The sequence below is a fragment of the Kogia breviceps genome, chromosome 1 (assembly GCF_026419965.1).
Source record: "Kogia breviceps isolate mKogBre1 chromosome 1, mKogBre1 haplotype 1, whole genome shotgun sequence".
Classification (NCBI taxonomy): domain Eukaryota; kingdom Metazoa; phylum Chordata; class Mammalia; order Artiodactyla; family Physeteridae; genus Kogia; species Kogia breviceps.
In genome coordinates, this window is record NC_081310.1 from 101980924 (window position 1) to 102053012 (window position 72089).

The 72089-nt window shown below is 40.3% G+C and overlaps 1 long non-coding RNA gene across 1 annotated transcript; it reads left to right on the forward strand.

Moving 5' to 3' along the window:
• Positions 1-5889: 5889 nt before the first annotated feature.
• Positions 5890-25471, forward strand: LOC136794687 (uncharacterized). The gene is made up of 2 exons (XR_010841774.1): positions 5890-5979; positions 25124-25471. It is a non-coding gene; the product is annotated as an uncharacterized lncRNA (long non-coding RNA).
• Positions 25472-72089: the final 46618 nt, after the last annotated feature.

Here is a 72089-nt window from a genome sequence, read left to right on the forward strand (position 1 = left end):
TTTTTATGTTTAATCATGGTATTTACATGATATATCTCCATTCTTTTACTGTCAACCTTTCTGTATCCTTATATTTAAGATGTCCTTATTTAGGCAACATATAATTAAATTTTTATTTTTTCATCTAGTTGGACAAACTTTGTCTTTCAGTCAAAGTATTTAGTTCATGTACATTTAATATAATTACTGATATATTTGGAATTATATTTACTGGATATAACAACAGCCTTAACCTAATAAAGTGTAATGTAAATTAATAGTTTTACCACTTCCCAGACAATGCTAGGATTTAAGAACACATTAAATCCATTTATCCCTTTCTGCTGTTTGATTTACTGCTGTCATACATTTATTTTAATTTTATATGTATGTAAACTTCACCACATGTTATTATTGTCATTTATATATTTAACTCCTGTTGCTCTTCATTCTTTGGTGCATTTCTGTCTTTCCATCTGGGATCATTTTCCTCTTGTCTAAACTCCTTCAGCATTTCTTTTAATAGGGATCTGCTGACAACAAACTTTTTTTGATGCCTTTATGTTTGAAGGATATTTTCATTGTGTATTGACTTCTAAGTCATCAATAATTTCTTCCAGCACTTCAAGATATCATTCTGTTGTCTTCTGGCTTCTATGGTTTCTGTTGAGAACTTAGTTATCATTGTTGTAGTTTCTTTGAAGGTACTATGCTTTTTTGTCTGGCTGTTCTTATGGCTTATTCTTTGTCTTTGTCATTTGGCAGTTTTACTATGATGAGACTAGTAATGTCTGTATCCTTCCTGGGATTTGATATTGTTCATTTGTTTTGGAAATTTCTCAGACATTACCTATTCGAACAATGCTTTTGCCTCCATTTCTCCTCTAATCTATTTCTGTACTTCTGGAGCTCCAGTTACACTTAGAACTTTGCCATCTCCCATGTGTCTCTTTCACTTTTTTCTATATTTCCATTTTTCTGTTTTTGGTCCTTTGGTCTGAATATTCTCTGCCAACAGAGAATACTATTATTTACTATCTTACAGTACTAATCCTGTTCTTATTTGTGTTTAATCTGCTAGTAAGCTCATCTGTTGAGTTCTTAGTTTTAATTACTGTATTTTTCAGTTTTAGAATTTCTACTTGATTCTCTTCTTATGGATTCTATTTCTCTGGTAAGGGTATCTTTTCATCTATTTTTAAAAAACATATTAATCCATGTTTCTGGATCATCTATGGCCTATTTTTACTTTCTTTTTTTTTTTGATCTGATTTCTTGGTATATCTGGTAATTTTTAAATTGAATGCCAGACATTTTGCATGAAAAATTGTTGAGGCTCTGGATGACGCTATTTTTCTCTAGAGGAAAATACATTTTATAAAATGGTAGGCAGCTAGAATAGGAACAGAATAACTCAGTCCAATCAGTATATGACTGAAAAGTCTGGGTTTCAGAATTTTTAAGGTTCTCGAGTCATCTGCCTGGGTTCAACTTGCAGGCTGGATAATCTTGGGCAAGTTTTATAATATTTCTGTTCATCAATTTTCTCATTTATAGCACAGGGAAAATAATAGTACTTTCCTCACAGCATGGTTAAGAAGATTAAATGAGCTAATATATAAAAAATACTTAAACCAGTACCCAACACATAGAAAGTGTCCATTAAGTGTTTGCTAGTGTAGGTATTAATTTTTGCCTACGGCCAAAATCATCTCCTTCTGTTACTGCATTTAACAAATATTAATTGGAGTGGCTACTGGTAGAACTCAATATGTGGAGAAAGATTAGACCTTATTAGAGGTTAGGATCAGGAAATAAGGTAGAATTAAAAGCTCTTGCTATATTGAAAACAGAGTCAAAGAGGTAATGTAAGCATCTCAGTGTTGGTCTATGGTTAGCTCAGATCACTTCCTACGTGTAATTCAGTCAGTTCCCACAGTGCTAGGTGAAGTTTCAAGGTGCAAGTCTATTTCAAGAACTGGTCAGTTTTTTACTTGCTGTCTCTGGAGTGGACTTCAGGGGTGGTTAGAGTCAGCAAAGCTCAGGAAGAGAGAGTGAATAGCCTCTAATATTCTCCCCATTCTACCTCTCAGGCTTTGACTTCATTTCCTTTTGGAGTGGTGCATTCTGGATCTAGGATCTAGGAAAAATGTTCTGTCAAACCACAAATTAGACAAAATTTCATCAGAGAAGTTCCTAACTGATGTTTCGTCTCGTTCTTACAAGAATCGTCCTAGTAGGATCTTTCCAGTTTGGGATTCAAGGTACATGATTATGCCACAGACACTGTACCTGAAGCAATCTGTGTTTTGACTGGTGATAAATTGATAATCACCTAGCCGGCTAAGCCAGTCCAGAGAGGCAGTTAATATGGTGAAACTTCAATAAAGTCGGCTGTCAATGCGATAGATGTTACAGGTGAACTCCTTGATCTCTCACTGCAATCCTTTGAATCTCTGTTATCCATCACTCTATAATACATGTGTTTAGCAGGGAAATAGGCTTCTCAAATCTCACCATCCAAGTAAGCCTCCACAATAACATTTCTAAGTCTGACATGCAAGTCTCAACAACGCTGTCAGAACACTAGTTAGCTTTCAAATTCAGTGAGGTTACGTACATTTACAGAAGGGTGGCAAGAAACTGAAGAGTGTTCCCCTTTGTGCTCTTGGACAATAAAAAGGTTTTAGAAGCATAGCTTCCCCAGTCCCTTTACCAGTCGGACTTTTGAGTAGCAGGTTTTGGTACAAAGTTTCTGAGATTTTCCTTTTGCTAAGTCTTAAGTGGTACAAAGTGGAGTAAATTAGGTTACAGAAGGTACAGCTTTATTTCATGAATAGAAGCAAAACTTTGACGAAGCAAATAATACTGAAAGATATTTTTTATTTAGGAAAAAGGATTTAATTTTTTTTAGTTATCTTGCACTTGGTTTCATTGTCAAAATGAGTTATCACCTCAGTAGTTCTTCCTGAAGAACTTGTAACACACAAAGGCCAAAACTCAAGACTAAAAACCAGTCATGGCTCTCCTTAGCATTTCTAGGGTGTTACTTTTTATGAGGAAGACACTCTTCCTGTGGCATATTTTGAATTTATATGAACATTCTAATGAATGATCTTATTGTGTGTGGTTCAGTTTCCTGAGGAAAGAATTTTCTTCTGTTTAATCTCAGGAAATAGGATCAGCCCTGCCAAAGTTATTATAGAGCCCAAGGAAACACTTCCTATATTTAAATTAAGCAACTTTAAAATTGCTTAAAGGGGTCTTACTAATTAGAATTCCAGTGCAGAAAGCTTGGGAAGGTTTCAGAGTGCTGTATCTGAATCCACTTCTCTTCTACTCCTGATGGGAATTTTGAAGGGATTTTGCAGTTTCCCTAGGTGGTCAATTACAGACCTACTTTTCCAAATATTTTTTTTTTTTTTTTTTTTTTGTGTGTGTGTGTGTGTGTGTGTGTGTGTGTGTGTGTGTGTGTGTGTGGTACGCGGGCCTCTCACTGTTGTGGCCTCTCCCGTTGCAGAGCACAGGCTCCGGACGCGCAGGCTCAGCGGCCATGGCTCACGGGCCCAGCCGCTCTGCGGCATGTGGGATCTTCCCGGACCGGGTCAAGAACCCGCGTCCCCTGCATCGGCAGGCGGACTCTCAACCACTGCGCCACCAGGGAAGCCCCGCCCCAGTAATTCTTGAATTCATTATTCTCAAATATCAAAATGCACGAAGGAAAATATATTCTTTAAGCTACGGTATAAGACAGTGATTCAACCAAAGTTTTCTTACAGTTTAGAAAAAAAAATTGGCTCTCCTCATCTTTATTCAGAATAGTCTGGAAGAAGTGTGTAATCAAAACCTTCTGAAGAAGTTAACTCTTTATGCCAGCAAGCTCCATGAGGACAGGGACCCGCATGGTACTTCCTAACTTCTCTCAGAGCAACGTGCGTGATATTTTGTGCAAAATTAATGTTCATTGAATGTGTGATTAAATCTACTGATTTATATTTCTTAGAGAAATACTTCTGAGGTATTCCAGAGCATTCTGATGATTTTGAAAAAGATGGATTGTTTCACGCAGTCTTTAGTCTGATCAACTTGTAGCTGACTTCTCATAACAGTAGGACTTTCCTAGTGTCAGTAGAATGTGACTAGCTAACAGGATATTTGCTTTGGTTTTTGACTCTATCCTAACTAAATTTAATATAAGGTATGAGAAGCAGGGGAGGCAAGAATAGATTAAAAAAATTTTTTTAACATAAAATGCATTATTATTTCTAAAAGTAAAATTATATCTAACATGGTAATTAAAGCAAATTTTTACAGACTTATTAGAGGCATTGTATAATTTTTTTTTTTTTTTTTTTTTGCGGTACGCGGGCCTCTCACTGTTGTGGCCTCTCCCGCTGCGGAGCTCAGGCTCCGGATGCGCAGGCTCAGCGGCCATGGCTCACGGGCCCAGCTGCTCCGCGGCATGTGGGGTCTTCCCGGACCGGGGCACGAACCCATGTCTCCTGCATCGGCAGGCGGACTCTCAACCACTGCGCCACCAGGGAAGCCCTGTACAATATTTTTAATCACACTAATAAGCAGTAAGTTGAAATGTTCAGAAGAGAAATAGTAATAACAGCTAATACTTATTGACTATTTAGATGAGCCATATCTTTTTTTTTTTTTTAATAAATTTATTTATTTATTTTTGGCTGTATTGGGTCTTCGCTGCTGTGTGAGGCCTTTCTCCAGTTGCGGAGAGAGGGGGCCACTCTTCATTGCGGTGCGCGGGCCTCTCACCATCATGGCCTCTCTTGCTGCGGAGCACAGGCTCCAGACGCATAGGCTCAGTAGTTGTGGCTCACGGGCTTAGTTGCTCCGCGGCATGTGGGATCTTCCCAGACCAGGGCTCGAACCCGTGTCCCCTGCATTGGCAGGCAGATTCCCAACCACTGTGCCACCAGGGAAGCCCGAGCCATGTCTTAACCACTGGAAATATTACCTTTTAAAGCTTATTCACATTTTCCATTTTTTATTCAACAGTTTGCTTCCCATAAAATGACCAGCTATGTTTTAGGCCCAGCTTAATCTCTGTCAGTCCTAGGTATGTGGGCCTATGCTAATTTTCTTAGTCATACTAGCATCTACCTTGTGTTTCTAAGCCACATTCAGTTCTCCATTCCAGAACATCTTCAGTCATTGGACTCTGAGGAATCTGAAGAGCTCATCAAGACACTTCATTTTGTTGAATGTTCCCAGTGAGCCTTTATGTGCTATGTGGAATTACATTAATCTGGAACTCAGTGTCATGCCATTCAGACAGGGCCAGTCCAGAGGGTAGTCAGAGGAATTCACAGAAAGAAGCTAGAACACCCAAACATAGAGGAACATAGAGGGGTACTAAACCAGTATTGTTAATTTACCAGAGAGGATGGGCTTAAAGGGATATTTAAACCATTTTAAACCTCTTTGTATGAAAAAGCTGATAGACGAGTTTATTGGATTTGGGAGAGAAATATGGTTCCTGCATCATGACTGCACAGTGACAAAGTGGTGAGCATATAAGCAAGAGAACAAAAGAATGCTCTTTCTTAGTACTGTCTAGGGCTGGTGCACAGTGAGCTTCCAATAACTTTTGTTGAGTGAATGAAAGCAGTTGCTATGTAGGGAGATGTTTTAGGACACTAGACCAAAATACCATAAACACGATTATCTCAGAAGACCATTAACTCTGGATTTACTTGTGCAAATGAGAAGTGGGAGGTCAAAGGGGATAAGCGCTAACCAAATGTTTGCTGTGTCTGGATTCAGTGTGTACACCCACTAGCATACTCTACAACATGAAGGAGGCTGGTATAAATAGGGACCTGTGGAGCCAATTAGGCTTTTGTTTGATCCTTAAAACTTTGTTGTTTGTCCTATACCCAGTAATACCACCATATGGGAACAGTGACATGGCATAATCTTAGACAAGTCACTTGACTTGGATTTTTCACCTGGAAAGAAATGGGGTTGTAACAGGTGAGCCTTGAAATCTTTTTGAGCTATAATCTTGGATTTTCTCCTTTCTTTCCCCTTTTCTGTTGCTTGCAACCCACCTCCACTAACTGGGTTTTGTGTATGTTGGTGTACACAGAGTTTCTGATTTTAAAATGATCTGCAAATGGAAGGAGTAGAGAAAGAAAATGAGAGATCGATTTGGATTAGGTGGTAAAGTATAAAGGGGCAGTTGAAGAAAGACTGATTCCCTGTTCCCTTATTTTAAGGAGTTTAATAAAGTGAAGAATAGATTCCCCAAAAGGAGAGACAGAGCAATGGTTTCCTTTCTGCCTCCAGGATCTTACATAATGTTCCTGGAAAGGCCTGTGTGCATCTCATCTCTGGCAGCCCTTAAGTGGGAGGGTGTTCCCCAGCTGGTTCCTGTTCCCCACCTGGACTCACACACTTGACAAAGGGCCCGCCCACTGCTCTCTTCTAGGAGGCCTGGGACAAATTTTTAAGATGGGATGATCTTTGAGAAAGGGAACAGTAGGCTGCCGTAACCCCTCAGCTAACATTTGCCTCTATTTATTTATTCCTCTAGTTAAACAAAGATTTGCTTTTCCTTATTTTACGAATTACCCTATTGGTCCCGAGTTAGTATGACAGGGAGGAGGGGTTATTGAGTTTATTGGCTTGAATTCTCACTTTTTGAAAGCAATCTATCCTGTAATTATTTCATGTATCAGTGAGTTTTTTTGCATCGTTATTTCCAGTGAGCACTGGAATGTGTATGGAAAAATTAGTGTACATCTGAAAACTAATTCTTTAAAAATTACGACTAGCACCTTACTGTACTTTAGTAGCTTCATGGATTTTAAAAAGTGGATTTTTAAAAATTAGATTTAAAATGTAAATTAGCTATCACCTCCAGTAAATTAGGAAACTCATGCCTCTGATAACACTGTTTACTTGGGACTAAAATAAACCCTAGTATACCTATCTACTTCTTGGGTCATAAGACATCCAGTCACAGTCGAATACCAATTGGGGACACCATTAGAACTCTACTAAAGAATCAAAAGGTATAACTGGGGATCCAAATAAAAATGCACAGGTGATCTCAGTAAAAGAAGTCTTGGCATGCGGAAGATGGTCAATAAATATTTACTGACAGAATAAAACTGAAGAAACTGATAACTGCATGCTGGGGATAAGGTTTGTGATGCTAACTCTGTAAAGCACGGCAAAAAGTAGACAAATACTTGTGTAGGAAACCACAGTGTAGAGAACGTGTGGACTTGAACTAAGTGTCATAGATTAGCTCAGCCCCTGCTACAGACGTGCGTCTGTAGACAAGTTATTTCACCTCCGTGGGTTTCATTTACCGCTCCTTGAAAGGAAGAGGTTGTCTGTGGTTTTCAACCTGTGGTTTTCTTTTTTCAAATTACGTCTTCTGAAGAATTCTAATATACACAGTAGGTAAAAGCAGACCCTCTTGGCTTGAATCAGGGAAGGCAGCCTGGAGCCCTGCCTGCTCTGCCCCCTATCCCACCGAGACCCCCACCACACACAGTTTGAAAGCGATTGGGCTTAACTACCTGTCCTCTCCAGCTGGGACATTTGTGGGCAGTGTTAATAATCAGTGTTACAAATAGCGTCTGGAGGCCAGTGGAGGGTATTTGAGGACATATTTTGAGAAGTACTTCTTTAGCGTGTCGTCTTTGACCCTCAAACTTATCCTGGCCCCGGTGTCTGTGTAACTCATGTGGTAGCCTCAGTCTACGTTGTCTCCTACACCTGAACCCTGGGAGTGATGCAAGCCTCCCCCTCACCGCCCATATCCATAAGTCACTAAATGCTCTCTGTTGGTGCCTTTGACTATTTCTGACCCTTTCCTCTTCAACCCCATTTCCACCACCGGGATTCAGGTCCTTATCCTCTTTCTCTTGGACAATCACAACAAATCCCTGACCGGTCTCATTCTTCCCCCAGCTATGTCAGTCCTTAAATAAGTCTTTTCATCGTTCCCCACGGCCTATAGGACCATTCCAGTCTCCTTAGGAGGGCAGACAAGGCTCTCCATGGCTGTCCTTACCCTCCTCTCCAGCCTCTACTCTGTCATTCACCACCTCATAACTTTATGCTCTGGCAATACCAGCTGCTCGTAGTTCTTCGAATACACCTCGGAGTTTTACACTTTCACTCTTGGGTCAGTGCTTCTCCTCCAACATTGCCCTCTAACCCTCTTTTCTGTAGCTAATTTCTAATATTTCTGTAAGATTTCATGCAAGGGTCACTCCTATAGAAAGCCAGCGAAGTGCCCCACTGTGTCTTTTAGGACTCTGCATGCTGCTACCACAATATATTAAAATTATCTAGGTAGATCTGTCTCCTTCACTAGATTGTAGCTCACTGGAGACCAAGTATTATTTCTTCTTATACCTCTTATTCCCCAGTGTCAAATACAGTGCTTGGAGTCCATTAGGTAGTCATTAAGTGACCTACATGGGATGATCTATGGTCTTAACACATTAGCTCACTCATTCAGTTTCACCTGAGATCAGCCAAGAGATCCAAGTGACCTCAGGGACAAGTGACAGGCTACTGTGAAGTACAAAACTTTCAATATTTAAAAACCACTTTTTCATATAAATTCATATTTATCTATTCCAGTATTTATCATAGAGCTATTTTAAGCTTTAATAACACTATTTGCTTTTCCTTTAAATAAACTGCATCATTTAAGAAAAGTCAAAACACACAAGTGACATATGTTGACTAAATTTACTCAAGTAAACTTTTGAGTCTTTTGAGTTAATTTCCGATTGTTCCTTTGTCCTAACATGAGCCTCATGGAGGGTGAATGCTCACCAGGTCCCCCAGCCCTGGCACACTTGAGAATCTTAGCCAGGAATGCAAACCTCTTCAGGATATCCGTTCTCCCTCTGCTGGCCTAGCACCAGGGCCACCTGGAGCCGTTACGGCATCTTTGTGTGAATTAGGAAAAAGCAACCTCTCTGCAGTGATGCAGCCCCAAAGGCACAGGGCTTTAGCAACAGAGCCATGCCTTTGCGCTGAGAAAAGGTGACCGTGTTCTAGGCAGAGGGCCCCACAGGAAGGGGAGGCGGATTTGAGCCCCTCTACCAGGTGCCTTTGTGAAGCAAAGACTTACCCTGCCTATGCAAGAAGCCACTTGGCTCCCCTTGGCCCCCAAGTGATAATCTGTGGCTGCCAACTAAGCAGGAAAAGGAATATCATGGTCTCTCTGAAGGGCATTTTCTGGGCTTTCTTGTTAAGTCCAGCTTGCATTTTGATGGGGCCAGACAGTGGCTTTATGAGCTCCTACCAAGAGAACTCCTTCCTTTGCATACAATTGTCACTTTGTATAGCTCATTTTGCCAAGTGACAAGGCTGAATCTGTTGCAACAGGAGCCAAACAAAATGGTGATCGCGGGCTTGCGTGTGTGGAGCCCCTTCGTTTCACGCACGCACTCTGTGGTAAGCATTATTCACGAGCAGTTAATTATTGGTCTTCTTGCATAAAATGAATGTGACATTTGAGACACATGTTTATTGTTTATGACATATATATATATATATATATATATATATATATATTTCAAAACTCCAGCTACTGAAATTGGCCTAAATTACCATCATAAAACACAGCATTTGTACATTCAGAGTCTTTTCTGATCTCTGACCCGTGGGAACAGCATACAAATGTGGTAATATACACATGGATATACTTTTCTTTTTATTGACAGAATGGATGGAGTTTCTTTAACAACTGTGCTCAGGCTGAAACAACTGCTGAGCTCCACCAGGGGCTGCTGTTGAACTTCTAAAAAACTCCATATTTTGGAGGAGAAGGGGGGTGGTAGTGGATGGGGAGGGAGGAATGGGAATGGGGGAAGAGGAATAGGAAAAAAAAAAAAATCTTGGAAGAAAACCTGACATTTCTGTCTGAGGTGGAGCATGCTTTGCTGATGCCACACATGGAATGTTTCGGAAGTGTCAGTAATAAATACTTCTCTCAGAAATCTTCATATTCTAAACCTCTGCATATCATACCCCAAGGAGAGTCATACAAAGACATAGCTGTCAGGGTCTAATTTTGGATCTGAAAACTATGGCGGTTGTCAGGCATCTTTTCCCATGAGTGATATTTATCTTCTCTCACAAACAAACTGAGTGCAGGGTTTTTAATTAATTTCCAGTGTGTCCCGTGATAATTTCCCCCCTACTATATTAATATGATGATTTAAACCTTCATTCAGAGGCAGACTTTCAGTTGAAAATCACTAAAGGTTTAGTGTTATCAATAAGCTACATGTACATTGGTTTGAAGGGAATCAATAAAGTTGCCCTTTCCTTCATTTTTATTTTTAGAGGCATCAGTGGGATTTTATCTCTTTTAAGTATATTAAGGAAATCACGAGTGAGCTGATTTTGTAATTTTTCTTCTTTTGATTGGAGGCAGTACTTAGTCTGTTTCTCTTATTGTGTGTGGAAGACTTACTTTAAGAAAACTTCTCAATTTGATGATGAGGAGTGAATTTTCTTCTTTAGAGTGTTCTCGTCAGAGAAACTTAATTTCTTTTTTATATAAAGGAACCAGAAATAGACCATTGGAAGGGGCATATCCCTAAAATATACAAATCAGATGGGGACAGCAAGTGAATAAATCTCTTCTTTCCTTGTCCAGTATCCCTCTTAATAGAAAAAGTGCAATAAAAAGCATACCATCATAAAAATTCTAAGGATAGGAGTAAGATGAAGTTATGATGCATGTTTCTTAAATAGCATATTTTTTAAACAAATGGAAATGAAAGTTATGTCTTCCATAATAAGTCATGTTGGGAAGAATTTTATTTATTTTTGGCGATGCTTATATCTTTATTTAATATTATTATACTCAGATTAAAGGTTGCCTCAAATTTCATAACAATTTTTTTTCTCAATTCACCTTTAAGATATTTGATTACTGGGGTGATAGGGCAGTTCTTGAAGAAATATTTATCTTTCTCTGGAAAGGACATTCAAACACCATTGGAAAATCATGGCAATAAAAGGTAAATTCCTAGAGTCTTATATAAGGCTTTTAATTATTGGCAATCAAAATATTAAATTCTTAGAAATGCATGAAACTCCTTATAGGACTGGAGCTTACATTTGTGACTTTTTAAAAATGTATTTGGATGTGTTTCTTGCCTTCTCTGTCCAAATCCCAGCATCCAGCATATAAATGCTTTTCCTAGATCCATTAGGAACATTTAATAACCAAATATCTATGTAGTGAGAAAGGAATTTTTAAGGTTCAATTGTTCTGTTAATAATCTGTATTTTTTTCCTGCCTTGCAAGTTGCATTTAAGCACCACAAAAATCAACCTTTAAACACAGATTGATTCTGACAGCTTTTATTTTACTTGATTTCCAAGAATTGTTATAGAAATGCTTCTTAATTGAAATAGTTCTCCTTTTTGGCTTTTATTTTATTGTCCTTTACTTCTTGACATCTTGTACATTAAATCAGAGGCTGTTTTAGAGACATGAAATGACAGCTTTTTTCCGAGCCCGATTCTGGATCCTGATAGATCTGCACTTCTCAAAGCAGACAGGCTGCTCTCGACAGCCTCCGAGAAGATTCCTGCATGATGGGCACGTCACCTGAAAACACAACCATAAACTGCAGGTTAATCACTAAGGACCAACTTGTGTCAATTCCCCCATTGCCCTGCTCCCCATCTAAGAGGAATAAAGCCAAGAACTATTTTTTCTTTGCTATTTAATTTAACAGAATCTGGGCTCAACTTTAGTTTGAAATTATATTTTCAGCCAGGATGGAAAGGCTACTCATGTAATTTAGTAGTGTGTTGTAAAGAAAAATCAAAGCGTCCTCATGGAATATTTTCCCCCACTGTATCTCCTGTGACGAGAGAACACATAAAGTGAATGAGATGTGACACTGGCATGCACGGAGAACACATTTGTTACACTGAAATTCTGAGGAAAATGCTATTTGTGTCACTGTTGATGTTTTGGAGTTAGAAAAGGGTTATTTGGGAAAAAATATATATTCATATCAGTCAGTAGGAATAAAATGAGACAGGATGCAAAAATATGATAGTGCAGGGAAGAGCCGTGCAACAGACCAGACCAGTCCTCTTTCAAGGTAGAAGCAAACATTTGATAATGGGAACGCTAACAAGATGAGTATTCTAGATTTGTTTTTTAGTTCTACCTAACTCTTTGTAACTTTACAATGTAAGAGTCAGAAATTGGAGCCAATTACCATAATGTGTGGTGGTTTGGTGGGAGCATGTTCTACATCAGACAGTTAAAAGGTTTTATTGCTATTAGGAGCATGTTAATGCTCTTGATAATGTCTCTACTTGCATTGTAATGTCTCTTGTTGAAGTATGGAATTCTTTTATCTTCTTATTACATTATGCAAAAACTTGAATTGAAAAGATATTTGTAGGAACATTTAAAGTAGTGCATCAATCAGCTTCAAAGAAGAAAAAATGTTCTCGGAATAGCTTATAAAAGGATAACTGTCAATTTTATTTTGGATGAACAAAGACGGCAACGTAAAAAGCACTTTATTGTAAAAGCATACTGCGCAATTCAATAAATATGCAATATAAATATAAGAGAGAAGAAAGTTCATAGTTATCAGATGGCTTAAATGTAATTTAAGTAATACTTTTAAAATGCAACTAGCAGTGAAGTACTCTTTTTCTACTGGTTCCGAGTTCTAGCCTCTGAGGCCCCATTAGGTGATAACTTAACTCTCTCTGATAATGTAAGAATTGGAATGGATTAGTCATGGTCCTGTTTTTAATATATCTTGGGACGATACAGAAAAGAGCATGTGTGGAAAGCGTCAGAAAAAAATTTAACAACCACTTAATGGTGCAAGCTTTTCAAAATGATTTGTTCTTATCTGCACGGTGTTCAGTTGTTTCTCATTCTGTCTTTGCTGCTATAAGACAATTTTGCATTTGAACGTAATGCTATCGTGACTTGAAATAGCATTTCCAAGTGTTTTATGTTTGTTAGGAAAATCCTTTAGTAGAGTTATTTCTGGACTTTCTAAATTAGGGGTGCTTTGTTACCTTTTATATAAGGGTGCTTCCATCTTTTCTTATAATTAGAAATATTTTTCTTATTTTAGATAGATGGATTTTTAACTGTAAACGCTGAACATATAACCTTGTTTTCGAACGTGTTTCTCAGGTAATAAACTTTAGCCTGATGAATGCTGCAGAGATGACTCTTTTTGATAAGGTTTAAGAATCTGCAAAATGAACTGTCTATTCAAAGAAAATAGATCCAGCATATAGAGAACATTACATAAGCTTTCAGAGTAGAAAAAAATCATCTAAAGAACTCAGTTTTTCTATGATTTCTGTTTAGATACATACCTATACGCACCTAAGTATGGACAGTCAGCTCCTTGCACATGGAAGACACTTGATAAATATTTGTTGATTAAGGTTAAAATTTAAAGAGAAAACATTCCAGTCAGTAAGTATGTCTTTTGTTCTGTAACCTGACAAAGGGATGCTAATTCCTTGTTAAATATAGCAATATAAAATTTCTCCCAGACTCAGGCCTTTTCGAGATTCAGAAAACTTCACTTGAAGTCAAGTAACCAGGTGAATTCACTCCCCACACCATTGTAGCTTGTAAAATTATATTAGTGCTTGTTACATTTCTAAGAAATAATCTTCATTTATTTTAAAACTGCAAATATGGCACCTTGTAATAAGAAATCAGTTCATAACTTTATTTGTAACATCATTCTGCTAGTGACTTATTTCTCATTGCTGTTGTACATGACGCCTAATTAATTCAAATAATTTTCTCCTCCTTTCAGTGGGTTTCATCCAGACTCTTTGTAGAAAACTGTACTCAGTCTGCTGCTACTTTCTGATATGCCCCATTTTCTCATGCTTCCGTTCTCTTGGCCTGTTTGGGAACACTCTCATTTTGAAAGTACGAGGAAAATTATCTCATAAAAGAAATTTAATAACAACAGAACTTCGGAGATTTAGCAAATGTTGAATTCGTAAGTTACTGAACTATGGGAAAAGCTGTAATTTATAACCAGCAAGTTAGTATGTTGTACACATCTGTGTACTGTTTCAGAAAATAAAGGTTGTTACCATAGCAACTCCACATAATATGGAACATACGTTATTTGTGAGATGCCAGGCTTCATGCTGCAAAAAAAAAATCTCCCTCCTCATGGCTGCTCTCTGATGTTTCAGGGGTTTCTACCTTTTCTTTACCATTACAAGGGATTCTCTTCTTTCATGTCCTGTTATTTTATATATTTTTGTTATTTTCAGTTTCCCATACTTTTAGAGTTTGTCAGCTAAATTGATAAGTTTTCAGAGTACTCCTATGATTTGGTGACCACCACTGAGATATTTTCTCATCTAGTCTTATTTTAATTTTAAAGAAATTCTGGTTAATTTTTTAGATATAGCAACAAGTGCATATTAAAGACACATGTAGGGCTTCCCTGGTGGCGCAGTGGTTGAGAGTCCACCTGCCAATGCAGGAGACACGGGTTCGTGCCCTGGTCCGGGAAGATCCCACATGCCGCGGAGCGGCTGGGCCCGTGAGCCATGGTCGCTGGGCCTGTGCGTCCGGAGCCTGTGCTCCGCAACGGGAGAGGCCACAACAGTGAGAGGCCCGCATACCGCAAAAAAAAAAAAAAAAAAAAAAAAAAAAAAAAAGACACATGTAGCTACTGTGAATACAACAGGTAATGTAACATTTTGTTTGAGTTGGCCTGTTTAGGGTTTAATAATTTTGTATTGCGAAACCATTATGGTATTTAATCTCTTTTAAAAAAATAAAAATGTCACAAAATATGTACCTATTTATGGATGTCATATTTCATTTGAAAATTTGCATGTCATATTTAATTTCATTTGAAATAATTGTTTAGACAGTATTGATCATTTTATGATGAGAAAATTGAACTGCTTTATGAGGGGGAGGTTTCCAGTCTTTCTTGTTAAGTGGTAGTGTCGAACAATAAGAAAGTTGCAAAAAATTCTGAAATCTCAATTATAGGTAGAATAGTGAATCAATAAAAGAAACAAGGTAATAATAAAAAATAGGGTACCCTTCAATATGGCTGGACAAGGGATCAGAATTTCCAACTAGTTTGAAATAAATGTCTAAAAACAACACTTTCAAACAATCCAGAGATTTTTTTTATATGTAGAAGCATCTGACATGATTGAATTTCTTGTGCGTGGTGACTTTTTAGTCTAGATTTAATATATAATTGCGATCACTGACATATTTTATCAGGTTAGAGATTTTCTGGGGAGCAGCATCTGAGTTTCCCTTTGCAGCAGACAGGATGCAGGGTACTAGCTCTCCTTAGATACAACTACCTCTGTATCTTCAGGATAATGTGTCATAAAAATGTTCCATATCAATCCTAAAAACAAAACACTTCTGGTGAAAAATAGCAGAATGAATAATACCTTTCCTTTCTTCAAAAAAACCTTAATAGTTAAATCAATACAAACTTATTAAACATCTACCATGGGCCAGGCACAGTTTTGGGGATGTAAAGATGAATAAATACTTCCCTGTCTCCAGGGAATGTGCCCATCTGGTCAGAGAGAGAAGGCACCACTGACCCAGTGCAGTATGCGCTGTGACCTAGTTCTCCGTGGGCCTCACCTGTCAGCAACAACCAACAACAGCAACAATAACAGCCAACATTTATTGAACACATTTTTTGACAGGTACCTCGGGTGCATTTTGTAATTTAATCCACACAATAGTGCTCTGAGGGTTTTACTCACAAGGAACTGAGGCTTAAAGAATTTGAGTAGTAACTTGCCTAAGGTTATACAGCTGAGTTGGGATCCTTGAACCTGTTATACCTGAGATAATACATCTTGACTACTTGTCCCCATCTGCACCTCTGCCATCCTCAGCCACGGCACCTTCCTCTCTCCCTGGGCTCCACGGCATCTGTCTAGCTGGTTTCCCTGCTGCCACGTCAACCCTACGGTCCATCTGCACACGGCTCCCAGAGAGGAGAATGTAAATCAGATCGCATGTCTCCCTTGCTTGGACAATGGCTTTCCTTTACACGTCGAATATAACCCAAGTTATTTGCCATGGTTTGTGGTGACCTACAGTTTGCTGCCCCTTAGCACCCCTTAACTTCGGTTCCCACTGTTCTCGCTTAAGCTCATTGGCTAGGCGGTAGACCAGCAATCAGCACACTTTTTCTGGAAAGGGCCAGATAGTAAATATTCTAGGTTTTTCAGGCCATACAGCTTGTGTTGTAACTACTCAGCTCTGCTATTACAGCACAAACGCAGCTGCAGATAATAGATGAACAAATGTTCCGATAAAACTTTATTTATATAAACAGGCAGCAGGCTGGATTTGGCCCATAGACCAGAGCTCTCTGACCCCCGTTTGGGACTTACTCTGCTACTTTTTCTTCCTCCAATATGCCAAGTCTCCGAACCTTAGGGTCCCACTCTCTGTCTCCATATCTCCCCTGAACTGCCATCAGCCCTCACTCTGAACGAGAGGTTTTCCTTGATTGCCATATTTAAGGAGCTCCCTTTACCCCACCTGTGTGCCAGATCATCTGTTTCACTGCCTTCACAGCTCTCAAACAGGAAACATCTCATTAACTTGATTTCTTACTTGTTTATCGTCTGCATTCCCTCTATAAGGTAGGCTCTGTGTGAGGAGGAATTTTTTGGCCTTGCTCACTGTGGTACTTCCACCAACAAGAGCAGAGACTGAGGCACAAATAGATGCTCAGTAAATATCTTCAGTTGAATGGAGCAAAAGCCTGTCTGAAACCAAAGCTTGTGCTTTTCGTGTTGTCTCAGTATTCCCCTTCTGAAAAAAAGTGGTGATGCCAATGGCAATTTGACTCATAACGTTGGACTCCTAGAGGGTCTCTGCATCCTGGCAAAGCACCCCTCCACCCGCATATTCCTGGTCAACCTCAGGGAATGTGTTCCACAGACATCAGCCTGAGGCATCCATTGAATATGACTCCTCTTATGCTGTCATCACTGCCTTTCCTGACACTGTTACCGTGTCCACTGGATGTCCTCACTTCAACCAGACTCCTCTGTCACATCTACTGCATTGCTCTGCACCCTCTAGACACCTTGGATGTCTTGCAACACCGCTTCTGGGTACCACAGAGAGCACACGGCGACAGCCATTGCTCATGCCTGGCCCTGCTGCCGTCTCTGCAGAGGATGGACCTCTCTGAGTGCTGCTGCCTCAGTCAAGCACCCAAGCCTTCTGCTGGGGCTACAGTTGCTTCTAGTCCCACTAGATGCCACCACACTGCCTCTGGTCCATGGTGGAGTTGGGGAGAACACCCTCTTTTTGTTTTCTCTCAACCAAGAGGTTCTGAATTAGTGCTGCATGTACCCCAAGGCCTTACAGCATTTTCATTTTTTGCTTAACTGCCGTCTCTCTTCCTAAGTATAATAGCTGACGCTTGTTATATGATGCTTTATTGTGTGACAGGTACTGCTGGGGAGCTTTATATACACTTACTTGTATAATCCCTATGATAGACACATGAGGTAGGAACTCTGTTTTTATCATCTCCACTGAGGCTGGAGAGGTTAACTAACTCGTTCAAGGCAACCAGTAAGTGACAGAACTGAGATTTGAATCCAGGCACTGAACTTTAGAATTCATGCTCTTAATCATCATTCTATAAACATCTGGACATGTGTCCATGGGGTTAGACTGGGAACAAATGCAAGAGACCAATACCACATGGTACGCCAAATCTCCCTTCCCCTGTTATCGTGGGGCTTGTTACCCAGTCAGCTACCCCCTCAGTGCCCTGTGTGCAGAGATTCCTGGATGCACACCGTTGGTTTTGTAGATCTGTGCAGATATGTCTGACCTCAGACTCAGGGGAGAACTGCTTTCCCCACATCCTTCCCCAAGTAAGAAGCTAAAGTAGATGCTCGAACAGTGTCTGTAACACAAAGGAGGAGTCATGAATTCATCAGGGAAGGAGGTGAAATTTGAACTGGATTCTGAAAGATGAATATGATTTTGCCATTCAGAGATTTTGGAAAAAAGGACATACCTAAACCAAAGGGCCAGTACAGACTGGCCTGTAAGACGGAACAGGCTAAGTTGTGGTGAGAGGTAAGGCTAGGAAAGTAGAATGGGTTGGATCTTGAAGGACCTTGATGCATGTTAAGGAATTTGGATGTTTTTTGTAGGCAAGGGTGTATGGGTGAAAGTGTAGGGGGAAGTAGCGGCAGCTTAAACATGTGAGTGCTAGACAGCAAAGAGCATTCTAATATTCCTGTCAAGTGGAGATTTTCAATGTGTAGTTCAAAGTCTACTTGATGTCTACTTAGCCTCTGGGCATTTTGCTGACTAACTTCTTATAATATTGATGGGGACAGGACTCTGTCTTCATGGTTCTAACATGAACTAAATACTTACAATGCCCTATATTAAAATGTTTCATTTTCCTCATTTCTTTTTTTGAAATGGAAGTATAGTTGATATACAATATTAGTTTCAGATATATAGCATAGTGATCCAGTATTTTTACAGATACTCTATTGAAAGTTATTACAAGATAATGGCTATAATTCCCTCTGCTATACAATATATCTTTGTTGCGTATCTATTTTATACATAGCAGTTTGTGTCTCTTAACCCCATATACGTAAGTTGCCCCTCCCCCTTCAGTAACCAATAGCTTGTTTTATACATCTGTGAGCCTGTTTCTGTGTTGTATATGCATTAATTTGTATTATTTTTTAGATTCCACATATAAGTGATATCATACAGCATTCATTTTTCTCAGTCTGACATTTTACAATAAGCATACTATTCTCTAGGTCCATCCACATTGCTGCAAATGGCAGAATTTCATTCCTTCTTACAGCTGAATAACATTCCATTATATATATATATATATATATTACACTTGGGTTGCTTCCATATCTTGGCTATTGTAAATAGTGCTGCTATGAACATTGGGGTGCATGTACCTTTTCAAATTAGTGGGGTTTTTTGGGGATATATCCCTAGAAGTGGAATTGCTAGGTCATATGGGGTTCTATTTTTTGTTTTTTGGGGAACCTCCATACTGTTTTTCATTGTGGCTGCACCAATTTACATTCCCACCAACAGTATAGGAAGGGTCCATTTTCTCCACACCCTCTTCAACATTTGTTATTTGCAGACGTTTGGATGATAGCCACTCGGACAGGTGTGAGGAGGTATTTCATTGTTTTGGTTTGCATTTCTTTAGTAATTAACAATGTTGAGCATCTTTTCATGTGTTTCTTAGCCATCTGTATGTCTTCTTTGGAAAAACATCTGTTCAGGTCTTCTGCCCATTTTTTGATTGGGTTGTTCAGGTTTCTTTGATATTGGGTTCTATGAGCTGTTTATATATATGACCTTGTAGGTCATAGTGTTTTCTCTCATTCTGTAGATTGCCTTTTTGTTTCAGTGATGGTTTCTTTTGCTGTGCAAAAGCTTTAAAGTTTAATTAAGTTCCATTTGTTTATTTTTGCTTTTATTTCTTTTGCCTTTGGAGACAGATCCAAAAAATATTGCTGTGATTTATGTCAAGAGTGTTCTACCTATGTTCTCTTCTACTTTTATGGTTTCAGGTCTTACACTTAGGTTTTTAATCCACTCTGAGTTTATTTTGGTATATGGTGTGAGGGAATGTTCTAATCTCATTGTTGTATATGTAGCTGTCCAGTTTCCTCACTCCTTCTGATAAAGTTTTCTCTCTCTATGCCTGCTCCCACCCCTTGCCTCAGCAGAAGTAGAGGTGATTCCTAAATATTTTGTTCTACTGGAGTGGCCCCAAGAAGTTCTGGAACTACTGCTCTAGAGGACCCCAACCATGTGGACGAAGTTACACCTAATTGTCTTGAATGCTTCATCCAAGTCAACCTGTCTTCTGGGGACCTATGTGGAGTCTCCCAGCCACCTTCTAGCTGTTACAGAAGGTTATGACAGCACTAACCCTCAGTCTAAAAAGCTGCCAGCCAAGCATGGTCATATCTAATGACTTTGGAGACTCTCCAGTTTTCATGGACACCTAATTAAGCAGTTATTTACATTTCATTTTACTTAACTCTCATGACTCCTTTCTAATTGGCAGACTAATGAAGTTCCTCTGTGACATCACAATGCTCCGACTGATGATGTATGTCTTCCCTTTGGGAGTCAAAGGCCCAGTTTGAAATTAATGAGTCTCTTTTACCCAAACTACTTTTGAATTTTGTCAGCTCTGTCCGTAAGAAGTGTTTAGACTTACCTGGCTCTTGTCAGGACAGACATCTTAGTTATTTGACAAATTTACATAAAATGTAGAGGGAGAGTAACCCAATCAATCTGATCTTTGTGACTCCCTCCCCACCACAAGGAATAGGAGGTAGGAGGAGTAGGGAGTACTTTCCAAGGTCACAGAAGAGCAGGATATAACTTAATGAGTCTTTTGAAGAATTAAAAAGAAGCTGTTAGTCTGAAGAAGCATTCACCATCTTTATACCCTTTTCCATGTTCCCAGGGTCAATGCAGGCACATGAATTTTTTTTATTCCCATGACTTTCCAAATTTTAAGAACAGTGGAATCCTTTTAATGTTTTTTTTTAGGTGAAATCTTCAGTGATTCCCTTATATAAAACAGATAACAGCAGAGTTGCTGTTGGTGAAGGGGGTGGAGGAGCCTGGAGAACTTTCCACATAATGTTCCTTCCCTTCCCCCTCAGCTCCTCACCGTGCACCCCACCTGATGCAGGGCTCTGAGGAATTTAGTGTGAAAACCCCTGCTCTATCCAACTTACTCATTCTGACATTTGCTCTAGGAGGTATAGTTTACATGAAAAAGGGTATAAAGAAACATTTTTAAAGCATGATCTATTTTCTCTTAATAGTGACTACACTAGACTTCCCTTGATTACTGTTCAAAATGGCATGACTTCTTCAGGATACTACAAAGAGCAGCAAAACACAATGGTTCTTCCACTCCATTAGTTATTCTTATGTTACATGTATTACTCTTCCTACCAAGAGGGGAAAATTGGTCCCTTTTCTTCACCTCTGTTTATCACTCTACTTTCAAACTTGGTGGTGGGAGTGGGCACTGAATCATACAATCTATCTTAGAACCACATACGAGTGAAAACCAACCTAGGGCTATTGTTTTAAGTCTGATTCTAGCCTTTTTGGGGAACTGGAAATATAAAACTTTGAAATCACATTTTTAAAACTCAAGAGAAAACAAAAAGGTGTATATAAAGCCATTCACTAATGAAAAAACAGATTTCCATGCTGTTATAGTTAGTTCAGTCGGTGAAAGAGAGAAGAGGAAGAAAGAAGGGCAGGGAAGGTGCGGGGGGAGGGGAGAGGAAGAGATGTGGAGCGGCCAGAGCTGGGGAGGGAAGGGGGGCTCCGAGGCTCCAGTGTTTGCCTCCACCTCTGGGAGCTCCGTTCAGGGTCTCTTTCTGGGGCAGCCCTTACCTGCTGGTGAGCATCACTGCGTTCCTGCCCTGATGTGGCCTGAGCCTCGAGGAGCAACCCGCACCATGTCCACAGCTCGTCATAGGCTCTTCTTTATCCCGTCAGGTCTTGGCTTGTGGTGAGGTCCCTTCAGGAAAATTCCCACATTTTCCTGAGGGTGCCTGTTCTGAATTTACTCTCTGCATTCAAGGAAAGCCACTGTGCTGGGGTGTTTTTACTCTTTTTGAGAAATGTCTTCCATAAATCAAGGAGAAGAGTAAAAATTAAAAATAATTTGCTCTTCCTTGGGGTTTTAATTTCCTTCCAAAATTTTTTTTGAGAAATTCTTTTTTTTCTTAAAAAATTAAGAACTCAGTCCCTGATGGAAAGGTGATTTTTTTTTTTCCAGATTGTTATTCATATGATGACAGGGGTCAGAAAGACAAACATTTGAGTATACTTTCAATCAGCCAGGCATCTCAGCTATGAGTTCTATGTACAATCACTTAATCACTATAATAACCCTGTTACATAATCTGAGGCTCAAAAACTTTGCTTATGTAAAAAGTGGAGAGTCATACCTAGATCTGTCTCACTTCAAAGTTACAGGTCAGGTTACTTGTACCGACTTCAGAAATGACTGACCTTAAAGGTTGGATGATTAAAAAGCATTTTCCAGGGCTTCCCTGGTGGCGCAGTGGTTGAGAGTCCGCCTGCCGATGCAGGGGACACGGGTTCGTGCCCCAGTCCGGGAGGATCCCACATGCTGCGGAGCGGCTGGGCCCGTGAGCCATGGCCTCTGAGCCTGCGCGTCCGGAGCCTGTGCTCCGCAACAGGAGAGGCCACAACAGTGAGAGGCCCGCGTACCGCAAAAAAAAAAAAAAAAAAAAAAAAAGCATTTTCCAGTGTTATTTCCTAATACTGGTTCCTACTACATAGCTTGGACACCTAGAATAAGTCATGAACCCCTGCTTTAGTACTTTTGAACCAGTTGTTCTCACTGCTTGCAATTCCCATCCTCCACAGAGTTGCTCATTAAGACCCTAAAAGCCCATTACAAATCCACCTGTTTATTTACATAAGCCATGATAGGATTGGCCTTTCATCTTAAAGGTCTTTCCAGTTCAAAGGTTTAGTGGTTCTGTAACTGAAAATATGAGCCAAGGAATGTTATTCTCTACTGCAAATGGTTAACAACTGTAGTCGCAAAGAGTAGAAAAACTTGTTTCTTAAGATTTTTACTTCAATACCTAAAATATGTTTAAACACCAATATAAGGAATGAGACAGATGATAATATATTATTTCATGTTTATTTTGATCTTTGTTTATATCATCCCTACCAGTTTTTGGATCTCTTTAGTTACTATCCTGTTTAATTGGTAAGATATCTAAGGCATTAAAGTAATATTCACATTTAAAATAACTTCATAATTGAAGGGACTAAATTATTCATGATTTCCAGTCACACTTGTTCAGATCTACAGTGATCATATAATAGGAAACATTTGTATAGTACTTACTAAGTGTTAGACACCTGTCTAAATGTTTTACCTATATTAACTACAATGAGGTATTACCTCACACCAGTCAGAATGGCAATCATCAAAAAATCTACAAACAGTAAATGCTGGAGAGGGTGTGGAGAAAAGGGAGCCCTCTTGCACTGTTTGTGGGAATGTAAATTGATACAGCCACTATGGAGAACAGTATGGAGGTTCCTCAAAAAACTAAAAATAGAACTACCATATGACCCAGCAATCCCACTCCTGGGCATATATACCCAGAGAAAACCATAATTCAAAAAGATACATGCACCCCAGTGTTCATTGCAGCACTATTTACAATAGCCAGGACATAGAAGCAACCTAAATATCCATCAACAGACGAATGGAAAAAGAAGATGTGGTGTATATATACAATGGAATATTACTCAGCCATAAAAAGGAATGAAATAGTGCCATTTGCAGAGGCATGGATACACCTAGAGACTGTCATGCAGGGTGAAATAAATCAGAAAGAGGAAACAAATATCATATAATATTTCTTATATGTGGAATCTAGAAAAATGGTACAGATGAACTTATTTGCAAAGCAGAAATAGAGTCACAGATGTAGAGAACAAACTTATGGATACCAAGCGGGGAAGGCGGGTGGGGTGAATTGGGAGATTGGGATTGACATATATACACTACTATGTATAAAGTAGATAACTAATGAGAACCTATTGTATAGGACAGAGAACTCTACTCAGTGCTCTGTGGTGACCTAACTGGGAAGGAAATCTAAAAAGAGTTATACGTATGTATATGTATATGTATAACTGATTCACTTTGCTGTACAGCAGAAACTAACGCAACATTGTAGAGCAACTATACTCCAATAAACATTAAAAAAAAAATCTCACACTGCTACTGTGAGGATATGTTAATATAGAGAAGTGATTATTTTTAGGATACTGTTTCCTAAACTTTAGTCATTTCTGTACCTCTTTCATGACTTTGCTATGCCTGCATACCATCTGTGATATTTTTCCTCAATATAATTCTAAGTAATAAAATTGGTGAGATCACAAGTTTGATGTAATATTATATTTTTAAAAATAAATAAATAGCAATGAAAATATTTGGAATATGGCAACTAAAATTATCTCACCAGTGGTAAAAATGTTCCACCGTTTGGGAAATACTATTTATTCTAGGAAATGGTCTGCTTCTGGCTTATGACTCTGAATGTAAACTTAGGGCCTGATACAGTTATCCACAGTGCATCAAAGAGAAAAGAAATGAGAACTCTGGTGGGCCAGGAGGTTGACAGGTGCCTATAGGCCCCAGGATAAAGCTTATTAAAATCTTGGGAGTTTTTCAATAAAAATAAAATGTATATGTATTTATCATATATATGTATTCAATTTATATCCCAGTTTTGAATGATGAAGTTATTGTAGGCTTGTTGCACAAAAGATGACTATCCACAGGGCCTTCATTTAGGTAGTTTCCTTGTTAGTTTCAGCAAGTCATTCTAAACAGCAGTGCATTTTCCTGAAGGTGGTGTGGTGCTGCTCTCATTGTCCTGTGTTTTTATTCCATAAATAAACAGGGTTTCTGTGATTTAAAAAAATGATGCTACGTAATAACACTCTCAATCAAATGACCACCTTTGTGGTTTCTCAGGAAAAAGGTGAAATAAGGTTATATTATTACTTTATATTTTTCTGTTTCCCATAGAATTTCCTTTTCAGGTTCCAGGGCAAATAGAACAAAGGATCAGTTTTTGTAATTCATTTTTTTTCCTAGAGTATGTTCTGATGTCTCATTATTTGGAGATAGCTGTGAAAAGAAGGATCAGGAAAATAGAAAGGCATAGTTAATTGTGTAACTCAAAATAATAGCAATTTTTTCCATTTATGTGTCTTTTCGATCCATTTTTTTTTTTCTGAGAAAGATTGAATAATTGAATGGAATAATTTTCTCTTTTTTATCTCTTTTTCAAAACTCATTGATGCCACACATGCACGTTACATAATAATCACATTTATCACGACTTTTGGTAAGCAGGGTTTCAAGTAAACATGCTGTACAAAATATTTTATGAAAATTTTGATTCTCATGTTTGAGGATAATAAAAGGATTCCTTTGTTTCTTAGAAAAGAAATCCTGAAAACAAATGAACAAATGGACTTGGTTCATGGACACCTAGCCGAGCCTGTGTCTGAGAAGAATGACATGCCTTCAGCATGAAGTCACTACAAGAAAAAGACATGTAATTAAGGAGGGGAAAAAAAATCAGAAGCTGGAGCCATTAAAGAGACTGTGATATGAGGAAAACATTATACAGGAGATGTGACCAAAGATCTCAGATCTGAGAGCTGAAAGGGAATGAAACTAGTTAAAATTCCACTGCTCATTCGCTCCATGGGAGAAATAACATTACTGTTGGATGTCACTTGCCACTTCATTTTTAGAAACAATTAAAAGATGCAAATATTTATGAATTGCTGTGTATGTTGTAATCCTATTCAAAACAAACAGTGCCTTGTACCTTAGATTCTCAGTGCTGGTTAGTGTTGGGATTCACGGGTTAAAGCAAACCATTCAAAATGAGTTCATTACTGATACTCAGACAAAGGGATGCAACTCCGAGAGCGTGTTCTGTTTCCCTGCAAGCTGTTGCCTATGCCAAATGAGTATTTTAAAAACCATTCAAATTAAGTTGAAAATTTGTAATTATATTTTCTCTTTTAATTGTAACTTATGCAAATGTTATATTCCAGCTGTACAAATAATTTTCGCTTCAGACTACAACATCCACATTAAATCTAGCACGTAATGTCCTGATACGAGATTCTTCCCAGGCTTGCAGATTTAGAAGGCTGGGGCTGTTAGTTATGGCTTCTATTGCTGTTTCTCTGCAGTTAAGTATAGATTGCAGAGTGGCAATAGAGAAGGGAGACACCTTTGCTATAATTTGCTGGAGACAATTGATGAATAAAACAGGTAGAAAGAAAAGAGAAATGCAAACAAACAAAAAAGGCACAAAGTCTAGGAAACCTGGGTGTTTGGTAAAGTGGATATTCTATCCTTGCTGTAATTGATGAATCCAGCTTGCAGTGCATTAGTTACAGGAAGAGGCTGCCTGTGACTCATTTGTTAATTGTCATGTGTTTTAAACCACTTAGTGAAAACAGAAATTGAGTATTTTCCATTTCCAATAAAAATTTCACGTGGGGAAATCATGAACAAAACCATTACAATATATATATATATATATATATATATATATATATATATTTTTTTTTTTTTTTTTTTTTTTTTTTTTTCCGGTGCGCGGGCCTCTCACTGTTGTGGCCTCTCCCATTGTGGAGCACAGGCTCCGAACGCACAGGCTCAGTGGCCATGGCTCACAGGCCCAGCCGCTCCGCGGCATGTGGGATCTTCCCACAACAGGGCACGAACCCATGTCCCCTGCATCGGCAGGTGGATTCTCAACCACTGCGCCACCAGGGAAGCCCAAGACCCTTACAATTTTTAATCAAGAGTGAAAGAAGCATGGATTATTTTAAATACACACACACACACACACACACACACACACACAAGGGAGCACACATATGTGAGAAATAAAAGAGAAGGAAAAAAACACCAAATACAGCATGTTGTTTTGATTATTGAAGTGTTTCTTTACATAAATTTGGAAAGGTTTTCATGTTGATAGTTTTTGGAAGGCAAATGTGGGGAACCTTGATTTACTTTAATTCACTTGACTGCTGATTAGCTTTTGTGTTTAACAGTGTCTGGAAGCAATGGAAGAGATGAAAGAAGAAAGTTTATGACACATCCTCAAGTAACTCACAACTTCAATGATAAACAAGGTGAACTTATGGAATAAGATGGACTATAATAAATGTCATGTGTGTGTTTATAGATCTAGCAGAGAGTTCAACACTTCATTTTTCAATGGGACAAACAGATCTAGTGTGACAGTGATTTACTCAAGTTCACACATCTAATAGTGGTGAAAGCATGTTTCAAACCTAGGAGGTCTAACTTCTTGTCCTTTTTGTTTTTTTCCATCATGAAGGCATCTGTCGCTTGAAAGCTGCAATAAATAGAAAGAATCTATTTATTAAACGTGGGTCCTTCCTATGCTTGCCCATGAAATGAACTTCAACTCAGCTGGAAAATTGTATGGGTTTTTTTTTTAATACTTTCATGTCCCCTGGATAGAAATTGGAAGGTGTTTTTGATCTCAAATTAGCTCCAATTAGTTAAGATTAAACTTTAAACAATGGAAAGTCCAAGACAAAGATCCCATAGCCCTGAAAAGTGTGCTGTAAATCCATATACTTCAGGTCAAAAAGCAAATGATTAAAAGTTCAGATTGATTCTTGTAGTAAAAGGGCAGTGCAAAGAAATGCTAAAAAATAATGGCTATGGACAGAAACACTGGTGCTATGTGAGTCGTCAGCCTGGGAATGCTTATGGCCTGAGCCTCATTTATTTACTGCTCTTGCCACAGTCTGTTACATAAGCAGCTGTGACTATGACTATACCCTCTTTACTTGCACAGAAGCTTGGGGACCAATGTCTGGCAAAACGGATTGATGATGGTGGGGTTGGTGTGCTGGTCTGTGTGCAGTGATTTTCTACAAGTGAATATGGGGAGGCGTATTTCTTTGAACACTGATTCATCCATTCACCAGTTCATATATTTATTTACTCATTAATCAGGCATTTACTGGGCACTTACCATATGTCAGGCAATGCTGTGTTTAACACTGGGAATACAGATTGAGAAAGTCAAAATCAAATAATTAATTGAACGAATAGCCATTGTTTACGTATAAGTCTGATGGAACCAGGAATTCTTTTTTTTTATAAATTTATTTTTTTAAAGTTTATTGGCTGCGTTGGGTCTTGTTGCTGCGTGCGGGCTTTCTCTAGTTGCAGCAAGCTGGGGCTACTCTTCGTTGCAGTGTGCAGGCTTCTCATTGCGGTGGCTTCTCTTGTTGAGGAACACGGGCTCTAAGAACGCAGGCTTCAGTAGTTGTGGTGCATGGACTTAGTTGCTCTGCGGCATGTGGGATCTTCCCGGACCAGGGCTTGAACACATGTCCCCTGTATTGGCAGGCGGATTCTTAACCACTGCACCACCAGGGAAGTCCCAGGAATTCTTCCTGACTTCAAGTCAAGAATTCTTCTTGACTTCTGATCTCATCCCTCATCCAGAAAGTCAAATGTGCTGCCATGTCCAAAGCCATGTTAGTTTCCTTAGATCTCACAGCATCTCTCATTTAGCCAAATTGAATGTAGATTCACAGATGCAGACTCTTCCTCCTGTGTATCTTACCAGAATGGCAGCTTTCAAGCCTATACCAGTAAAGGGATCCAGTGTCTTCCACAGTAGGATTGTGGTTTAAAGCGTGAACTTTGGAGTTAGATGTGTATCGTTCGTATCCTGCCTGGCTCCACTACTCCCTAGATAAGTGTCCTTATTACATATTTAGTTTCCTCATCAGTAAAATGAGTGTCATCTGGAAAGGTTGCTGTGAGGATTAAATTTAAATAAATAAATGCTTGACAATAAGGCCTGGCACATGGTAACCACTTTTGTGATACTTTAGTAACACTTCGCTAAAATTTGCTCTTCTCTCAATACCTGTTTCCATTTGTAAGTGATGCCTTTTGTTTGCCATGTATTAGCCCGGTGTGCCCATGACATTTTGAGCAGTAATTTAGGCATCTGGAGTTTGCAAGAATCCTCCGGCTCCCTGTGATTACTTTGATATGCTGCTAATTGTTTGATTTTCTAGTGGTAACCATGGGTAGGGCTACTGAGCTCATCTGTGGAAACTTTCTGGAGGATGTCCTGAGGTGCACCCTGGGAGAAAGCCAGGCCAGGCTGGCTTCCCTCCACTGCAGCAGAATGGTTTCTGGGATGTAAATTGCATCAGAGTTCCTTGGTATTGTCTCCTGGTCCCCTCCCCCACTTTCATTATCTACTTTCATGAGTCCCTCCCTACCTCCTCTTTCCATCTAGTCTTGAGACATTTACAAATATACATTAACTCCACAGTTCCTGACTAGGGCCTTATCTTTATTAATGTTTGCAATTTGTGTGGATTATAGATCTCTTCATGACCTCTGCAGTGCCTCAGGATATGCCACTGCCATTTATTTGTATAGTCTTCTACTTTGATGAAATGCAGATAAATGGAAAAATCTACCAAGAATCATTGTCCTTGGGATATTGGGAAACAAGCAATTCCACGGCTAATTGTGTGTGTGTGTTTAATCATAGCCTAATAAGTTGGCTTTTCTTTTTTATTCCTTTAGATTTGCTCTCAGAAAAATCTCAGAATATTAACATTTTTGCTTCACATGTGGTCAACTGCTCATCCTCAGAGTGTGCGCTGAGCACACTCTGAGCAACAAAATTAGCAAAATCAGGTGGAGGAGGATGAGATTTTTTTTTTTTTTTGTAATTTAGAAGTAGGAGAAATTCTTTCCTTCAAGGCTTGGAACCATATTAGGCATGTGAGGTAAGGAAAATCCACACACAAAGTGATAGAGTTCTAGTGGACTAGGATTCACAACATAATATTTTCCCCATCTTGCTGACTTTTTTCTGGGCAAGAGGTCTCCATCCAGAGCTTCTCAGTCTTTAGGGCACATAGGAAACATTGGGATGCCTATCAAAATGCTGATTCCCAGGTGCCACCATCCAGGAATTCTGATTCACTAGATGAGTTGGAGCCTGGCATCTTGCATTTAAAACCATCGCGATGCATGGAGTCTGCTTTGGTTTCTACTCTTGGCTCTGCCTATTTTTCCGGGCTTGGCTAAGAAAGCTGGTGCAAGAGGAGGTGCCTGGCAAAAGCAGATGGAGCTGTGTCAGAGCTTTTTATTCAGAGCTCACAGTACTGCCTAATACACAGTGCCAGCAGTTTGTTGCTGAGGGAGACACCTATGATTCCATTAATTATTTAGGGATCCAAAGTAGTCATCATTAATGAATCTGAGTGTATTACAATGATCCTAATCAGAGTAACAGATGCAAAATGACAATACGATACACACAATTTTCCCCCAGCGAGTTACACACTATTAAGGTCTGTTGCAGTCAATGAATCCAGATGCTTCCTCACTTACTGACCATGAAAGATCCTGGTTTCATTACATGAAAGAAAATAAGTTCATTCTGTCATCCTGCAGAGTTAAAGCAGGATCCAGTTCAGCAGCTGGTAAGGCATCATAAGTTGGTTTGCAATAATCCTGCTTCCATTTCAGGATTGACTGAGTGGAAGAATTCTGTTGCAACTGGGCTTATCCTTCCCTTTACATTATTTTTATGCTTTCCCAGATGAGATGGTTTACTCTAGCTCAGAAAGCCTCAAAGTGTGTATAAAACTAAGCACGTTTCATACACACACTGAGTGAGAAGAAAGCGAACTGTTTTTATAGAGGGTAAATTCATTAAAATCAGAGTAACAAAACCAAAGTCAACCATGATAAAATGGGAGGCATAAAGCTTCTCAAGAGTGTCTCCCTAATAATGTCGTCAGACTTCTGGTATGCATGAGGCTGTGCATAAGTGCATTTGCCCTCTTCGTGTCCTAGGGATCGTACAAAAGGAAAAAAAAAAAGGAAGAATCTCTGCCATTTTCAGAAAAACCAGGAGACAAATATAAACCACAGACTCTGTAACACCTGTAAGAACTGCCAAGAGAAGCTGAACCTGTGTAGCAGCTGCAGAGGAGGAAACAAAAAGAAGTAGCACAGAGAGTGCAAAGAGTCAGGGATGGCAGATCACAGCAAGTGCCCGCGAAAATACCATCCTGAAGGGGAAGGGTTCACTTGAAGTGCTAAAGTGAACACAGTTGCCTAGGAATTCAGGTTAGCAGGGCTGGTGCAGGAGTGTGCCTTTCCTGGTTTGGTGCCAAGAAATGCAGTAACCAGCTAAACCAAGAATCTGAAGATGAGCTGTATTTGCAGGGAACAATCTAATTCTTGGGGTAGCAGAGGAGAATATAGCCTGGAAGGCCACTCTGGCCACTCCCCAGTCAGAGAACTGCTTGAAAATAGCTGGTTTGGGAAAGTGCAACTCATTTAATGATGACAAGTTGAAAAAAGAAGGCATTGAGAGAAAGATCCTATTGGAAAAAAATGTGGGAAGGAGCAGCCAAGCTACCCGGCAGATGGAGAACACTCCCAAGCAGATGAAAATCTCATCCTGATGATTTGCTATGAATTAAAATAAAAGGATACTCGACGAAGCCATTACCTTGATGAATGAAGACCACAAAGAAAAAATTGAATAACACAGAGGAGAAGTGGAAAATATAAAAGATAAGCTGAAATGCAGGGAATAAATAATCACAGAATGAAGACACAATTGGAAGAAACGTGAGGAAAAGAGCCACGATAAAACAGTGATGGAAATAATGGACATAGGTCTTCCCTGGTGGCACAGTGGATGAGAGTCCGCCTGCCGATGCAGGGGACACGGGTTCGTGCCCCGGTCCGGGAAGATCCCACATGCCGCGGAGCGGCTGGGCCCGTGAGCCATGGCCGCTGAACCTGCGCGTCCGGAGCCTGTGCTCTGCAACGGGAGAGGCCACAGCAGTGAGAGGCCCGCGTACTGCAAAAAAAAATAATAATAATAAAAAGAATAATGGACATAAAAGACAAGAAAAGGACATCCTGGATACATACAATTGAGTTCTAGGAGAAAAACATAAAGAATGAAAGAAAACCCAAACATTTAAAGATACAATTCAGGGAAACTCGCTGATAATAAAATGTGACTCTACAAACTGAAAAAACTGTGTGTATCAGGGAATATTGACCCAGATCATCATAATTGGAAATCTCACCAGAAATATCCTGGTTAGATTGAATTCTAAAAATGAAAGAAGAATACTCCTGGCAGTAAAAGGCTGAAGTACAATGACTTAGAGAGGGAAAAATATCAGGCTGACTTCATACTCATATCCACAGCCACGTTCAACACCAGGAGCCGGAGGGGCAGTACCTCTCAGATTCTCAGGGAAAGAAAGTGTGAGCCAAGGATGTTATATCCACCTCAACAGCATGCGGAAAATCTCAGGGATGACTGTTGCCACGAGCCTTTATTGAATAAACTACTCATGGGAGAAGTTCTGCCCATCTAGAAATGGCTGGCATGTCTGGGGCAAAAGTACTGGCAGTGAACTTTTTTTTTTCTTTCTGAAACTGAAATTTTTTATTAGGAAAAATTTCAAAGTAAACAAAAGTAGAGAGAATAGTATAATGAACTCCCATGTACCCACTACCCAGCTTCAACAGTTATCGTAGCCAATCTTGTCTCATCTATACCCCTAATCATTTTCTCCCTATCCTCCAACTGGGAAATAATCCATTATGTCATTTCATCCATAAAAATTTTAGTAATATCTCTAAAACAAAAGAGATGTAAGGAATATTTAAAAAATACAATCCCAGTACCATTATCACACCAAAAAATAAATGACAGTAATTCTTTAATGCCATCAAATATCTGGTGTTCATATTTTGTGATTATCTCATAGATTTTTAAAAATAAATTTTAAAAATAGTTGATTTTTTTCAAATTGAGCTCCAAATAGGGGTTATACATTGCAGTTGATATGTCTTTGAGTTCCTTTTCATATACATATTTTTTCCTCTATTTTCAAAAATTTTATTTTTAATTGCAGTAAAATACACATAACATAAAATGTACAATCTTAACCAATTTTTAAGTGTACAGTTCAGTAGTGTTAAGTGTGTTCACATTGTTGTACAACCAATCTCAAACTCTTTTCATCTTGCAGAACTAAAACTCTATACCCTTTAAACAGCTCTCCATTTCTTTTTCCCTCATCCCTTGGCAACTACCATTCTACTTTGTATGAATTTGACTATTCTAAGTATCCTGTTTAAGTGGAATTGTACAGTATTTGTCTTTTTGTGACTGGCTTATTTCACTGAGCATAGTCATTTTTTTGAACTTTAAATGCTTTGTTAAGCTTTATTGTAATAGACTAAATTTTTGATTTCATAGAGTCAGTGATACTAAATTGGCTATTGGATTTAGTGGCTTCTTGCATCAGCTCCTGCAACTGTCCAGTTTGTTCAGCACCAAAGTCATTATGTTTTTCTTCTGGGAGGATGGTTCCAAAACATGCTTTTTCAGTTGAATTTTGTGTTTTCTTTAGCTTGTTGCCATAGCACTGTGACATATACCTCCCTTTCCTGCAACAAACACTGAGCCTTGTCAGAACCAAAGGTCTTATGTCTCCTAAATTCATGCTTCACATACTCCTTGCCTAGGGCTTTCATGTCCAGGAGAAGAACCCCATGCAGCAACAAGGTACCCGATTAAGGCCGGGGAACAAAAAAAACTGAGCTGGCCTAACATAGCGCAGGCGTGCACCATAGACTGCACCTGTGCAAAGGTTCATCCATGTCATAGTATGTGTCAGAATTTCCTTCCTTTTTAAGTCTGAATAATAAAGGCATGCCTTGTCTTATTCTGCTTCGCAGATATTGCGTTTCTTACAGGTTGAAGGTTTGTGCCTCGCTTACTGTGATGATATTCATTTCATTGCAGTGGTCTAGAACCGAACCTGCAACGTCTCCGAGGTATGTCTATATTTCATTGAATGTATATGCCACATTTTGTTTACCCAGTCATCCATTGATGAGCATTTGGGTTCTGTCCACCTTTTGGCTATTGTGAATAAAGCTACTATGAATGTGGATTTACAAATATCTCTAAGAGATGCGACTTTCAATTCTTTGGGGATATACCCATAAGAGAAATTGCTGGATCATGCGGTAGTTCTCTTTTTAATTTTGGGGGGACCAGCCACACTGTTTTCCACAGTGGCTTCACCATTTTACATTCCCACCAGCAGTGCAACAAGGGTTCCAAATTCTCTGCATCCCCACCAGCACTTGCTATTTTCTGTTTTTTTGCTAGTAGACATCCTAATGTGTGTGACGTGGTATCTCATGTGGTTTTGATTTGCATTTCCTTAGTGATTAGTAATGTTGAGCATCTTTTCATGTGTATCTTGAAAATTGACCATCTATGTCTTTTTGGAGAATGTCTATCCAAATTCCCTGCCCATTTTAAAATTGAGCTTTTGTTGTTGTTTAGTTGTTGTTGTTTAGGAGTTCTCTGTATATCTGGATATCAACTCCTTATCATATATGTGATGTGCAAATATTTTCTCTTATTCCAGTGGTTGTCTTTTTCCATTATTATGTCTTTGATGCATTGTTTTAAATTTTGATATAGTCCGATTTATCTCTTGTGTCCAATACAATAAATTATTGCCAAACCCAGTGTTGCTAACCTTTTCCCCTATGTTTCCTTTTAAGAGTGTTGTAGTTTTAGCTTTTACATTTAGGTCTTGATTCATTTTGAGTTAATTTTTGTATGTGGTACAATGTAAGGGTCCTACTTCATTCTTTTGTGGTAGTGAGTTTAAGTGTATTTAAAAATGGAGCCAAGACTAAGACAATTGTGGAAATTAGGATGAGAGAACAAAATGCAAGTATTATATGCATGACTATGCAGGAGTGACACAACTAACTACAGTGCAGAAAAGAAGGGGGCAAAAGGGCTTCCCTGGTGGCGCAGTGGTTGAGAGTCCGCCTGCCGATGCAGGGGACACGGGTTCGTGCCCCGATCCGGGAAGATTTCACATGCCGCGGAGCGGCTGGGCCCGTGAGCCGTGGCCGCTGCGCCTGCACGTCCGGAGCCTGTGCTCCGCAACGGGAGAGGCCACAGCAGTGAGAGGCCCGCGTACAGCAAAAAAAAAAAAAAAAAAAAAAAAAAGGGAGGGGGCAAAGAAGGTAAGAGGTGGAATAAGGTTGTTGAATTCTCACTGGTAGTGACTGACAAACGATTTCATATAAAGCTGCCAAATGAAGTGAGAAAAGTGAAATGCTTATTTAGCACTACAGAGATAAAAATTAGAAAGATAATAATATACCACTGGGTGGCGGAGGAGAGAGAGAGAAAGAGTGGTATGAAGAGAAGGAAGAAGAAAGAGGAAGAAACGAATAGCTACTATTTAAAAACAGAAGACTGAGAGTATTTTATAAAGTTATAATTATAGATGTAACTCATGGAATAAAAACATAAACTTTTCTGAAGAGCAGAATCACTATGCACACATAAACACACACCATCTTTCTCTCTCTCAAAGTTGACCACATGGTGAAAAACTACACTAAACTTAAACAGAGAAAATAAAAAATAATATAAAATAATACAATTGAATTGAAATCCAACATATCTGTCATATTAAAATTATAAATGAGTTTGGCTCAACTATCAACTGAGAAAGAATTTTAGATTGGAGTATAAAGAAAAACTTAATACTCTGCTGTATTTAAAAGAGACAGGGCTTCCCTGGTGGCTCAGTGGTTGAGAGTCCACCTGCCGATGTAGGGGACGCGGGTTCGTGCCCCGGTCCGGGAGGATCCCACATGCCGCGGAGTGGCTGGGCCCGTGAGCCATGGCCGCTGAGCCTGCGCGTCCGGAGCCTGTGCTCCGCAACAGGAGAGGCCACAACAGTGAGAGGCCCGCGTACCGCAAAAAAAAAAAAGAGAGAGACAAAATAAAATGATTCAGAAAGGTTGAAAATAACATGATAAGCAAAAGAGGCAAATTCAAACAAAAGAAATTAAGGGTTGCAATCTAAATATCAGATAGATGAATTCAGGACAGGAAGTGTAAAATGAGACAAGGAAAGGTATTTACATGTGTTTTGGTTATCTATTGCTTCATAACTAACTGTACCAAACAGTGGTATAAAATAACCATTTTATCAAATTCTCAGATTCTGTGAGAATTTAGAGCATAGCAGAAGTGGCTTGTCTCTGCTTCAAATTATCTGGGACCTCATCTAAATGGCTGAGAACGAGAACCATTTGGGAGATTCTTCATTCACGTGGCTGGTGCGTGGAATGGAATGACTGACTGAAGGCTGAGTTCAGCTGGACTGTTAACCAGAGCCCTTATGTATGATTTCTCCATGCTGCCTGGGCTTCCTCACAGCACGGTGATTTCAGGATCATCAGACTTCTTACAATGGCAATCCAAGGGCAAATGTTCCCAGGGAGCAAGGAGAGAGCTGCCTGGCCTATTATGAGCTAGCCTTGGAGTCACAGTGTCATTTCTGCTATCCACCCCGATCCTAGAAGGAGGCAGAGACCTCACTTTTTTAGGGGAAGGGAGTAGAAGAATTTATGGCCATGTTTTTAATATGCCACAGTGTTAAAGGATCCAAATTATAGTCTAAGAAGACAGTTATTGATATCTCTGTACTCAATAGGAATAGATGAATATTTCCTTAACATGATTAGATATATCAGGCTCAGTGGAAAAGCCGTATTAAATTGAATGGTAAACAGTACAGGCATTCCTTTTAGAGACAGGAAAATGGTAGAGATGTGCATTATTGCTGATACTATTTAATGTTATTTGAGAGGTAGTAGGAAAGCACACAAATTCTGTAACTTCTACTTGATTCTCATCTCGATGGCTGACAAAAGAGGAAAAAAAACCCTGTACCTTCTTTTTGATTTTATAGTATTTTTGAAGCCAGCAAAATTCCAAAGTTGTTGGTAGCTTTTACATATGATAATAAATTGCTAACTTAGTCATTACACTATCGTGGATAAGAACACTTAGATAGTGAAGTAAATGTGACCCAGCAAATTACTTAACTGCTCTGATCTAACTTTTTTCATCCATGAGCATAGTAGCACCTACCTCATTAAGTTGGTGTTAATAATTAGCAAGGGTTTTGACCCATGATAAGAATGAAATAAATGTTAGCTAATATTATTATTATTTCAAAATATATCTTGATAAGAGGGTGGAGTTTTTATTTGGGGGATGGAGGGCAAAGTTTGGAACCTTACCAAAAGTATCACATAGAAATTTTGCTTATTAATGTGGACTAGTCTTTTTTTTTTTTTTTTTTTTGAGAAATGTCTATTTAAATCTTCACTTTTCTATTCTTTTTTTGTCATTTTCTTCTTTGGAGATTTTATTGTCTTATAGTCTCAACTCCTGGAACACTAGAAGATTCTCTACAAGGAATCAGCCTCTCTCTTTAATATAAAACTATAAACCCTCCAAGTTAGAGACAGAAAGAAGAACTTTAAAAGATAGAATAGCCATATACATATGCCTGACTCTTCTGGCTCCTCTTTTCCTGTTTTACTTCTCTTAAGGATTCTCAAAATATTTTCTTCTTCTTTAATTTTACCTATACCTGGGTTTCTCCACTATAGGGGGCATTTTCAAGAAAAGATATTTGCAAAATTCCAATAAGAAACAGAAAAAAAATTGTAGAAACTTTATATGGCACAAGAACAGTTAATTTTAAAAAGATAGATTTCCAAATTTGACAATTATATGAAAGAAATATAGTCTTACTTAGGATAGCTAGCCTTGGTCGAGATGATGTGGATTGTCACCAATGCAGTGAGTATGGGAAGAGTGAGGTAAGGATGGGTTTGCGAGATATTTATTGGAGGTGGGGCTGTGATTCATTGGCTAGGCCAATGAAGGCCAGGGAGGAGCTGAAGATGACTCCAAGGTGACTCACTTGGGCAACTGAGTGAATGGTGATTATATTAATCAAAATGAAGGATGTGGTAAAAGGAACTCATGTTGTAGGGAGGGTAATGTGTTTGATCTGGGACATTTTGAGTTTAAGCTACTAATAGGATGTTTGAAAATATGAGTATAGGAACCATATTATTGGGTTGGCCAAAAAGTTCATTTGGGTTTTCATTAACATTGTACAGGAAACCTGGACGAACTTTTCGGCCAGCCCAATATTAAAAGGTGGATCTTGGCATTTTTTTTTTTTAACATCTTTATTGGAGTATAATTGCTTTACAATGGTGTGTTAGTTTCTGCTTTACAACAAAGTGAATCAGTTATACATATACATATGTTCCCATATCTCTTCCCTCTTGCATCTCCCTCCCTCCCACCCTCCCTATCCCACCCCTCTAGGTGGTCACAAACCACCTAGCTGATCTCCCTGTGCCATGCCGCTGCTTCCCACTAGCTATCTATTTTACGTTTGGTAGTGTATATATGTCCATACCACTCTCTCACCCCGTCACAGCTTACCCTTCCCCCTCCCCATATCCTCAAGTCCATGCTCTAGTAGGTCTGTGTTTTATTCCCGTCCTACCCCTAGGCTCTTCATGACATTTTTTTTTTTCTTAGATTCCATACATATGTGTTAGCATACGTTATTTGTTTTTTCTCCTTCTGACTTACTTCACTCTGTATGACAGACTCCAGGTCCATCCACCTCACTACAGATAACTCAATTTCATTTCTTTGTATGGCTGAGTAATATTCCATTGTATATATGTGCCACATCTTCTTTATCCATTCATCCAATGATGGACACTTAGGTTGCTTCCATGTCCTGGCTATTGTAAATAGAGCTGCAATGAACATTTTGGTACATGACTTTTTTTTTTTAACATCTTTATTGGAGTAAAACTGTTTTACAATGGTATGTTAGTTTCTGCTTTACAACAAAGTGAATCAGTTATACATATACATATGTTCCCATATCTCTTCCCTCTAGTGTCTCCCTCCCTCCCACTCTCCCTATCCCACCCCTCTAGGTGGTCACAAACCACCTAGCTGATCTCCCTGTGCCATGCCGCTGCTTCCCACTAGCTATCTATTTTACATTTGGTAGTGTGTATATGTCCCTGCCACTCTCTCACATCGTTACCGCTTACCCTTCCCCCTCCCCATATCCTCAAGTCCATGCTCTAGTAGGTCTGTGTTTTATTCCTGTCCTACCCCTAGTCTCTTCATGATATTTTTTTTTCTTAGATTCCATATATATGTGTTAGCATACGGTATTTGTTTTTCTCCTTCTGACTTACTTCACTCTGTATGTCAGACTCCAGGTCTATCTACCTCATTACAAATAACTCAGTTTCATTTCTTTTTATGGCTGAGTAATATTCCATTGTATATATGTGCCACATCTTCTTTATCCATTCATCTGTTGATGGACACTTAGGTTGATTCCATGTCCTGGCTATTGTATATAGAGCTGCAATGAACATTTTGGTACATGACTTTTTTTTTTTTTTTTTTTTTGTGGTATGCAGGCCTCTCACTGCCGTGGCCTCTCCCATTGCGGAGCACAGGCTCCAGACGCCCAGGCTCAGCGGCCATGGCTCACGGGCCCAGCTGCTCTGCGGCACGTGGGATCTTCCCAGAACGGGGCACGAACCCTTGTCCCCTGCATCGGCAGGCAGATTCTCAACCACTGCGCCACCAGGGAAGCCCCTATGACTCTTTTTGAATTATGGTTTTCTCAGGGTATATGCCCAGTAGTGGGATTGCTGGGTCGTATGGTAGTTCTATTTGCAGTTCTTTAAGGAACCTCCATACTGTTCTCCATAGTGGCTGTATCAATTTACATTCCCACTAACAGTGCAAGAGTGTTCCCTTTTCTCCACACCCTCTCCAGCATTTATTGTTTCTAGATTTTTTGATGATGGCCATTCTGACCGGTGTGAGATGATATCTCATTGTAGTTTTGATTTGCATTTCTCTAATGATTAATGAGGTTGAGCATTCTTTCATGTGTTTGTTGGCAATCTGTATATCTTCTTTGGAGAAATGTCTATTTAGATCTTCTGCCCATTTTTGGATTGGGTTGTTTGTTTATTGAGCTGCATGAGCTGCTTGTAAATTTTGGAGATTAATCCTTTTTCAGTTGCTTCATTTGCAAGTATCTTCTTCCATTCTGAGGGTTGTCTTTTGGTTTTGTTTATGGTATCATTCGCTGTGCAAAATTGGCATATTTTCCTCATTGAGAATAGAATAAGACCTCATCCATCTTCTTGGCTTTAACTATTGTCTTCATGACTGTGATTCCTATGGCCATCATTAGTGCTGTTCAACCAATACTTTGGATTCTGCTTCCCAGCCACATCATAGGATTGTCCTTGCTGCCTTTTTGAAGTTAGATGTGACCACGTGGTTTGCTTTGCTAATGAAACGTGGGAAATGACATGTGTAACTGCAATGTGGCAGCGTAAGAGACAATAAAAAATATGTTCCATGTTCCCACTTCAGTGTCATAGTGATTGTGAAAGTACTTTACCAGGCAGAGCCAGGGGCCCTAGTGAGTATGACACAGAACACCTGAACTTGCACGGTTTTGAGAAATAAACCTTTGTGATTTTAGACTAGGTGTTTGATACCACACCATCGCCTACTATTCTAACTGATATAATTCTTAAAACTTTATCTCTAGCCCTCTCCTCTACATAGTGATCATAAAAACACTGTTTTCAGGACAGAACTGATTTTAGGTAATTTTATTATTTTAAAAAGGGTCAGTTACTGGATGTAAAACTAAATGTGATTTGCTTTTTTATATACCTTTATAAGATCTCAGAACAATGGCTTTAAAACTCTTCAACCATGATATATAGTAAGAAATAATTTTACACTGGGACCCAGTAGACACATAAATCAGAAAAACCTCATGAAATAATATTTAGTGTTACTGTAGGTGAAGGATGATCGTTTATTCTATTTAATCTTATTTCACATAAAAGTAATTATTATAAGCCACTAATTGGATGTTATGATTCAATAATGGGTCTTAACCTACAGTTTGCAAAGCCATAACTTAGGGTATGAGCTTTGGGGTTGGAATGCCTACATTTAGTCCTGGCTCCTCCACCTACTACTGCTATGTAACATTAAGTAAGATGTGTAATCACTGAGTCTGTTACCTCTTCTGTAAAGTGGGATACTAATTCCTACCTAATTTCCTATTTTGTAATTGAATAATGAGATTAAAAATAACTGGATTGGGCTTCCCTGGTGGCGCAGTGGTTGAGAGTCCGCCTGCCGATTCAGGGGACACGGGTTCGTGCCCGGTCCGGGAAGATCCCACATGCCGCGGAGTGGCTGGGCCCATGAGCCATGGCCGCTGAGCCTGTGTGTCCGGAGCCTGTGCTCCACAACAGGAGAGAACACAACAGTGAGAGGCCCATGTACCACACACACACACACACACACACACACACACACACACACAAATTTGGATTGAATATTAATCTAAAATTAATTTTTATATAGTCTCTCTCTATATATACATATTTATATATATTTTAATATTTTTGGTTTGGAAGATAAGACCTGGCATAACTGAAAGATCAGAGGATCTAACTTTTCAGGAGCTGTGCTGGAACAGATACATCATTCACTGATGTATCAAAGCTCCCTGGCCTACCTATCCCCATGGCCCTGTGACCTCCCCACCACAGCCTCACCTGGAACATTTTTTCTACGCAAGCTCCCTATGGTTGTGAGGCTTGGACACAGGGATCCTGTGCATGATGGGAACAGAAGTTGTAGTGCATTTGGGAACAGTCTGCTCTTATCATATTATATTGTTTCTCAGCCTTCTTCTTGCTGGTCTGAGTGACTTTGTTATGGAAGAACACCACCTTGCCTCAGTACCCAGTTCACATGATTAACCCTGATACCAGTCAACATCGCGTGTGCTCTTACTGATGGCCTGTTGTCTTGTCTTTGCAAATGATTATAAGCTTGTAGCGGTTGCTCAATAAATATTTATTTGATGGAGTCTGCCTATAATACACTTTACCCTTTTTGTTTTCCTGGACATCTTCTATTAATCTTTCAGTTCTCTGCTTAAAAATCACTTCCCTTGTGTGCTCCTATCCTGAATGCCCAAGGTATCCCTTTGTTTTCTCATTTTAATATTTCCAACTTAATACTTTCTAAGCAGTTATGAAATTTCTTATATAATTTTTTGTCTTTCCTGTTACAGTATGAGCTCTGAGAGGGCAGGAACTGTTCTGACTGGTTGTAACCTAGGACCATTCACAGTACTTTTTTAAAAAGAGCATTTCGGTATGCCTTTTTAGACCAGACATCACACACCTGAATGTTTCTATGAACCAGACAGCTCGCATAGGTGAGTCAAGCCAGCCAGCTGAGATTTGGGGAAGTAGAGATTGCAGGCCTTAATAAGGGGGCAGCTGCTACTTAGCCTCATTAGGACATTACCGAAAGGAAGTGGCCTCTCATTGCTAAAGCTTCTGTTTTTTTTTTTTTCCTTTAATTTGAAATCTCCTGGGTTTTAAATACTGACAACTAAAGCTTTTTTTTTTTTTTTTTTTTTTTTAATTAAAAAAACCTATAGGGACTTCCCTGGTGGTGCAGTGGTTAAGAATCTGCCTGCCAATGCAGGGATCACAGGTTCGATCCCTGGTCCAGGAAGATCCCACATGCCGTGGAGCAACTAAGCCTGTGCGCCACAACTACTGAGCCTGTGCTCTAGAGCCCACAAGCCACAACTGCTGAGCCTGTGTGCCGCAACTCCTGAAGCCCGCATGCCTAGAGCCCGTGCTCCGCAACAAGAGAAGCCACTGCAATGAGGAGCCCGCGCACCGCAAAGAAGAGGAGCCCCAGCTCGCCGCAACTAGAGAAAGCCCGCACGCAACAACAAAGACCCAACGCAGCCAAAAATAAATAAATAAAATAGAAATAAATTTGTTTTAAAAAAACACATAAAAACCTATAGCCTGCTAGTTAACAATCTTTATTATAGACTATATATAATAAATATATGCATATATTTATAAATATATATATTTATAATCTGATTTTTTTCACTTATTTGTGAGTTTCTTTCTCAGTCAATTTTACATATATTTTTCAGTTCCCTTATCTCTTAGATGGGGATAACAAGATATTATTTCACAGGATTGTTGTGAAGATTAAATGAAATTGTATGTGAAAGCCCAGAGAGCAAAGCTAGGCCCCACAGCAGGTGATCTGTGAATGGAGCCCCTCTTTCCTCTCTTTTGTTCAACCTTCATGTCCAAGAATCAGTAGCCCTAGAAATGGCTAAAGAGAGTGTGTTCCCTAGAATGCTTTGTGAGGTGTTAATAGATATGGGGAGGGTCCTCTGGGCAAATACATCTGGAGATTATGACTTAAACCAGTTTAAGCATATATCTTTACAAAAGACTTCTTAGAGACTTTAATATGCTAATATGCCTTGTGACTCTTCAAAAAGGGGATAAAGATGCAATATTTCTAAAATTTAATGGACCTGAATGAGTATCTCATAAAGCATACTTTGGAAAATGCCTGAATCCTAATGCCTGAATCCATTGAACTCTGGCTGTAAGGTCTCCTTGGAAGCAGCGGTCAGAGCCCAGGAAACAAGCTCCTGCCATGAGGGCCTGCGTTTCCATGCTGTCTACGTCACCAGCCCACATGGGGCTGGTACTAGTAGCTGTACAGGGTAAGAAATCTGGGGCAACTTCATTGATCCTGCAGTGCTTTAGTAGCAAAGCCATAAACAAATGCACCCACTGAACAGCAATAAGTTGATCCTTGCTAACAAAACGACCGCTCTTGCTAGCATTGATTTTTATCTTTAACTAGCTATTCTCCCAGAAGAACCAGAAGAGGCAATTTTATTTCTGTTGATTCCATTCTTGAGATCGTTATGTTGATTATGTGTATTCTCTTTTCTTGTGTAGATGTTTGAAATTTCCTTAGGAAACATTTTCTTCTGCCTAAGATTGCATAGAACATCATTTTAACACACAGTAAATGTTGCTGGGTAGAAAAATGCATGCATTACCACGTATTTTTGCAAAGTAAGAGATTTATATCTTTGTAATTATTTTCAATGTGTGTTTATTGATTTTTATAATACAGTGATATTAACTTGAAAGGGAACAAATTACATACAACAAATTAAGCACTTGCATGGATTAGAAAATTGAGGTAGTACACTCAAGGCATGAACAATACGAGAGTGCTGCACGATAGAACTGTGTGGTTTTACGTCACATCTGGGAGAATTTCATCCAGCCACTTGTCTGAAAGAATGTTTAACTGAAATGCAGGTGCGGGATGACATGCATTTGTAGAATTGTAGGATTTTAGAAAAGGGAACCTTATACAAGGAAACCAAGGACCAAAAGAATTAAGAATCGTAGTCAAGGTCATTGAACTTTAGTGGCATGGCCAGGGCTAGAACCTAGCTTCCTAGACACCAGTCCAGACACCAGTCGGTTGACTTCCCAACCACGTCCAGTGTCTTCCTGAGTTCCAGTGTCACTATTTATCAGCTTTGAGTCCTTGGGCAAGTAACTCTTTCCTCATTCATAAAGTAAGAACGACTCCAAACTGATAGGATAATGTGCATGGACACATCATTGGGTTTGGCGCTAATTAACGCTCTCTAAATAACACTTCATTCATTCATTCATTTGAAATGTATTTATTCAGTCCCTCCTAAGTTTCAGGCACTTATTTCTTTGAGAACGTATTCTTCCTTCCAGTACATATATTTACTTTAAGTTTTAACATAATTTATATGGCATATTTTTAAGTCTGTAGGCGTAATGCTTCACAACTGAGTTAAAAACAAACCAACCCCCCTCCACAAAGCCGGCGCTGCAGTAGCGTCAGGGCAGGCGGGCGGCGGGCGCAGACGCGCGCCCCCTGGCGGGCTCCTTGTGTGTGTTTGTGTGTGGGGGGGGTCACCTCCGGATCGCACTTCCGGACTTCCGCTCCCAGGGGGCGCTGCGGGCTGGAGAACCGGTCGCGCGGAGGCTCCTGGGTACGGGCATGGCTGGCGGTGGGAGCGGTGGGCCCGAGTACGCGGAGGGCCCCAGGCTCCTAGGGAGAGGATTGGCTCGGAGGGGCGGTAGGTGGTGGCCCAGCCAGGTGAGCCGGTGGGTGGAGGGAGGCTTGCGGGCCGGAGGGGTGTGGAGAGGGGTTGTCCCAGGGGCGTGGGCTTTGGGCCGGGGTCCGCCTCTCTGGGCTCCAGAAGCTGGTCCTTCTGAGATCCAGCTGGGAAACTCCCGCCTCCTCCTTCCCCCGCGCCACTGGGTGTGTGGCTTGAAGTAACAGTCTGAGAACGCTTGGCAGTTGTCACAGCATGATTATGGTGTATTGGGGCTGGGAGGGCGGGAGTTAATGCTTTGCTCAACATAACATTAAAAATGCACCACAATTTTTGTAAAAAACAACCTCCCCCCCGACACACAACACAAAGGGATAAAATCAATCCCAGACTTTAAAATCCAGTGACTTGTAGTATGATCCTGGAGCTTGTTGGACTAAAGTAGCTATATAAATTAACTTCTTATTGTTATTGCCATTACCACCCCTTATGTCGTTTTTTAAAAGGGCAGTGATAAGTGATTCTCACCGTCTTGAGTAATGGATCAAAAGCTCCAGGAAGGTGGCAATACAGCTAGTCCAGTGGGGCAGGGCTTACAAATGATGGAGTAGCTGAAAGGGTTTGGGCATCTCCTGCTTGTCCTGCATCACAGGCTTTTTCTTTTGATTTGTTTTCTTCCCAGTTCAGTGACATTGTTTGATTTATATATGAGGCTTTTGGGAAAGATGATTTCAAAATGGGTGATGATAATTCATCAGGATCCTGGGAAGGTTCAGTTCGTCGTGCCCATACCCTGGTTCTGCTTCTCTCTAGGTGTTGGAGTCGAAATTTGCAGGAATAGAAAGCATAGTGAGTAGCAATCAGGTATCATTTGTTGATCAGGGCTGGACACTTCCTTCCAAATATGTCTTTAGATATGCTAGTAGTTTTTAAGAACTTGAAAGTGGGGTTGAAAGGGTAATAAACAGTAATAGATTTATTTGAACATCCTCTTCAGCAGGACCTGATGTGTCCTTTAGTTTCCTAGTGTGACAGGTGGTCCGTGACATATCTTGGCTAGCTCTGGCAGGGGAAGGTCTGCTCTAGGACTGCAAGAGTCCTTGGAATTGCCTTATCGTTTCAGATTAAGAACTGGGTTTTTTTTTTTAGCAGAACACATCTTCTCTTTAGGGGAAAGTCATCTCTAGATCTCTGTGGTTGCTTTTTTGTATCTTTCCTTTTGGTTGGTTGTCCTTGGTTCTAAATGTTACAGAAATAGTGTTGGTTCCTAGAATATATTTTTTTAAAAGTTGTTTTGAATGAGTGTCAACTTTTCTAAGAAGTAGGATAGATTTATTCAATTCATATTTGGAAACCCTGGCATTACAATGAAGTTTTCCACTTTCATGTAGAATCCAATAATTATACATTGGTACTTGCTGTCATATGACCCTTGTGAATCTCTCTCTCTCCCTTTGTAAAAATTTCTAAATTTAATTATATTGCCTCAAATCTTAAATATTATGTTGGTAAATGTGATGTCTTTTACAGGATAGTCTCCAACTTACAGGTAATTTCTTCCCTATCAGTTTATTTTTCAAAAAAATTGCTTATTTGGAACTCATAAAGCACTTTTCCCAAGGAAATATTATGAAATATTTAGTTTCCCATACAACTGTTTTCATCCATAATGTGCCTGAAATGTTGTATATTTATATTGAAAAGTAAAGAGAAAAACAATTGCTAAAATAGCAAATAAGACTAAATATGTGAAGACTGAAAAAGAAATCAATATTTATTTATAATATATTAATTGCTAGATGTTGGGAAAAACAATTTTAATTAGCAGAGAATTTTTAAAACTTTAGGGGAACACTTGAAGGGGTTTTGAGGATCATTAAAAGGGTTTGTTATATGGGCTCTTTAATACATCAGCTTTTGTCTTTCTGTTCTTTTATACAGGTGTATGGTAACATTATTCTTATATATATGATCTCAGCTATTACCAGGGCAATTCTTTGGCTTTATATATAAGTTTAAGATAGAGGGTATGACAAGACTGAGTGAAAGAATTGCTGTTGAGCAATTCTCCTGAGGATATACATCAAATGTTAGAAATGGGGCTGCTGTGGACTCAATTGTGCACCCCCCCCCCCCAAATTCGTATGTTGAAGCCCCAACCTCCAATGTGATGGTATTTAGAGATGGAGCCTTTTGGAGATAATTAGATTTAGATGAGGTCATGAGGGTGGGGCCCTCATGATGGGATTAGTGCCATTATAAGAAGATGAAGTGACTCCAGAGCCGTCTCCTCCATGTGAGGACAAAGTGAGAAGGGAGCTCTCTGAAAACCAGGAAGAGGACCCTCACCTGAAACTGAATTGTCCAGCACCTTGACCTTGGACTTCCTAGTTTCCAGATCTGTGAAAAATAAATGTCAGTTGTGTAAGTCACTCAATCTGTGCTGTTTTGTTACAGCAGCATGAGAAGACTAATACAGGGGCCAATTTATGCATTTCTGTGATCTTTTTCACAGGTGAAAAATGTGGATTGTAGCATGGCTCCATGGTTGAGTTTTCATCATTTGGTAAAAGGGAAGGACAAGTGTACTGTGAAGTTGAAGGCAGGAGAGAGACAATGATTTAGATACCAAATTTGGAGTCCAAGCTATAGGGGAGGGAAAGAGTCAAGAAGAGCTTGTCTTGGGAGGGCATGGAGTTTTGAGAGAACTGGAGGCTGGTTATTGGATGTTCATCTCTGGGAGGGCACGGTATTGAGCAGGTTAAGGCTGTTATTGTGTAGCATTGTGAGTAAATGTGGCTTTCCTGTGATATTCAGATTTGGAATTTGAAGCTTTATATGGTTTTTTTTTCTAAGTAATACCCAAGGATTTTCAATTTCTTTATTTTTTACATTAGAACATTATGAAATATTTTTTAAGACCTCATAATTGGACATTGTTCTTTGGTTTCATGGTATTTACAAGCTTTGGTTCCTCTCTCTGAATAATTTTCATGTTTGATGCATCACAGAGTCTTGTGCAATCATCTAATAAACTAGCTTAATTTAATTAATTTAATAAACTAGCCTATTTGTATTAAAAGAAAAAAAAGTCAAAGACAGGGAATATTTATTGTGGTCAAATGTAAATATGTTGGGTTTAGGGCAAGATATTGCTGAAACACATCCCTCCCACGATTCCACTCTAATTTTGAAAGGGAGTGGATGTGGATGGGTGTTCAGACTTTTTCTCAACATTTTACAGATGTTTCCAAATGGCCTGTTGCTGCTGTAACACAGGAATGCTTTTCTCCATTTATCTCCTGAGGTTCCTTTAAGGATCAAGTGAGATAATGCTCCGGTAAGCACCTTGTAAATGGTCAGGTTCTATGCATGTGTTAATTCTTCTCTGCCTTGTACTTAGATACAATGGCTGTACTCAAAGAGATGCATTGAGGGCAACTTCCAGGACCACGAGTTACAACTTTGCACTTTTCCCTGCTGCACTCTTGGGCTTACTTCTTAGTGAATGCTAAATGCATGTGGCAGGATCCTGACCCCAAATCATTACAATGGATAGACCGTGTGCGCAGAGCTTAAACTATATGTGTGCTTGCTGCAACATGATGGATATAACTGCTTGCAGAGAATTTGATTTATTTTCCAATAGTTTAGCATCCCTCTGCTTTTATCTGATATGACCATTTTACAAGCATGTGTACCAAGCATGGCTTCAAAATTGCAGGTTATGAAATACAGAAAATGGAACAATTGCCATGCATAGCAGAAATCTTCCTGTTCAGTCTGTGTGCTCTATATTTTAAAGTAAGATGGACTGCTGAATGGTGATGGGGGCTTGCCTTGGGTTTCATCATTTTTTCCTCTACAGGTGAAAGGAAATGCAAGACTTTCTTCTTCATTTTCAACTTCATATTGTTAATTGGTTTTTCACAGTCTGGTTTGTGGTGATGGGTTTTTGCCTTATCATTTGTTGGCATAATAAAAATGACATGATGATGGGGAAGAGAGTAGTTCCCCTTTAGGATGGAACAGAGCAGCTGATACTAGTGATGAAAACATAGCAGGCTCATGGGGATGCCTCCCCCTTTCCCATTTCATCTCAACCCAGATCTCTATTTTTTTCAGTAATACACTTGCTCGCTGAGAAATGCCCATCAGAAACTCACTGCTATTGTGTACATGCATATGTTTGTGTGTAGAATAGACTGGGTAGTCGACAGTCTGTGTCACTTATGTACCAGCATAGGAACACAGTTCCTAGAATGACAGCTTGCTTCCTTGGTGGGTATATTTAATTTAGCATTCTTACCTGAAATATCTCTCCTTCCCCCTGGTCAAAATTGACTCTGGGTTGTGAGTAATTGACATCTAAGAACAGAGCAAATCGAGGGCTGGTTTGACTCTGATAACACCCCTCCTCTGCTGGGGGTTTCCTTTAGCTTGGCTATGTGGAAGGGATTGCTGGGCAGTGTGGAACCTTGATTGTCATCATTCTGAGCAGACTTAGGCAGAAGCCAACTATGACAGATCTGGGAAACTTGTGCTGGCATAGCTGAGAGAAAGCAGGTTTTTTTTTTTTTCTTAATTAATTAATTAATTAATTTTTGGCTGAGTTTGGTCTTCGTTGCTGCGCGTGGGCTTCCTCTAGTTGAAGCGAGTGGGGGCTACTCTTCATTGCAGTGTGCGGGCTTCTCAGTGCAGTGGCTTGTCTTTATTGAAGAACATGGGCTCTAGGCACAGGGCTTCAGTAGTTGTGGCATGAGGGCTCGGTAGTTGTGGCGCATGGGCATCACGGCATGTAGGATCTTCCTGGACCAGCGATCAAACCTGTGTCCCCTGCATTGGCAGACGGATTCTTAACTACTGCGCCACCAGGGAATTCCAAGAGAAAGCATGTTAGTGGGCAGTGCAGAGAAGATATGGTGATGAAATGTGCACCTGTTCATCGAGTGTATCCGGGATGGGGTGTCAGTCATCTGGGACCGTCACCTGGGCTAAGCATCACCATTGTGTTAAAATGGTGAAAACTTGCTGAAAACTCAGCTTCAGACCTTATGAATAACTACTGCATGTTCATAGTTTGACAGCATCCTGTCAACTTATGTTCCTTACATGCCTTGGCATTCCTGAGGGTTTCCATTTTGGGGACACTCTGCATTATATGTCTCTTTCCATTGATCCACTGTTTATCTTGGATAATTGATTGTTTGATTATTTTAAGTAAGTTAAGTCCATACAAACACAGAATTTAGCAATTACCTCAGAAAAGCAGATGTTTTTCTATTTCTTCTTGATAATAGTTCCTTAAGTGACTTTCCATACAGGATAAATACCTAAAATGTAGTGAGCATTTACTATATTTCATGTGCTGTACTAAGCACTTTACATGGTCTTCATGACACTCCTATGAAGTAGATGCATCATGATCTCCATTTTATTGAAGGGAAACTAAACTATAGAGAGGCTAAGCGACCTGTCTAAGGTTACACAGCTGCCAGTGGTAGAGAGGGATTTAAATCCAAGCATTTTGATCCTGGAGTCTGAGTTCTTACCCTCTACTTGATGTTCCTTGGCTTGGCACCTATCAGGCACAACAAATATTTTTCAAATGCTTCCAATGTACTAGATTCTGATTTAGGTGTTAGAGTTATAGCTAAAATAGGTAAAGTATCTCATGGAACCTTAATTCTAGTGATATGGAAGAGGTCAGACATCAAACAAGCAAAAAAAAAAAATGGTTTTAAATAGGAATAAGAAAGTATAAAGAACCAAGATCAGGTACTTTAGTGACTGGTGGGAAACAGAAAGAGTAGGTCGGGTGGTTAGAGAAGGTCTGTCTCAGGAGATGGTATTTGAACTTGGACCTTAATAAGAAGGAGCCAGACACAGAAATTTTGCGGGAAGAAAGAGCTAACTGCAAAGGCAGAGGCCATGAGTGGGGATATGTGTGCTGTGTTCAAAGACCACAAAGCAGGTCACTGTGCCAGTGTGTGGAGTAGAGGGGAAGTGACGAGAGCCGGGAGCTGGGGGGATGAGTGGGAGCAAATCACACAGGGCTTTGTGGCATAGAAGTGTCTTCAGGAAGGACATGAAAGTGTCCCATCTCTCCTGCCTCTGTACGCGGTGCTTTGCACTTGACACGATGCTTAACTGCTTGTGATTCCCCAGACCCGATGCAGTGTCACTCCTCTGTGCCTGGGCCTTTGCTTCTCCTGCCTGGAGCATCCTTTCCCAACGTTGGAACCTGGCCAACTTTTATTCCTCCTTTGAGACTCAGCTCAGGGGTAATTTCCTGTGGTAGAACTTCTCAAATTGTCTGCTTGGACCCAATTTTTTCCCCTCCTCTGGACTTCCCTTGGTCCCTGTCTGAATACTTAGCATGCCTTTATAATTTTTCATTTGTGTGTCACCCTGAAAGACCACGAGCTACTTGAGAACAAGGAGTGTGTGGTGCTCATCCTTGTATCCCCAGTGCCCAGGCCCGCGTGTGCCTTATAGAAGGTAATGTATGTGTGTTGAACTCACCCAAAGGCAAATTAAACTAAAGAATAAGAATATGCCAGGGCAAACGAAAGCATAGCAAATTCAGCAGAACTTGGAGTTCCCAGACTTGGGTGTTAGATATGTTTGTTATTCTTCTATCCATGCTCCACTCTAAGGGTTGGTTGGGGGTTCCTACCTTCTTCATAACAACAGATAGTCTATTAATAATGCTAATCATATGGCTAATACAACATCTGCATTATCTCATTTAATTCTCACAATAACCCATGGGAAAGGTACTCTTGTTTTTATATTTGACTATTGAGGAAACTACAGTTTATAGAGATTTGGTGATTTCCCCAAGGACACACAGCCATTTAGAGGTGGGGCTGGGGTTCAAGTTGAGGTCTGACTCCCAAGCGCATGCTGTTGACTGTGATGTGATGGTAGCCATTCTAGACAAAAGCTGATTCAGTTAGTGTTTTCCTCATCCACAGCCTGATGGCTCTGGAGTTCCCTAAGATCACCTGGAAGGTTTATGTGGAGGCAATTGTGTTCAACAGCAGCCATCAGAGAACCCTGAAGGGCAAAGGATTTTGGTCCCCTGGCCACCCGTTCCCTGCAGCCAGATCACCACCCTCCTGATTTTCCACACTCTCCAGAATGCCTCCCTTCCACTTGCCTCCCCAAAGTCCCCTTCCTCCTCCAAGGCGTTGCTCACTTGTGCATTGAACTTCATGTGATTAATGAATAGAGATAATGATAAGAGCAACAACTAAAAAGAAGCTGAAATTTATGGAATTCTTACCACATACAAGATATTATCTTGTTTAATTCTCCAGTACTTTGGGAGGTTAGTAGTATGATTATCTCTGTGTTACAGAGGTGGAAAAAGTTAATAGAGAGGTTATGGAGTAGGAATAAAGGACTACATATGCTGCAGGGTTTTCCCCCCCTCCCCTCCTCCTCTCCCTCCCTCCCTCTCTTCTTCCCTCTCTACCTTCCTTTTCTCTCTCTTTTTCTGCTGAGCACCACTGCCCTTTTCTTCAGCTAATAGTTCTCTGATGGCATTCTGGAATTATCTTTTCCACATTGGGTGCAGCCTCGGTGGGAAAGCTAATCTAGAGGTCTTCCACCCCTCCTCCCCCCAATACTACCACCCCCTTGTAGCTGGGTAGTGATATGTGACCCAATCAGGGCCAATCAGTTTTTCTGTTGAGACACTAAACTTGAGCAGAATAGCACCTGGATTGAAAAGCAGCTGGAGATGATTCACCCAAGCTGTGCCCTGTCAGGATATCAATTTGCTGCTGCTGCCGTGATCCCTGGAGCAATCTTTATTCTTGCCCCTTCTGCATCCATTTTTTAGCTACTCTTTCAATTCTGTGAGCTGCTTTTCTATAAATCCTTTTCCTGGTTAAGCAAGCCAGAGCGAATTTCAATAGTTTATCATGAAAGAATCCTATCAGATGTAACTAATGACACTGACACTCCTCCCATATTGTGTGACAGACCTTCCTGGATCACTTCGAGGATCCCCAAAATAACTCTTCCTTCATCGACTGCCTAAGGTTCCTAGAACAGTCACCATAATTGTCAACTCTATTTTTCTATCAATTTAGGTTTTGGATCTCTTAATAAACATTCAACATGTATATGATTGGAACCATATTTTCGGTTCTTTTTTATTCAATGCAGTTGTGGACATGGGGGCCATCCCCCACGGAGTGTGTGGGACCTAAAGTCATCCTTAAGGAGATGACATCTGGGGCAAATTGCAGTGTTTGTTTCTGCCTCCTTCAATTTTATACAGTGAGAAACCTGGATTATCAGTTGATTTTTGATCTTTGCTCTGGTGCTGCTGACTTTGTCTTGACATGACTGGTTTCAGGTGCTTATTCTATAGTTCTGAATTTAAAATTCTGTTAGTTATTGGTATAGCTGAACTTGCCTGTGGTCTTGTTGATTGACCCACCATCAATAAAGAGGGGATTTACTTTAAAAGAATGTTAGATAATCATCAAGGACAACTTGGAAGGGAAAAGAAAGTAGCAATAAAAAGAAGCTGTATTCTGCAGTCTCAGGATGAGCAAGGGAGGTGGAAGAGGGAGAGTAGTCATTCCACTTGGTTTTCTAGGAAAGGTAGTAGGCTTCGGGCTGGGCGTGTGATTGTGCTCCTTAACAAAGAATGTTCTTTCTCTTCTAACATTGTTGCCTTCCCCTTGTTACCATTTGGTTCTGCGCATCGTCCAAAACCCTGAGTATGGGGCACTTGACAACTTCTAGGATCAGCTGGAAATGAGCAAATGCTTGTCGGTGGGTTGATTGTTCACCTTCATTCATCTCCCTGTAGTGGTTTATTGTCTTTTTATGTCCAGTACCTGCTCACTCTTTTTCTGGTAACAACAACTTGATTTCATTTGGGAGCATTTCTCCATGATTCACAGTTTATGTGGTTCAGTCTATAACCTCACTCTCAGCTCCTGGGTGGGCACATGGTCTAGACATTTTACCCCCTCAGGTCATGGCAATGAAATACAGTCCTAAGATTTTCTTTGAAAGTTTTGGGAAGAGACTCTCTTTCCAGTAGGTCTTATGAGATAACAGAAATGGACGCGTGGAGCTGCTGGCAGCCTTCTTGTCATGCAGTGGGGAGATGGGGTTAGAAAGAGGTAAGCACTGAATCCAGCCTTGCCAGTCCAGAAATACCCCAGGCTTTTCACTGATACAAACCAATACATTTCCTTTTTTGCCTTAAGCAGCTTGGTTTCTAACAGATCTACCCACCACTGAGTTCTGATTAGCTCCAGGATCACTGCACTCCACAGAATAGAGGGCCAGTAAATTTCGGAGACAGGAACACTCTCAGCCTCCGAAGTGCTTCTTGTATTTTTCACTAGCCAGCTGTAGTGGAGAATAGTTAGAAAAGGGATATAAATGGCTTCTCTGTCAACTTGAACTAAAATAGAAAAGATCTGTGTGGGTGATCAAGGTGAGAGCCCCTGCAGAAATGTCCCCATAGTGTGGGAGGAGCTTCATGGCTTGGATTATTATAGCAGAGGAAAACCTAGATGGTCAACAACAGTTGTGTAAAAGAAAAGAAAAACATCCTTTTGCTCTTCTTCCTACTTCCTTCCTTTTTTTTTATGTTGCACATATTAACTGGGGAAAAAAACTCTCAGAACAGATTTTTCCCACCAAACAATAGGCATCAGAGTTACTGTAAGATCTGGTACTTTCATTTCGGGGGGATAGGAATAACTGAGAACCAGCCTTGGAAAAAGGGTTGCCCCTTTTCAGTTATCAATAATAGTGCCTCCTGTCTTTCCTAGATAAAATCTTCTAGATCATGACTAAAATCTGGACAAGCTTTCCTGGAACGAGGGTCTCGGAGTCCATTAGAGTGAGTGCTCTGGAACATGGCATGATGTCATTTATCCTAAGGAATCAACTTGTCACAAGCCTAAATTCTTTGCTGGTTAACTAGAGTGACAGACAACAGAACCCTTGTCTGTAGACACTTGATTTTCACTAGACTCACAGCATCAAAGAAGCAGAGCAAAGTTTGTCTGATTGAAGGTTGCGTCACATAGAGAGGGTCTGAAGACTGGATGAAAATGAAGATATAAACAAGAAAATGGAAATGCAGAGAAGGCTTGGTTTTATGGTGTACAGAGCCAGACACACTGACTGTGAGGTGAAATGGAAGATATCAGGGATGTTATTGGTGAGAAGATAATGGAGAAGGTGGAAAAGCTCCAGGGAATTAAGACTTGACTTGCTTTCAGAACTCCTTTGGTGCTGAGAGTAGATTGGCTACAGTCAGTCTAAAACCTTGGTGGTGTTTAAAATGAACTGCATTTGCGGCTTTCTTAGGGGAAAGAGAAACAGGAGAGCACACTTGATTCTTTGGAGTTGCCTTAGGAAACTGCATCATATATTTAAAGTGGAATGATGTTTAGATTTGGAAATAAGGCAGAAGCAAGTGGGGTGTTTCATATGCCATGATTTCCCTTCACTTATTAACTCTCTACGCTTCTGCCTGTTACCTTTGCCCTTTTTTTTCAGACATGATGTGTACAGGTTTGCATAAGTTTGTGTTAACTGGGGTGCTATGATTCAAAATTAGTGGATTTTTTGGGTCCATTTGAGTTTCTGTAGGTTCTTGCTTTAGGTGGAGGAGCATAGTTCTAAAGTGGCAACAAAGCACTGTGAGTGGAGGACCTGCTTCCATTCACCACTTCATGGAACTAGATGATGTATGGAATCAGAATGGATTTTGTAGTTGGGATGAACTGAATCTCAATATTGATTTCACCTATACTCATGATAACTTGGACAAATGACTATCTCTCAGAGTCTTGGTTTCCTCATCTGAAAGGCAGGGATAATAATACCTTTCTTCCAGGAGTGTTTTGAAGAATAAATGAGATGATGTATGTGTAACTTGAGTGTCCCCAACAAGGCTGCCATCTCACAGATACGGTTATGTGAATGGTGGCCCCTGGAGTTGTGCAATGAGACAGTCTGGTCGCTACCCCCTCCAATAATCTGAGACCTACCTCAACTTTAAGGTAAATGTAAAACAACTTGAGCTACCATCCCTTGGATTGATGCAAGACCCATACCTTTCTCAAATTTCCAAGGATTCTGTGGGGGTGTGGTGGAGGGGACTCTGATTTGCCTGGTTGTCTTCTGCTTTCAACTCTGGTTTCTGCTAAGACCTTGTTTGCCATCTTGTTTTCCATAGATGCTGTTGCAGTGTAGCCCCTCATTTTTCAGTCTTTAAAGGCAATATCAGAAGGTTGCTTTTACTGCAGACTCAGACAATGGAGAAGAGCTATAGCATGGAATTAAAAAACATTTAAAATGAAATATTTATTTTTACGGTTCTTAAACTCCCTGCCCATTCTGGCCCCAGGGGTTTCTCATTTGCTGTCTTGCTTCTTCAACTCTGGCAGCCCCTCAGATCATTCACTCCCACAGTCCCTTCCATCTTGTCTCAGATCCTCATGTTTCCTGGTCCCTGAACCCCAGTCTGCACATCTGCCACTAGAAACAGAAACATTCTCTTAATTGATTATGTTGTGCATTTAACACTTCCATTTCACACTAGGTTCTGGAGTCCACCTTTGTTGAATCTAAAAATGCACTTAGGAATCTATCTATCCTGACATAAATTCTGTCCCTCCCCTACTGTGTAAAAGTGCTAATAGTAATTTCTTTTATAAAACAATAATTGTTCCTCTTCTTGTTACCAGTGTAAAATACTAAATCTATAATAGGTGTTCAGCAAATTGGGAGCGAATTATAGAATGAAAACAATCATATTAACAATAAAAACAGGGCAGACATGGAGTTTGTCTCTGATCTATAGAGTATGTGGCTCCCATTCTTACATTGAGGGAAAGTTGCTGGTTTCTGGGGTTTTCAAAGAGGGGTTCACTTAACAACCAGGCACTGTCCCAGACACCTCAGTAAACAAATAAGTTCTCAAATAAGCTGTTCACCTGGCTTGAGTTTGTGCCTTTGTGTGAGCTACTCATGGCACAGATAATAGCTAACTACAAATGATACAAGAGGGAAGAAATATTAACAAATAAGGAAAACCATGCAAGTATTCTGAATGAATCACAGATGTATAAAGACCAACTAAGTCTAGAATAGGTCTGAACATGCTCTTTTTCCAAGGTGGACTCCATCCCCTCAGGTCTTTGGTCCAATTTGCCTTCTCAGTGAGGAGACCACGGTTTCTGACTTCGTAACCCCTTCCCCTGCAAGATTTCCTCTTCCCCTTTTTCTTTTTCTTTAATGTGCTTATCACCATTTGAAAAACTATATTTTTGTTTATGTTGCCCTTTGTTCTCTCTCTTCTCATACTAGAATATAAGTGCTACATGGGGTGTGATTTTAGTCTGTCATTCATTGCTGTGTCCCAGGGCCTAGCAGAGAGCCAGGTATGTTGTGGACTTTGTACATATTTGTTGAATGTTTATTGACTGACTGACTGAGGGACTGGATATGATAGTAATGTCCTATTCTCTTTTATGCTGCTTTATTTTTTTCAGAGAGCTTTCATGTACATCATCTTGCTTAACCTCCCACCAACTTGGGGGGCAGACAGGGAAGGCAGGCTGGCATGGTGATGTGAGCTCTCTGGGTCACCTAGCTTATAAGTTGTAAACCTGGGGGCTTGAGCCCTTCTCTTTTGACTCCAAAGTCAATGTCCTCCCCACAACCTATACCAAGTCGCAGCAAACAAATGTTGTTGCATAAAACCTAGCAAATACTTTGGGGTAAAAAGAGTGATGGAATGTTCTGGGCTAAGTATCCCACAGCATCTCTTTTGTCCCATTATCCTAGTCTGAAATGCTTGGATGAGAGGATCTTGCCTGCCAAAGTGAGGACAGGTACCATATATTTCGTTATAGCACCACACCAGCTGCAGTCTCAAGTGCTGAGGTTCCGTGCCAGGTATAACAAAACCAGACCAGACTCACTGTAAGCCTTTCATGTGCAAGTCTTAACTTACCCAACCTCATTGGGGGGGTCCCAAGGAAAAGAGCAAACCCCTGAGGGTGGATGGGCTTGGAGGCTCAGGTTCATAATAACAAAAACTCACATTTGTCAAGAGATTCACAGTCACCACATTTCTTTAACATTTACCATCAAATTTGATTTAAAACATTTCAAAAGGAAGTCTCTTGTTAAAAAGGTGACAGACATGAATTTATCTGCTTTACAGACAAGAAAAGCTGAGGACTGGCCAGATTGTGCAATTAGTTTAATGTTAGACTATTCGTAAGGAACAGAATTGAATTTTTAGCTCAAGCTAAGTTTTCAAGCTAAGATTGATGGGTTCTTTTTTCTTTATTTAAAAAAAAATTTTGTTTTTTTAATTTTTTGGCTACGCTGGATCTTCGCTTCATTGCGGCGTGTGGGCTTCTCTAGTTGCAGCGCACGGGCTCCAGAGTGCTTGGGCTCAGTAGTTGCAGTGCGCAGGCTCTCTAGTTGTGGCATGCGGGCTCCAGAGTGTGTGGCTCTCTAGTTGTGGTGTGCGAGCTGCAGAATGTGTGGGTCTCTAGTCGTGGCGTGCGGGATCCAGAGTGTGTGGCTCTCTAGTTGTGGCATTCAGGCTCCAGAATGTGTGGCTTTCTAGTTGTGGTGTGCGGGCTTGGTTGCCCTGCAACATGTGGGATCTTAGTTCCCAGACCAGAGATAAAACCCGTGTCCCTTGCATTGGAAAGCAAATTCTTAATCACTGGACCGCCAGGGAAGTCCCTGATGGGTTCTTCTATTTATTACAAAGAGTGTTTCTCAAACTGTAGCATGAATAAGAATCACATTAAGAGTTCGAATACCCTCAGACATTATGACTCAGTAGGTGTGGGGTGACATCTAAGACTGTGTATTTCTGACAAGCTCCCAGGTGATGCTGACACTGCTGGTCTGCTGGCTACGTGTTGAGTAGCACTGACATAGAGGTTCGAGTGGACTTTACTGCTCAAATTTGCATTGAATTTCCTATGCAATTGGGCTTCCCTCTAGCCACCTGCCCCATCCCTCATATTATGCATCTGACATCATTTCCTGCTACACACCCCTTGCTTATTCCACTCCAGCCACATGGGCCTCCTTGCTGTTTTTTTGAGCACTCCATGCACACTCCCACCTCAGGGCCTTTGCATGTGCTTTTCCTTCTGCCTGGAATGTTTTTATTCGTAGGTAACCACATGGCTCACACCTTCTCTTTCTCAGCCTCTCAGATGTTACCTTTGCAGTGATGTCTTCTTGACCACCCCCACCCCTAGCGCTCTGTCTCTATTACTTTCTATAGTGGTGTTTATCACCTTTTAAAATACCAGGTAATTACTTATTTAATTTGTTCATTGTCAGTCTACCCACTCTGGAGTGTAAACTGAGGATGGGTCTCCACCTTTTCACACCTGTATTTGCCAGCACGTAGGACAGTGCCAACCATAGAGAAGACTCAAAAAATAGTTGTTGAAGGAAAGGAGGGAAGGAGGGAGCTGAATCAAGGGCTCTGCCATCTTGTAAATCCAGATTTTCTTATAAAAAGGGGAAAATTTGTCTTTATTAGGTAAGAAAATAAGAATATATTTTAAAATCTTTAGTATATTTACTTAAATTTGAGAAATGTAAAAATTGCAGAAAAGCACAAGGAAATCACCATCCACAATGAACAATTGTTGCCATTTTGTCAGATTTACTTCAGTACTTAGTAAAATAAATAAACCAGTACAAACAAAGCTCACATGCCTTTTGTCTGCCACGCCCTGTCTTAGTCCCCTTCCTAGCTTCCCAGAAACAACCTCTATCATGAACGTTTTCTTTCGGTCAGTGGTAATAGATCTATCTCTATGTAGCAATGTGCATCTTAAAAATCTCACCTTGAGAAAAGGTTGAAGAATGAATTTTTACAGTACAATGTCTTTAACTGAAACACACCCCCAGAGGGCAGTGCTATATATTGTTCGTCCATTAAATAAAGAATTCTTTAAGCAGAAAAGAGCACTTGGGGAAAGTTTCAGAAAAATCAGTGATATTTAAGAATAACTCTCCATAAAGGAAATCTTTATAAAACAGGAGGGAATAACGATCTAATACTGTTTAAGATAATGTCAATTTCATTTTACACATTCTCTTGAGTTTGTAAGTATTTTTAAAATCTTCATAGTGATAAAATCTAGAGAAATAGTAACAGAAGTGGATTTGATTTTACTCACTGAATAATGGTACAGTTGAAAGAAGCTCTTGGAATGAATTAGATACATGATTGATTAGTGATTAGTTTCATTCATTCTTGGTGTATGGTACTTGGGGATAAAGCTTTCTGTACTATGTTTGTTTGCAGAACTCTATTTAGCAAATCTTTGGTCTTGGTGACTACATAAATTGGCAATTACACGCACTTTAAACAGAGGAATATTGTGTTGAATTAAATTGTACAGTGGTTTGGGTTGAACCTAGTTCATGCTAGCAAGTCTTTTGCTTACTAAATCTGTGCAATAGCTATAAAATCCTTATATTATCTGAAGAGTTTTATTCTTTTACAAAACAATCACATTATCAGATGGTTTCTCAGAGTATGAAAAGAATAAGATATTAAAATATATTTGAATCCTGAATCATATTTGATAGCACATGTTCTTTTCTCCTTGCTTAGTTTATGCGTAGGGCTCAGTCCTGAGCAGTGCCTCTCAGAGGTTCTGTCAAAGGACCCCTCATGTCAGAGGAAGGGGAAGGATGGCTCAAGGGCACTGGGGCGCTTTGCTCAAAGCTGCCTCATGCAGGCAGGAAATATTTTGAATATTTGTGTTTTCTGAATTTCACAAGAGTTTGCATTTTATTCTGAAATATTTTCTTTTTTTCTTTTTTTTTTTTTGGCTGTGCAGCATGCGGGATCTTCGTTCCCCAGCCAGGGATTGAGCCCGTGCCTCCTGTAGTGGGAGTGTGGAGTCTTAACCACTGGACCGTCAGGGAAGCCCCCGAAATAGTTTCTTTAAAATACATATATTTAAATTTACTTTTAAGTTAAACTACTTCATTGTTTGATTCTAAAATCTTAAAGCAAAATTGATACTTCAGAGAAGATGAACCCTGTTTATTCTGGCATTTTATGACATTTCCCTAGGTCGATGGGAGTACAAGAGTGATAAACATAACTATAAGGTATTACATTAAATTTGTGGGAAAACTCTATTTTTTGGACATGGACAATAGCCAACATTTACTGAGTGTTGACCATGTGTCAGGTACCGTTCAATGTGCTGCTGTGGATTATTATTTTTAGTTCTCACAACTGTCCTTTGAAGCTTTTATCGTATCCATGTTCAGATTAAGAGTCCACAGTACTTGGAAGTTAGGAGGCCACTACAGTACAGAATTTCTCAGAAATTCTCATAATTAATATCAAATAAGTTCTGGAAATCCTGCATATTATACAATACTGGAGAGTCACCATGACAGTATAATCTAGGCCCTGAAAAGTGTTGCAGTGGAAAAAAAAAAAAAAAGCAAAATATTCCTCCCTTAATTTTGTTTAATAAAAAAATTTCCTGGGCTTCCCTGGTGGCGCAGTGGTTGGGAGTCCGCCTGCCGATGCAGGGGCCACGGGTTCGTGCCCCGGTCCGGGAAGATCCCACGTGCTGCGGAGCGGCTGGGCCCGTGAGCCATGGTCACTGAGCCTGCGCGTCCAGAGCCTGTGCTCCGCAACGGGGGAGGCCGCAGCGGTGAGAGGCCCGCATACCACACACACACAAAAAAAATCCTAAAATATTTTGATCACAGAGCCTCTTTCCCTTGCCTCTTCTTGCAGAACAGTTATTACTATCTCTCAGAAGTTATTTTCTTGGAGCAAACTCAGAGAATCAGCTGATATAGCCCCATGGCTCTGGGAAGGGACATGGGACTCTGTGGTTGGGGACAGGAGTTCTCTATTTTGATGCTCTGAAAACTGAAGAAGCAGTTTGCTGGATCCTTGGCATAGCTCTTCGGAGAGAACTATAGTTAATTCCACTGCAGGGCCGAGGGTTTGATTGGGGCACTAAGATCCCACATGCCGTGCAGCCCGGCCAAAACAAAAACAAAAACAAACAAACAACTGTTGAAGACCCTTGTGAGCAGCCCAGGCTACAGCAGCCCTGGGTCCCATCACCCAGGAAGGACATGGTCACCAGACTTAGCCCTTCCTTGGCTTAGTTCCTTCTTTCTTGGTTGGGATGTCCTTTTCTATTCAACCAAGAGTTAAACCAATATTTAACTGGTTCTTCAGCAGTCTGACTCAGGTGGGTGAGTTATCTCAGGGGACATGGCATCCCTCTGGTTTGGGGATTGCAGTGGGATTTTTGTTGAGGGTGAGGAAGAGTTTTGAGTTACCTCTCATGAATATTTGCAACCTTCCTGTGAAACTATGGGGGAACTTGAAATTATTTGAATGCATTGTTTTGCTTTAATGGATGAAAATGGAGTTACACCTAAATGCCTTTGTTAGTGTCACATGTTAAGTTGATGACCAAAGTGGAAGTGGACCTTCAGATTATTAACTTGGGGGGTACTGTCTGCCAGACTGTGCTAGCTAGCATGGAACCAAAGACCTTGATTTACAGTAATTGCACATTTCTAGACTTTTGTGTTTAAAACGTAGGAAAGTAATGATGCATTAACTTTGCATTACACGGTTAATCTTCTTGTTACTTTTGTGTGTATGTGTGTATGTATGAGGGTTTTTCTTTTTTTTTGAGTGAAAAAAGAAATCTGCATATGTGTAATATGCTTGACTTGGGGGTTTCACACTGAGCACATTCATTTGAATGACTCCATAATTACTCTGTCTATTAAGTACTTTGAAGTTGTTATTTTGTTTTAATATCAAACATCCATGACATCTTCCAGCCAACAATCGACAATTACTTACTGTCATATATCAAAGTATTCTGAAGGTATTAACTTATTCTCCCCTCTCAGTGTTTAGGAAGATAAAGGAGTATCCCCACCTTGCTGTTGCTTATTTTCTTATGTATAGGGGAGCAAGCCCCAGCTAAAGGAAACAACTTGCCCAAAGGGCTCAGGGAGGGGACTGGCCAGTGCTTTGTAAGACCCAGTATGGAGTACCCTCTGTGATAGAACATGCCACATGAGAGTTCTCTGGCTTGTTGTACCTAAAAGGCTGTAACTTGAAGGAGGCCAGGGAAGACAGGGTCGAGAATTATCCAGAGACTCCCACCAACATGCTGGAGTTTGGGTGGCTTCAGGCTGAACTGAAACCCCTCTATCCCCTGCATGAACAAGAGCATGTCTGGTCACCGTTTGAAAAAGAAATGTAATGTTTGGGGGAGAGAAGGATTTAGCCAGAATTGCCTTCAACGTGTTGTGGAGCAGGGGAAGTTGCTCTGATGAGAATAAGATCTCCCACCCAAGGGGCAGACTATTTAAATTCCACGCAAGAGCTATATACTCTTTAAATTTGAATCCAGCTTCTCTCGAGCTCTCTGTCTTGGATACTCAAGAAATGCAGACTGCCTGGAGAGATAGCATATTAAGCTGTTAATATTTACACCTTAGAGGCAGTAGATTTATAACTTACTTTTTATTCCCTGATGAGAGAGGCCTTTCAGGCAGCACAGGGGAGTTGAATTGATGCTTGCAGTGGGGGTGTTGAAAATGGGGGAAGCATTTAGTCCCACCCCTGTTTCGGGCCTGGGAGTAGGACTGCGGGTGGAATAGGTTGATTGGTTATGTGCACTGATGGTGAAGTTGGGTACTGGGACCCTGAGGTCTGCAACATGAGCTCGGGAGGTGTAAGGTGAGAGAAAGAACAAGAGCTAGGATGCTGTCCAGGCTGGGTCCTTTGAGAAGCGTATGCCAGGCTGGATTAGACAAACTAGAGATTTATTAGAAACGCCTGTGAGAGAACACAAGGAGGGAGCTGTGAGAGCTGTGAGATCACGATGCAGGTCTGACCCGAGTGAATGAGAGAAAGAAGGAAGGAAAGTTGGGTGGAAGAGTTTTAGGTTGATAAGGAGCCGGGGGTGCCTGTCAGTTCCCTATTTTCCAGGAATGGCCCCGTCTTAGTGTCCCTGCTGTGGTTCGTCCTTGTATGGGGGAGTAGGCGGTAGGTAGTGTGGCCTCTGTGTGTACGTGGTGATGAAGTTCAGAGAGTGGCTATTGGGGCTGTTGCTCAGGCATGCACCTTGTCAGCAGAGATCTGAGGGGTGCATTTTCAGGCCATTGTGGTTCCTATAGTCAGTGGAGCCCACTTGGAGCTCTTTCTGGGTGTGGGCCACATGGTGGGGAGTGGAGCTGCTAGGGTTACAGTGGTGTCTGGAGTAACCAAAGGAGGATGAAGGGAAAAACACAGATCTCTGAAGATGTACACATTCTACCATGTAGAATTAGGGTTAGTGTGGGCTTGGTGGAAAGAACGTCTGTGCTTTGCTACTGATCCGGTTTTTAGCTCTGCTGTTTACTGGCTGCTTGGCCTTGAGAAAGATACTTTGGATCGCTGAACCTCAATTTTTCTATCCGTAAAATGGGGGTGATAACACTGATATTGCAGGATGCTGTGAGGGCAAAATGAGATGATGTCTTGTACTGTGCCTACCACAGAGCAGATATTCCATAAGGGGAAACGGTTTGTGATTCTGTTTTAGGGTTGACTAGATTTTTTGTTTGCTCAATACCTTGGGTTTTAAAATGTGCTTACATATGCTTCTGAAATAACAAAAGCATGCTTTTAGACACATCAGTTGTCATATTTTAGAAGTTGACTCCCAATATGACTGCATTTGTGTGGTCGGGCCTGGCTGAGAACTCTAATATGGGATCAAATTTATTTTCTATTTCAGCATGCCTTAAGGATGATTTAGTTTGGGACCACATGGAAATTTAGCAGAAACTATTCTACTTGGTGACTGCTTTTTTTGGACACATTCATGATGTCTTTCAACGTGTCACAATGACCAAGTCGTCCTTGGTAAGAGGAGTGGCGTGGAGTGACAAAAAAGCAGGAATCAAAAGGTAATGACAAGTCATTTGTGTAAAATGCTTCACAGTTTGTAATGTACCTTAGCAAAATTTGGGCTTCAGGGTATGGTAGGTAATAGCATTCCATTACACAGATATAGAAACGGAAATACAGGTGGTCTTAATATGCATAAGAATGTCTGTGTTATGTGTGCCTTGGAGGCCACATGAAGAAATTAGCAACTTGTTATGAATACCCTTCCAGGAGAGAGTCAGTGTACTTTGCGGCACTTCAAGGGAGTAAGAGGCTTGAATCTTGGTGTGGGGATGGAAGATGACATTCTTTGTTTGGGGATAGTCACTGCACCTGATCCTTGGTCTGGTATATTCCCACAATTTGCTTAGGAGGAAGCTAAAAATGGTGATAATATGGAATACCACCTAACATGGTTTTAAGCAAATATGAAGCTCTTTTAAAGAGCTATTTCTTGGGAAATAAGGATAATGGCTATGCTAATCATTTGCCCATTTACCGTCAACTTCATTCCCTGCCCTTCCAAAGCCTGACCTACATTTCCCATGCTCCTGTGCCTTTTAGCTTGAGAAGAGGTTTGGCCAGTGGGAGACACAAGCAGAAGACTGGAGGGCAGAGAGAGAGAAAAGCCAGTATTTTTCCCCTTTCTGCTTTGGGCAGCTTCTCTGGTGGCAGCTGGATCTCCTCCGAGGCTCAGGTTCCCACTCAGCACACCCACCGTGGTTCTACCTTCTGCCATGTTGTCCTATCTCTTCCCTTCAAATTAGAGGTGGTAGCAGCTTCCTGTTGTGGCTTATCTCTGAATTGCCTCTCTTGCCCTCTCATACTCCTCATCTTTTCCACCGTCTTCCATGTAATCAATTCCCTGTATTATATGTCCTTCAATTGAAATACCTAGAGTAGTTTCTTCCTTCTAATAGGATCTTGGCTGATGCAGTACCTCCTGTTTATTAAGTTATTAGCATGTACCAGACATTGATCTCAATTTTTAAAATTTTACTTCACTTAGTCCTTACAACTCATTCAACTCTGAGTAGGTATTAGGATCATTTGCCGCAATTTAAAGATGAGAAATGAGAAATCTGAAGCACTGAGGCATGAAGCAACCAGTTGAAGGTCAAATAACCAATGCGGAGCTGTCCTGGGTTTAAACCCAGGTAGATGCTCAGATTGGCCATTTCACCACACCGCTTCTTTGCTGCAGCCTTAGGATGCTGCTCCCCACCTGCCACTCCAGGGCTTTGACCTGCCCTCTAGAGGTGACACAGACACACATAGAACTGTCTATTTCCTGCCTCGATTTTAACTTAATTTTTCATTTCTGATTAAAAACGTAATCTGAACTCATGGCAGAGATTTCAGAGAGAATAGAAAACAGAAGTAGAAAAAAAATCACACATAATAATACCTTCATCTAGGAATCATTATTAATATCTGGGTATTTTTTCATTCAGTCTTTTCTCTCATGGGGAAAAATACCTTTGAAACCGTTTTTGCATAATTTAATTTTAAAGGAGAAAGCTGACTATGATTACAAGCATCTGAAAAGAGAAACTAATATATAATAGAAACGTTGTGTTCTATTGACTACATTGTCCTGAAAGCTTGCTCAAATGAGTCACTGTAGATACTTGACCAGGTAGACCTGTGATTAAAGAGGAAGTATAAAATCAGCAAAACACAAGCTCTGTGCATACCCTGGAAATGTGTCTACTGAATCTTATTCAGTGTGTGTCAGACTCCTTACATTTAGGTGTTCCCAGAAGATGACTTTGGGATGAAATATTGGAGCTCTTTCAGCTGGAACAAAACATTCTCTATTTGTTATACCAATAATGCTGTAACTTCTTGCATTTTACTAGTGTTCTCCACTTGAGTTCTCCCTATCCACCTAAAAAAGCAAAACCCAGCAATAATTCAACCCCCTGAGGTACATTATGAAAAGCATGTGCAGCAGAATGGCTGCATGCTAAGGCAGGCACCAGGGGTGTAATCCTGAGTTTTATTCCCCGGACTCTCTCTGCTACTCTGTCACATGGAGGGTGATTCGCTCCACCTTTTACTGTGCTTCAGTGTTTCCAGTCAAGGAGAGGCAAGTGGATGATAGATATATCTGGCAGGTACTTTCATAAAGGCATTTTGGGAATGTAGATGATTATAGGAGGAATGCTGCGTGATGCTTGCAGTGCCCTGTTTCAGCTTGGGCTCAAGTTCTAAGAGTCCTGATGATGAACTGTGACTTAGAGGCAGTGATTTGGGATGCTTTTGTGAGTTTAAAGGTTTAACTTGGGATTCTCCCTAAATTACACGTTTGTACCCATTCATCAGTCTTGAAAACTTCCTTGGAGCTGTCATTGTACATGGGTAGATTTTCTTTCTCTCCTGCGGTTTTTAGCTTCCTCTGTGATTGTTCTGACTCTCTTACCACCCTCTCCAAGGACTGGCCCAATAATTACTTTGGTGTAGGGTATAAGAAAAAAAGGTGATAAAAGGCAACTAGCAGCACTGGCTGGATGGGGTATGGAATGGATTCTCATCAGTTACACAGTGAAATGGTAGAACTGGTTGGTCTTCCATCAGAAGGAGGGGAAGAGGAAGATGAAGGGGAGCAGGGCACAGAGGCATCATAGAAACCTGCAGGTGAGAGTCAGCCCTTTGACCTGGAGATAACTAAGAGAGACTGATAGATTGTGGTATGTTTTGTTCAAAGAGGCTGCTTAATTGAAATGATGAGGTCTGGGCTGGAACCAGCTGCAGTCTCTTTTTGGCATATAAGATACTAAGAGGAACCATAATTAAGCCTGGGATCAAGGAATTGGAAGAAGAAAAGGTCTTGATTCCAACCTCTTACTGTGTTAGCTCATTACAACCTCTGGAGGGAATATATATACAAATGAAGTGATTTTATCATTTTCTGGAACAGTGGAGGAGGAAAACAACCTGCTACTTTGTAACTCTGTAACATCATATATCATCAAACAAGAACATTTCTCAGTATGGTCCATATGAATGATTGTAACATTTTCTTGAAACCCCCATTTTTCCTGTTTTCCTCAAGTTTTTTCATAATTTCATGTTCAATTTTGTGTATCTGTATCTTTTTTGCCTGTTTGTAGATTTTTTCATAGATAATTATTCCCTGGCAATTGTGTTATGGACTGACGTTATCATGTCCAGTGTAATGAACACCCCTTGTTTGGGAGACCAAGAATGCCCTTTCCTCCATCCCCTTCCCTAGGAAGCATTATGCCTCTTGTGATAGAGACTGTATATGTCCACTTAAACATGTTCCCTGTTCCCCCTGGGCGCCCTGTGGTCATCTGACCAGAACTGTGTATGAGTGAGAAATAAACTTTTATCATGTTAAACCACAGAGGTTTAGGGGCTTATCAATTTCCAGTAGTTAGTATTACCCTAACTTAAATACCTTTTATTTTGGGACCTGCTTTTCTCCTCCGTTCATGTAGGCAAAGCCATGTTCTTAAAGCCCACAGCTCATCCAGATCCCCAGATATACTTTATTGATACAGGGGTGGCCACCTGACTCAAACTGAGCCAATTAGTGTCCTATCCCTGCATTTTAAAACTCAAACCAAGAAAGTCACTCAAGTCTGCTCCAGCAGTAGAAGATGTAGATGTTAAACTCAGGAACTGTCGGGAGTAAAGGTGAGAGAAAACAAAGACTGAGAAAGTCAGAGAGAGGGGGAGAAGGAGAGAGGGGAGAGGGGGAGATGGAGAGAAAGACTCTGAGTCTCTGAGTCCTTTTGACCTTTTACCCATCTTATATCTCTGCCCTTTCCATGTTTTAGATACGACATTCTCTAACATCTTTCCAAGAAATTCTCATTTTTTGCCTAAGCTAGTTTGAGTTGATTTCTACAATTTGTAACTAAAATAGTAGTAGATAATACATGTCATAGGAGGTTATTTACTGAATTGTAATAAAATGTTGAAGTCCATTGTAATAGATGCCCCCAAAATCAATCTCCAATAACTATTTAAATACCGAATATGACAGTCAAGTAAATACAGAAGCAAGAAAATAAAAACAGCAGGTTTTGACATTTAAAAGCTTGCAAACTAGTTTGGGAATTAAGTACACACTGTATAAACCTATGGCAGACTCCATGGTACAGATAAGTAGAAAAAGACTACATGAAATCGTTAGATATTTGGTGTAGAGAATACTGACAAAAAATAACTACCTTGAGTAGGGAGAGAGGTCCTGAGAGAGTCATTGGGAAATGCTTGAGCAGAAAGACTTGATTGGAGTATTTCTTTTTTTCCCCCCACCTGAGACACCAATCAGTTGATAATGTTTTTAAATAATGGGGGGAAATTTTAGTAAAATTTTAAAAAGGTTGAAAGTATAAAAAATATTTTTAAATGATTTGACACCAGACAACAATTTATGGAGCCATGTCTAGGAATACTAATTAGCCAGCAAGAAACCAGACTTCTTTTGCAGCATTCTCTTCCTTGTTCTTTAAACTTCCAGAATACTGAGCTACTGAGAGTTTCCCGTTCTAGACACAATTCATTTGCCTACTTCCTCTGTTTGGAGGTGCCTTCCACCCTTAGTTGCTGCTGCAGAAGTAGACTTCAGTAGCCACACCTGTAGTGGAATGCACCAGCCACAGCTGATTGGACCAAGGGTGATCACCTGACCCAAGCTGAACCAATCAGATTACTTTTCTATATACAGTTTGACAGTACAGTGAGGTGTTGAAGATTTAAGGCCTGTGGAATTAAGGCTAATGCTTCCAGGTAGCCCAACCCATGGGCTCATATTGTCAAAATTATGAAGATAGGCATAAAACAGCAGGCAGAGGGGGCTGATTATGAGAGAGGGGAATGGGGCAGATATTTGGGTTGGAGATGAGATGGCACTAGTTTCTGGCATTACTGCCTGAGATTGGTTTCTCTACTATTCCATTAAATACTAATAATAAGCTTCCTTTTCACTAGAGCTTCTTAGAGTTGGGGTCTGCTTCATATCGAGAAACAATTGCTGATCAGGATGTCGACAGACACGTTTCCTTCCTGGGCCCATGTTCCTCCTGAGGGCAGTGCACTGGGTGTTACCATCCTCTGAAAACCTAGCTCAGCAGCCAACAGCCTTCTCAGGAGGGTTTTTAGCTGTTATTGAAGAGTGTATAGGTGGTGGCGAGAAGGACAGGGACTTTCAGGAGCCCAGTGACAGAGAAGGGGTGGACATAGGGATAGGGCAGTGAGGGCCTGGATCCGAGCAGAGGTCTGCTGTGTTGGAGCATAGAGGGAAGAACAACCTTCAAGTATTTGTGTGGGCAGAGACCTGTGACGTTGGAGCCATTTTGTCTGAAGGCAGGGGGCTCACAACATGCTGGATACCACAGAGAAGTCATCGTAAATCATCCCGGCAAGAGACAGACTGTTAACTGTTCTAGGGATCAGTAATAACCCGTTTCTATAGCACTGGCAGGATCCAGCTCTGGACAGGGGACCACCCAGATGCACCTCAGATGTTTCTGCTAGAATTCAAATAGATCACATTTGAAGACACTATACTGCTTCACATCAGGGGTGAGAAGTGTATGTGTAAAACAGTGTAAGCTCTGAGGGGCCGGGAGGAGAGCATTGCTGAGGAGGGTGGTAATGAGGAGTCTTCCTGCTGAGAAGCACCAGAACGTGGTTATTGATTGGAGGTGAAGGCAGTGAATATAAAGTTGGGGGATTTTTCAGTTTAATCCGACATCTGTCATTCCTGGAAGGATGAACAATTCAAAGTAAAACCTCATCCATGTTGATGTGTAAGAAGAGCTGTGGGTTAGGAAAAATGGAGCCCAGGAGGTCAGGACAAGGAGAGCTAAGACAGAGTAAAGGTCCTTCTCATAGTTGTTCATAACATGTGGATCAAGCAAATTGCCCTGTTGAAAGAATTAAGACAATGATATACTGAAAGCAGCTAATATAATGCCAGGCTCAAAATGGGGATTCAAAAAACTATTAGTTCTCTTCCTTTTCAACAAGCATGGGAAGCTTTGAAAATGGACTCCTGACTCCTAGAGAGGAAAAATGGGTTGGAAAACCACAGATGTGTTGTTCTGGTGTGCACAGAAGTTGAATTATTTTTCTTTTTCTTTTTCTTTTTTTAAGGTAGAGAGCAAAGACAGAGTGGCTGCAATATTTTTTCCCCTCAGCTTTTCCAGTGGGGTGGAGAGACTAGCCAGACCTAGGTTCCCCTCATCCTCATGTAACCCCATGTCGCCAGCCAGCCCCGCAGTCTGAATCCACCTGCCAGGGTGTCCAGGCTCTGGAAAGCACAGCTGGTCTCAGGCCCTGTCTCAGGTAAGTAATGGGCACTTTGGGTTGCAATTTCTATTCCTGAATAGGCCTCCTATCTCAGAGTCATGCTTCAACAAACACTCAATTAAAAGGAAAAAACCTCTGGGTGATGGAAGGCACCCTATTACTGAGAAGCAGGGGATGTTTACTGAAGAAAGTGACTTCTCCCTAGTTACTAGTAGCCTAGCGAAGATTTATGAGCCAGTTTGTCCCACAACGATCAAACCTGAAATGTGAAGTTTAAACCGGTGCATTCTTTTAATCAGCAAAACAAACTAGGTCATGAGAGTTGCTTAGAATTAGGAATTAGGCAAAGCAATAGAGTGTTAAGGCCACGGCTAAGGAGGAGCTAGGCTTGGGGTGGTTCTGTTAGCAAAATACACTAATTTTAGCACCAGACACCTACAAATGAGAAGTCAATATTATCTTTTATTAAATGCCACTCACAGCTTATGACCATGATCTAAAAAAATACATTTTCTCTTTGGAATACAGAAGTAATCAAAATTTATTCACATGGGCTGACTCTGAGAATTTTGACATCAAAGGGCAACCTTGCCTGATTGATACCACTCAAATGGCAATATTGTTTGAAGAAGTATAGTTAGAGAGATGGCAATTTAAAGGCTGTAAAGAGTTACGGGCAAAGTGAGTGTAACATTCCATACTAATTTCTGCCATGCGATACTACATGGTACTGGATTGCTGGTAACTTGCCAGTTTGGTTTTCCAGAGATTGAGTATCTGAAAGGAAAGGGAGGAGGGAATTTGGTTTGCAGGTGCGTTAGAAACACCACAGCCAACTATTTTTTCCCCCTGGAGGACTCCTTGTGGTAAATGAGAGCTTTGGTATGGAAGACTCTGGAATGTTAACAAACAACAGTCATTTTTCCACATATGTTACTTTGAAAAACAGCCCCCATCTCCCCCAGGAGGATTTTGTGAATAGGGACGTTAAAGCAATCATCTATCCTCAGCCCCAAAGAGACTCTCCAGGCTGTTAGTGGT